Source organism: Amblyraja radiata, chromosome 38 (assembly GCF_010909765.2).
Source record: "Amblyraja radiata isolate CabotCenter1 chromosome 38, sAmbRad1.1.pri, whole genome shotgun sequence".
Taxonomy (NCBI): Eukaryota; Metazoa; Chordata; class Chondrichthyes; order Rajiformes; family Rajidae; genus Amblyraja; species Amblyraja radiata.
Genome location: NC_045993.1, coordinates 4,559,684 through 4,631,624, shown reverse-complemented (window position 1 = coordinate 4,631,624; position 71,941 = coordinate 4,559,684). Strand labels below are relative to the sequence as shown.

General features: G+C 47.6%; 2 protein-coding genes and 1 long non-coding RNA gene across 3 annotated transcripts in view; 2 read left to right on the top strand and 1 right to left on the bottom strand.

The window, feature by feature from the left end:
• The first annotated feature begins 15,696 nt into the window (after positions 1–15,696).
• LOC116967093 lies at positions 15,697–32,384 on the top strand. Its single transcript, XR_004410137.1, has 2 exons — positions 15,697–15,753; positions 32,129–32,384. It is a non-coding gene; the product is annotated as an uncharacterized LOC116967093 (long non-coding RNA).
• On the top strand, positions 19,324–32,384 carry LOC116967092 (peripheral myelin protein 22-like). Its single transcript, XM_033013566.1, has 5 exons — positions 19,324–19,482; positions 24,868–24,994; positions 27,124–27,220; positions 31,184–31,324; positions 31,458–32,384. Exons 2-5 carry the CDS (start codon positions 24,917–24,919, stop codon positions 31,613–31,615), a joined length of 474 nt encoding a protein of 157 aa, XP_032869457.1. The 5' UTR covers positions 19,324–19,482; positions 24,868–24,916; the 3' UTR covers positions 31,616–32,384.
• A 28,371-nt stretch (positions 32,385–60,755) lies between these two features.
• The window catches only part of grin2b (glutamate ionotropic receptor NMDA type subunit 2B), a 200,878-nt gene continuing 189,692 nt past the window's right edge, over positions 60,756–71,941 (bottom strand). Inside the window, exons 12-13 of the mRNA XM_033013248.1 lie at positions 67,140–67,378; positions 60,756–62,984 (exon numbers count right to left, since the gene is read on the bottom strand). Of these exons, the coding sequence (XP_032869139.1) occupies positions 61,224–62,984; positions 67,140–67,378 (2,000 nt within the window). The 3' untranslated portion in view covers positions 60,756–61,223. The remainder of the gene's footprint in view (positions 62,985–67,139; positions 67,379–71,941) is intronic.

The following is a 71,941-nucleotide window of genomic DNA, read 5'->3' as shown; positions in this document are numbered from 1 at the left end:
AGAACTATTAACAATGAACACACACCATAACTTAAGCATTTTGGTGTTTAAAAATCATCTATGTATCACTCTATGACTTATCATTGCACAATTATTGGGGGGGTTTTTGTGTACGTATGTGTGTGTGTACGTGTGTCTGTGTGTACGTGTGTGTGTGTGCGTGTGTGTGTGTGTATGTATGTGTGTATGTATGAGTGTACGTATGTGTGTATGTGTGTGTGTGTGTACGTATGTGTGTACGTGTGTATGTATGTGTGTACGTGTGTGTGTGTGTGTACTTATGTGTGTACGTGTGTATGTATGTGTGTACGTGTGTATGTGTGTGTCTGTGTGTGTGTGTGTACGTATGTGCAGGAGTAGGCCATTTGGCCCTTCGAACCAGCACCGCCATTCAATGTGATCATGGCTGATCATCCCCAATCAGTACCCCGTTCCTGCCTTCTCCGCATATCCCCTGACTCCGCTATCTTTAAGAGCCCTATCTAGCTCTTTCTTGAAAGCATCCGGAGAACCGGCCTCCACCGCCCTCTGAGGCAGAGAATTCCACAGACTCACCACTCTCTGTGAGAAAAAGTGTTTCCTCGTCTCCGTTCTAAATGGCTTACTCCTTATTCTTAAACTGTGACCCCTGGTTCTGGACTCCCCCAACATCGGGAACATGTTTCCTGCCTCTAGCGTGTCCAAACCCTTAATAATCTTATATGTTCACGAACAACGAGCCCCCTGTCCTTGTGCCCACACAATCTGACACACTGGGAACCACGGCACTGAGGACAACTGCAGATAGAAACATAGAAACATAGAAATTAGGTGCAGGAGTAGGCCATTCGGCCCTTCGAGCCTGCACCGCCATTCAATATGATCATAGCTGATCATCCAACTCAGTATCCCGTACCTGCCTTCTCTCCATACCCTCTGATCCCCCTAGCCACAAGGGCCACATCTAACTCCCTCTTAAATATAGCCAATGAACTGGCCTCGACTACCCTCTGTGGCAGAGAGTTCCAGAGATTCACCACTCTCTGTGTGAAAAAAGTTCTTCTCATCTCGGTTTTAAAGGATTTCCCCCTTATCCTTAAGCTGTGACCCCTTGTCCTGGACTTCCCCAACATCGGGAGCAATCTTCCTGCATCTAGCCTGTCCAACCCCTTAAGAATTTTGTAAGTTTCTATAAGATCCCCTCTCAATCTCCTAAATTCTAGAGAGTATAAACCAAGTCTATCCAGTCTTTCTTCATAAGACAGTCCTGACATCCTAGGAATCAGTCTGGTGAACCTTCTCTGCACTCCCTCTAGGGCAATAATGTCCTTCCTCAGATTTGGAGACCAAAACTGCACGCAATACTCCAGGTGTGGTCTCACCAAGACCCTGTACAACTGCAGTAGAACCTCCCTGCTCCTATACTCAAATCCTTTTGCTATGAAATGCTATGCTCAAATCCTATGCTAAGATGCTGGTTTAAACCGAAGATAGACACAAAATGGTGGAGTCACTCAGCGGGACAGGCAGCATCTCTGGAGTGAAGGAATGGGTGATGTTTCGGGTCGAGTCTGAAGAAGGGTCTCGACCTGAACCTTGTTTCTCACAGAGAGTGGTAAGTCTGTGGAATTCTCTGCCTCAGAGGGCGGTGGAGGCAGGTTCTCTGGATGCTTTCAAGAGAGAGCTAGATAGGGCTCTTAAAGATAGTGGAGTCAGGGGATATGGGGAGAAGGCAGGAACGGTGTACTGATTGGGGATGATCAGCCATGATCACATTGAATGGCGGTGCTGGCTCGAAGGGCCGAATGGCCTACTCCTGCACCTATTGTCTATTGTCTATTGTCTATTGTCTATTGTCTATTGACCTGAATCGTGTCTGCTTTGATCTGTCATTTTCACACCATACCCCTCCATATGTCTAGACTCCCTCTCCCCCGACTCTCAGTCTGAAGATGCTGCCTGAGTCCCGCTGAGTTACTCCAGCATTTTGGGTCCATCTTCTGTTAACATGCCTGGTTCATGCAACACTTAGTAATTAGGGTCAAGAGGCCAGCCATCGCTGCGTTGCATCACGACTAATCTTTCCCAGAAGTTGACGAGACAAGCGTTCCCAGAAAGGGAGTTCCCCACTGGTCTGCCCACGTATTCAGCAGAGGGTCATTCCCGATACAGAGAGCGGGCCCTCATCAGCAACGTTGAATTTTAGCATAAACAAATTTGCGTAAATTTGGCACACACTTCTGCCGGCTGTTTTTAAACTTCAGACTGAGAGTCGGGTATTCAATGGGGGAGAGAGGGCGTCTAGAGATACGGAGGGGTAAGGTGTGAAAACGGCAGATCAAAGCAGACACCGAATGCTGGAGTAACACAGCGGGTCAGGCTGCATCTCTGGAGAGAAGGAATGGGGTCGAGACCCTTCTTCAGACTCATCCCAATTTTGGTTACAGTTTACAGTTTTGGTCTCCTAATTTGAGGAAGGACATCCTTGTGATTGAGGCACTGCAGCGTAGGTTCACCAGATTGATCCCTGGGATGGCGGGACTGTCATATGAGGAAATATTGAAAAGACTAGGCTTGTATTCACTGGAGTTTAGAAGGATGAGGGGGGCATCTTATAGAAACATATAAAATTATAAAAGAACTGGACAAGCTAGATGCAGGAAAATTTTTCCCAATATTGGGCGAGTCCAGAACCAGGGGCCACAGTCTTAGAATCAAGGGGAGGTCATTGGGGATGATCAGCCATGATCACATTGAATGGCGGTGCTGGCTCCAAGGGCCGAATGGTCTACTCGTGCACCTGTTGTCTATTGTCCATTGTCTATTGAGAAGAATTCCTACCAACTGCACCTTCTCATCCCCAGATCAACAATTCACGTCCAGTTCTGGACCCTGTGATGCATAATGTTGAAAACACCACCACCTGCAGGTGACATTTGGAACTCCCTCTCGGTTGCATGGCACTGCTTGGTGGAGGGAGGGAAGGTGCTGTAAATAGTCCTGAGTGGCAGAATATTGGGAGAATGTAACATCCTCATCTCCTGCCTCAAGCCAAGTCAGCTTGAGTTTCCCGTCACCTGCACGAGTACAGTGAGATGCAGGTACAATGGAAACAGCATCGCACAGACCCATAGATTCAAACAGCACACTCAGCACAAATTATACATTGTACAGCCATCCACCGGGTGGCGCTGTCGGCAATGGCAGCCTCGCCAACAGTCTGTCCGTTTTTTTGTCGTTTTTTTGTTATTTTTAGTGTGTTTTAAAAGTTTGTGTTAATGTTCCTCTGGTTTGTTTTATGTGGAGGTCGGGGGAAATTTTTTCTCAATCTCTTACCTTGCCGGAGATGCGATTGTTTTCCGGATCGTATCTCCAGTCGCTCTGCGGCCTACCGTCGATGGAGCTGGCAACCTCGCTGGGGACTGACTTTGAGCCCCACCGCGTGGACCTGGATTTACCATCGGAGCTGATCCCTGGCCTGGGATCGACGCTCCATGTCGGGAAGCTCCAAACGACACAGAAGGTTCAACCAGCCCCTGAAGTAGTAATTTCGGTGAATAATCGGTGGGATGTTAGGCACAAATGCTGGAGTGACTCAACGGGACAGGCAACATCTGTGGAGAGAAGGATTGGGTGACGTTTCGGGTCGAGACCCTTCCTAAGACTGAAGGAATGGGCGACGTTTCGAGTTGAAGAAGGGTCTCTCCTGAGATCTGCCTGTCCCGCTGAGTTTGCCAGCATTTTGTGTCTCTCTTCGGTTTAAACCAGCATCTACAGTTCCTTCCGACACTAAGCTTGGGTCTCTTTGTAAACTGTAATGGTTGAACGAGGGTCTTTGGTCTGACTTTTGTTCTTTTGCACCATATTGGGTGTTCCATTTATTGAACTTTTTACGTGTTGCTGCAGTAAGAATTTTGCTGTTCCGTTTCAGTACATATGACAATAAAATGCTCTTGAATCTTGACTACCTTCACTGTGCTCACTATGGGAGGAAAGCTGAGCAACGTATGTTGTTAGGGATTACGTGCAAACTCTGCACAAACATCTATACACACACATAAGCTGTGTTGGCAGGAGAGAGAATCTCAACATTTTTTAAACATTAATAACTCTTTTATTTTTCATCGATGGGGAAAAATCCTCTTGTCCTGCGCAGCAGAGGGGGATTCTGAGTAAGATGGCCAAAAATCACAGCCGTAAGAGGCAGCGCTTTTCCTAAAATCAATATACAGGACAACAGGAAGTGGTCAAGATCAGACACAGTGGCACAAGCAGTAGAGTTCCTTTTCTCCAGAGATGCTGCCTGTCCCGCTGAGTTACTCCAGCTTTTTGTGTCTGTCTTCACTTTAAACCAGCATCTGCAGTTCCTCCCTACACATACCTCGGGACGATCAGCGTCGAGACAAATTGTTGAATGAATGTTGTACGTAAAAAACGCCAGATCAAAGCTCGCTGCCCAGTTCTTGTCTGCCGTTTTATTTTTCTCGTTTTGCCTGCACCATTTCAATTCCTTACAGTATCTCTCATCAACAGCCCAGCAAATTCCAGGAATCTTATCGTATAGGGGCGCTTTCGAAACATAATCTTCCACCTGGATCTGGCTGTGCTGGTCCAAAATGCTGAATGAAATCGGGTAATTCCACACGTACGTTGCCAAGATCTCTCTGGAATATCTGGAGAAAAGGAATGGGTGACGTTTCGGGTCGAAACCCTTCTTCAGACTGAGAGTCGGGGGGGGGGGGGGGAGAGAGGGAAATGGGAGGTGTGGAAAGGTACAGAACTAATCAGTGGGCTGACTGTGTGGAGTTTGCAAGTTCTTCCTGTGACAGCGTGGGTTTCCAGTTTCCATCCAGATTGGACATGATAGTGATATAGCATAGAACTGTTGTGAAAATGGGTGATCGATGAACAGCATGGACTCGGTGGGCTGAAGGGCCTGTTTCCATGCTGTATCTCTATCCTCTAAACCATTGTGGGCTCCACCTTTCCTTGGTCATCGATGCCACCACTGATTTGTTCATAAGTGATAGGAGCCGAATGAGGTCATTCGGCCCATCAAGTCTACTCCGCCATTTTAATCATGGCTGATCTATCTCTCCCTCTTCACCCCATTCTCCTGCCTTCTCCCCATAAACCTCTGACACCCATACTAATCAAGAATCTATCTATCTCTGCCTTAAAAATATCAGCTGACTTGGCCTCCACAGCCTTCCATGGCAAAGAATTCCACAGATTCACCACCCTATGACTGAAGAAATTCCTCCTCATCTCCTTCCTAAAGGAACGTCCTTTAATCCTGAGGCTAGGACCTCTTGTTTACGATCCTTTTTGTACTCTAGATTCCCTCTCACCTGTAAACACAGTATTCACAGATAATAACATCACCATCAGTCTGTTAATCAAACACCGTTCACTGTCACCGCTTCCACAGCCAACAATGGACCCTTGTGGGCTCCACCATTCCTCGGTCATTGGTGCCGGCTCTGATTTGTCCCGTACCTTTACATGCCCCCAGTTTCCCTCTCTCCGGGCTCTCGGTCTGAAGAAGGGCCTCGGCCCGAAATGGGAAACTAGAGGTAAGGAAAAGTTTCAGGACTGAGATGGCAAAGGAAAGGTGGAGCCCACAAGGGTCCATTGTTGGCTGTGGAAGAGGTGACATCGAAGGGATGCGAAGAGTGAAACTATCAGGACAGCGAGGAAGGGGGGTGAGAGGGACGGAGAGAGAGGGGATAGAAACATTGAAACATAGAAAATAGGTGCAGTAGTAGGCCATTCGGCCCTTCGAGCCTGCCATTCAATATGACCATGGCTGATCATCCAACTCAGTATGCTGTACCTGCCTTCTCTCCATACCCCCTGATCCCTTTAGCCACAAGGGCCACATCTAACTCCCTCTTAAATATAGGCAATGAACTGTGGCCTCAACTACCTTGTGTGGCAGAGAATTCCACAGATTCACCATTCTCTGTGTGAAAAATGTTTTTCTCATCTTGGTCCTAAAAGATTTCCCCCTTATCCTTAAACTGTGACCCCTTGTTCTGGACTTCCCCAACATCGGGAATAATCTTCCTGCATCTAGCCTGTCCAACCCCTTAAGAATGTTGTAAGGGATACAAGGGTCTGTTCAATCCCTCGCAGGTGAGCCTGTGTGTAAACTCAACCACAAGAGGCAGTGTCAACCCAGTCCTTCTCGCCAGAGATGCTGCCTGTCCCGCTGAGTTACTCCAGCTTTTTGTGTCTATCTTCGGTTTAAACCAGCATCTGCAGCTCCTTCCTGTGCAGAAGAGTTTTGTTTGTAATAGCTTTTTGTTCATGATTTCTCATGTACAGCACTTTGTGGCAACTGTAGTTGTTTAAAGTGCTTTATAAATAAAGTTATTATTATTATATTATTATAAGAGTGTGTGTTTGTTCTCGTCTCACGGGGCAGAGAAGGACCACTCCTGCAATTGGTGGGGGTCTTCGCTGTGGGCTGGAAACCCTAAAAGTTGGAAAACCAGCAATAGGATCCTATATAGCTATAGGATCTTTAGTATAGTATAGGATCTTTGGTTGCCAGCGAGGAGCAGAAACAAAGCAGAGGATGAAAACTCCCTAACAGGAACTTTGGATGGAAGCAGATGGAAACGGCTTTCGATTGAAATCGGACGTGTTCATTAGAATAAACATCGAATTACAATTCATTCCATTTCCCCTTCGGGACTTAAACAAACAGACTCGCTCCACCCACGGGGCAGTCTAAACAGAAGGCTTCCTGTTTTCCCCGCTCATTTCACGGCTTTCTACCTCTGCTCAATTGGCTGCAAATTAAAAAGGTTGTGGTGGTTTTATTTTTTGGAGAGAGCACTTTTTCTTGCGCTCAGAAAATATTTGACGTGCGACTGTCTCTACCAGCTGTGCCCACTGAGTCACCCAGAGCTTGGCCAGGATCAAAGATACGAGACTCCCGGTAGAGGAGCATCTTTGGCCAGGATGGCCACAGTCTTAGAATAAAGGGAGTGGGGGGTGGGAGGGGGGGAGGCCATTTAAGACTGAGGTGCGAAAAAACTTTTTCCACCCAGAGAATTGTGTATTTGTGGAATTCCCTGCCACAGAGGGCAGTGGAGGCCAAATCACTGGATGGGTTTTAGATAGAGCTCTTGGGGCTGGTGGAATCAAGGGATATGGGGAGAAGGCAGGCACTGGTTATTTAGAACGGAGACGAGGAAACACTTTTTCTCACAGAGAGTGGAGAGTCTGTGGAATTCTCTGCCTCAGAGGGCGGTGGAGGCAGGTTCTCTGGATGCTTTCTAGAGAGAGCTAGATAGGGCTCTTAAAAATAGCGGAGTCAGGGGATATGGGGAGAAGGTAGGAACGGGGTACTGATTGGGGATGATTAGCCATGATCACATTGAATGGTGGTGCTGGCTCGAAGGGCCGAATGGCCTACTCCTGCACCTATTATCTATTGTCTATGTTTCTATGTGGGTCTTCAATTGTGTTTTTCGAGGCGTATCTCCAAACACTAATGTAAAGGGAATCTAGTTGTGTGTAGGAAGGAACTCGGTTTACACCGAGGATAGACGCAACATGCTGGAGTAACTCAGCGGGACAGGCAGCAGCATTTGTGGAGAGAAGGAATGGGTCTTCTTCAGACTCAGTACTCCAGCAACTTGTGTCTATCTTCGGGAATCGTGAGTGGTTACATTTCCACACCCCTCCCCCAAAACCTGGCTAAGTGGGCCACTCAATCCCTGTGCAAGGGGGACGTGGGAGGGAGGGGGACGGGGGGGGGGGGGGGGGGGGGGAGAATGGTGTGGCTTCCTTGCTTTGCTTGGCCCGCGTTTGCTTCACGTACACAAGGGAAAAGGCAGGAAAGCCTTGCAGGAAATAGCCGGGCTCTGATGGCAATCTGTGTAACTGCGTGTGTGGTGGTCAGGGGACCACAGTGGAGCTGGTGCCCAGCCCCTCGCAGCGGGCAGTGCGACCCCCCTCTCCCAACAGGGCAGAACAAGAGACTTGGCTGTTCTCTAACGCCGGTTGCAAGTACAGGATGTCCTGAACGCTCACACCCTGCAGAGAACTAGCTGCCCGACGCTGGGAAACGAGGCAGCCGCCCCTATACACAGGAAGGTCTGCACGTCACAATAACTAACTCAACCAGCAGCATCACATCAGGCTGAAGAAGAGAGTGGACCTGAAACGTCGCCTGGCCTGCCCATTCCCTTCCCATGTGTTGCCTGATCCACTGAGTTCCTCCAGTACTTTGTGTTCAGGCCTGGTGGCATTGGACTGAGGCAACTCCCTAACCAGTCTGAAGAAGGGTCTTAACCCGATACATCACCCACTCCTTCTATCCAGAGATGATGCTGCCTGTCCCGCTGAGTTACTCCGGCATTTTGTGGCAATCTTCAATAGTTTAGATTAGTTTATATTAGTTTAGTTTAGATTAGTTTAGATTAGTTTAAATTAGTTTAGTTTAGAATAGTTTATATTAGTTTAGTTTAGTTTAGATTAGTTTATATTAGTTTAGAATTGTTTAGATTATTTTAGATTAATATAGTTTGTCGACATAAGTTCATAAGTGATAGGAGCAAAATTGGGCCATTCGGCCCATCAAGTCTACTCCGCCATTCAATTATGGCTGATCTATCTCTCCCTCCTAACCCCATTCTCCTGCCTTCTCCCCATAACCCCTGATACCCGAGGTACAGTGAACAGCTTTTGTTGCGTGCTAACCAGTCAGCGGAAAGACAATACATGATCACAATCGAGCCGTCCACTGTGTACAGATACATGATAAATGATAAGGGACAAAAGTTTAGGGGTAACATGAGGGGGAACTTCTTTACTCAGAGAGTGGTAGCTGTGTGGAATGAGCTTCAAGTGGAAGTGGTGGAGGCAGGTTCGTTTTATCATTTCAAAATAAATTGGATAGGTATATGGACGGGAAAGGAATGGAGGGTTATGTTCTGAGTGCAGGTAGATGGGACTAGGTGAGAGTAAGTGTTCGGCACGGACTAGAAGGGCCGAGGTGGCCTGTTTCCATGCTGTAATTGTTATATGGTTATAAATGGAATAACGTGAATGCCATTACAGCCAGCAATGATTTATTATTTATTCATTTATTATTGTCACATGTACTGAGGTACAGTGGAAAACGTCTGTTGCAAAGCTATCCAGTCAGTGATTACAATCAAGCCGTCCAGTGTTTAGTTTAGACATGCAGCACGGAAACAAGCCCTTCGGCCCATCAAGTCCACACCGCCCAGCGACCCTTGCACATGTTAACACTACCCTACACACACTAGGGATAATTTTACCTTTTTACCAAGCCAATTAACCTACAAACTTGTACGTCTTTGGAGTGCGGGAGGAAACGGAAGATCTCAGAGAAAACCCACGCAGGTCACGGGGAGAAGGTACAAACTCCGTACAGACAAAGACTTGCAGTCGGGATCGAATCCGGGTCTCTGGCGCTGTAAGGCAACAACTCTACCGCTCACCTCCGATAATAAACAGAAATTCAATAAAGAAGGCCTTGCGTTGTTAAACAGGATCAACCAGTAATGATCAGTAACTGGATGAAAGACACTCGGACACGACATCTCGCCTGTGCAAAAATAGGTAATGCCCAGTGTCCCACTTAGGAAACCTGAACGGAAACCTCTGGAGACTTTGCGCCCCACCCAAGGTTTCCCTGTGGTTCCCGGAGGTTGCAGGTGGTTGCCGGAGGTTGCAGGTAGTGGAAGCAGGTAGGGAGACTGACCAAAACCTCCGGGAACCGCATGGAAACCTTTGGTGGGGCGCAAAGTCTCCAGAGGTTTCCGTTCAAGTTTCCTAAGTGGGACAGGGGCATTACTTCAGCCCATTGAGCAACCTGCCGGAGGTGGTAGTCTTAAACCATCGCAACGTTTAAGAAACATTCAGACAGGTACATGGATTGGACGGGTTTGGAGGGATATGGACCAAACGCAGGCAGGTGGGACTTGTGTACCTGGGGCATGTTGGCTGGTGTGGGCAAGTAGGGCCGAAGGGCCTGTATCCAAGCTGTATCATTCTGACTCTATGGTTCTATGCTAATGCAACTGCAGCTGTTCCCCTGCAGAAGAATTCTCCCAATCATAATCCCTGGAAGCCACAGACTCTTCGAGTGCGGGTCATCAGAGGATGCGGAGAAACACCTCTGTCTCCATTTGGTCACAAAATGCTGGAGTAACTCAGCGGGGCAGGCAGCATCTCTGGAGAGAGGGGAATGGGTGACGTTTCAGGTCGAGACCCTTCTCCAGACTGATCATTTGGTCACCACTCAGCTTGCCTGTGAGTGTGGACACAATCTCTAAGCAAGTCCAGCTTACATCTTCTGAATCACTTATTTAAAAAAAAAAAAAAAAAAAAAAAAAATTAAATTCTGATAATTTTCTGTTTCACTTGCACTGGCTACGGGTGGTCTCAACGGCTTTGGAAAAAAAACACATCTATTCAGTCACTTGGCAACCTAATTGAAGTCATATGTCCTAATTGCAGGGGCTAGCTTTAAATACTTCCTTCAGCCACAGGTTAACTGTTTCCTCACTGCAACCCTCTACTCAAACTGTGGGAGAAAGAAACTGTGGTGGAATTCTAGGGTAGGGGAGGGTTAACATAGAAACATAGAAACTAGGTGCAGGAGTAGGCCATTCGGCCCTTCGAGCCTGCACCGCCATTCAATATTATCATGGCTGATCATCCAACTCAGTATCCTGTACCTGCCTTCTCTCCATACCCCCTGATCCCTTTAGCCACAAGGGCCACATCTAACTCCCTCTTAAATATAGCCAATGAACTGTGGCCTCAACTACCTTCTGTGGCAGAGAATTCCACAGATTCGCCACTTTCTGTGTGAATTTTTTTTCCTCATCTCGGTCCTAAAAGATTTCCCTCTTATCCTTAAACTGTGACCCCTTGTAACTGGACTTCCCCAACATCGGGAACAATCTTCCTGCATCTAGCCTGTCCAACCCCTTAAGAATTTTGTAAGTTTCTATAAGATCCCCCCTCAATCTTCTAAATTCTAGCAAGTACAAGCCGAGTCTATCCAGTCTTTCTTCATATGAAAGTCCTGACATCCCAGGAATCAGTCTGGTGAACCTTCTCTGTACTCCCTCTATGGCAAGAATGTCTTTCCTCAGATTAGGAGACCAAAACTGTACACAATACTCCAGGTGTGGTCTCACCAAGGTTGGGTTGGGTAGGGCCGACCAGCATCACCTGTACACTAGCACTATCCGACACACCAGGGACAATTTGCAATTGTCTCTGAAACCAATTAACCTGCAAACTTTGTACGTCTTTGGAGTGCGGGGGGGAAACCGGAGCACCCGGAGCAAACCCACGCGGTCAATGTGCCGCCATCTCTAAAATGTTAAACTTTAGACTTTAGAGACAGCGCAGAAACAGGCCCTTCAGCCCACTGAGTCGGTGCCGACCCAGTACACTACCACTATCCCACACACACTCTGGACAATTTCTGATTTTACCGAAGCCAATAAACCTGCAAATATGTACGTCATTTGGAGTGTGGGAGGAAACCGGAGCAACCGTAAAAATAATAATAATAATAATAATGGATGGGATTTATATAGCGCCTTTCTAATACTCAAGGCGCTTTACATCGCATTATTCATTCACTCCTCAGTCACACTCGGTGGTGGTAAGCTACTTCTGTAGCCACAGCTGCCCTGGGGCAGACTGACGGAAGCGTGGCTGCCAATCTGCGCCTACGGCCCCTCCGACCACCACCAATCACTCACACACATTCACACACATTCACACACAGGCAAAGGTGGGTGAAGTGTCTTGCCCAAGGACACAACGACAGTATGCACTCCAAGCGGGATTCGAACCGGCTACCTTCCGGTTGCCAGCCGAACACTTAGCCCATTGTGCCATCTGTCGTCCCACAAATAGACAATAGACAATAGACAATAGACAATAGACAATAGACAATAGGTGCAGGAGTAGGCCATACGGCCCTTCGAGCCAGCACCGCCATTCAATATGATCATGGCTGATCATCCCCAATCAGTACCCCGTTCCTGCCTTCTCCCCATATCCCCTGACTCTGCTATCTTTAAGACCCCTATCTAGCTCTCTCTTGAAAGCATCCAGAGAACCGGCCTCCACCGCCCTCTGAGGCAGAGAATTCCACAGACTCACCACTCTCTGTGAGAAAAAGTGTTTCCTCATCTCCGTTCTAAATGGCTTACTCCTTATTCTTAAACTGTGTGTGGCCCCTGGTTCTGGACTCCCCCCATCATCGGGAACAAAAGCCCACACAGGTCACGGGGAGAACGTACAAACTCCGTACAGACAGCACACGTGCCTTTGCACGCTTTATAAGCATGCACGCTTTTTCTTTCAACTTTGCTACAAGTTTTAACTTGTTTAGTTTAGAGATACAGCGCGGAAACAGGCCCTTCGGCCCACCGAGTCCGCACCGACCTGCGATCCCCGCACACTAACACTATCCTGTACACCAGGGACAAATTACAATTTACAGAAGCCATTTAACCTACAAACCCTTTGGAATGTGGGAGGAAACCGGATCACCCGGAGAAAACCCATACGGTCACAGGCAGAACATACAAACTCCGTACAGACACCCTTCGACCCAAAACGTCACCCGTTCCTTCTCTCCAGAGATGCCATGCCGCCTGTCCCGCTGAGTTACTCCAGCATTTTGTGTCCTTCTTCGGTTTAAACCAGCATCTGCAGTTCCCTCCTACACATTGCGTCTGCAACTTGCTCAGTTGATTGTGATTTCTGCTCTTCTCTCCAGATAGTGATTTTCCCCGAGTTCCTCCATCCCATCCAATTCCCTCAACAGGAAATAGCAGCAGCTCTGACCATTATTTTTCCATCCACCCTGATGACAGGCGTGGTGCCAAACGGCTGGAGTTGTACTCTTGTTGGAAAAAAATAAAGATGGAATAAATTGACTAAGTACTGGTCACTTGGTTCAGATTTCAGAGATACAGTGCAGAGGCACCCCCTTCACCCCACCGAGTCCGTGCCGACCAGCGATCCCCCCTTACACTAGCACTATCCTACACACACAAGGGACAAGGGACTGTGGAATTCATTGCCACAGACGGCTGTGGAGGCCAAGTCAATGGATATTTTTACGTCAGCGATAGATAGGGGGGCTCTTAAAAATAGCGGAGTCAGGGGATATGGGGAGAAGGCAGGAACGGGGTACTGATTGGGATGATCAGCCTTGATCACATTGAATGGCGGTGCTGGCTCGAAGGGCCAAATGGCCTACTCCTGCACCTATTGTCTAATGTCTAATAAACTCTTGGTCAGTACGGGGTGTCAGGGGTTATGGGGAGGAGGCTGGAGAATGGGGTTAGGAGGGAGAGATAGGTCAGCCATGTTTGAATGGCAGAGTAGACTTGATGGGCCGAATGGCCTAATTCTGCTCTTATCACAATTTTACCGAAGCCAAATAACCTACAAACCTCTAGTTTAATTTTGCTACTGGCCAAATTATTGACACAACGTAAAACATAAGAAATAGAAGCAACAATAGCCAATAGACAATAGGTGCAGGAGTAGGCCATTCGGCCCTTCGAGCCAGCACCGCCATTCAATGCGATCATGGCTGATCATCCTCAATCAGTACCCCGTTCCTGCCTTCTCCCCATATCCCCTGACTCCGCTATTTTTAAGAGCCCTATCTAGCTCTCTCTTTAAAGAATCCACAGAACCTGCCTCCACCGCCCTCTGAGGTTGAGAATTCCACAGACTCACCACTCTCTGTGAGAAAAAGTGTTTCCTCATCTCCGTTCTAAATGGCTTAGTCCTTATTCTTAAACTGTGAGTGTGGCCCCTGATTCTGGAACTCAGACCCAGCGTCTTATCTGACATTTACGTAGATAATGGATGATCTTTTACATCAGAGACACATTCTTGCCCCTCAAGTTACCCCTCAGGTTCCTATTAAATCTTAACCCCCTCACCTTAAACCTATGTCCTCTGGTTCTCGATTCCCCTACTCTGGGCAAGAGACTCTGTGCGTCTACCAGACCTATTTTTCTCATGATTTTGTACACCTCTATAAAGAGCACCCCTCATCCTCCTGCGCTCCAAGAAATAGAGTCCCAGACTGCTCAACCTCTCCCCGTAGCTCAGACCCTCGAGTCCTGGCAGCATCCTCGTAAATCATCTCCACTCCCTCTCCAGCTTGACGACATCTTTCCTATGACATGGTGCCCAGAACTGAACACAGTACTCTAAATGCGGCCTCACCAAGATAGTCCCGAGGAGATATACAAGAATGTTGCCAGAACAGGAAGATTTTCACTAAGGGAAGGAGATTGAATAGGTTTAGATTGGGATTGTGAGGGGGGAGGGGTGGGGGGGAGGGGGAGAACAAAGGAGCACCCGGCGTGACGGGGGGGGGACCTACGAGAACAAAGGGGGATCACAAATGGAACGTGTTAAAAATGATTTGGGTAAAATGGAATACTTTGACGCCCTTTATGTGGTAACACTTTGCATACCTTGAAAAACAAAGAATTTCACTATGACTTGTTACATGTGACATTAAAGTATCATTCATTCATTCATTCATCCATTCATTCATTCATTCATTCATTCATTCATTTATTCATTTATTCATTCATTCATTCATTCGTTCGTTCATTCATTCATTCGTTCATTCATTCGTTCGTTCGTTTGTTCGTTCATTCGTTCATTCGTTCATTCATTCATTCATTCATTCATTCATTCATTCATTTATTCATTCATTCATTCATTCATCCATTCATTCATTCATTCATTCATTCATTCATTCATTCATTCATTCATTCATTCATTCATTCATTCATTCGATTGTGTAACTGTGAAGTGTCCCCTGCTATGTTTTGGTCTTATTTGTAAATGTAACTTTCCCTTATATTTTTACCTGATTGCAGGTGGTAAAGGAACGACAGATTATGCATCCGCACACTTGCAGAGTGCCGCCGTGGGAAGAGAGGGAATAAATGTTGATCAAAGACTTGGTCTTCCGCAGAGGCTGACATCTTCAGTCTCTGACTAAACACCCTGCTACACACTCGAACATGCCTGTTTATCAGAGCAGGAGTATTCAATTCAATTCAATATTTATTCCATGTCATTTGAACCTCAGTGAAGCTCAAACGAAACTCCGTTTCTACAGCCACACAAACAAGACAATTCCTACAAGACATCCAAACAATCCAATTCACACAAACATCCATCACAGTGAATCTCCTCCTCACTGTGATGGAAGGCAAAGTCTTTTCTCTCCCATGCACCATTTTTCTCCCGATGTTGAAGCCCCAGAGTAAAGGCGCCAACTGCGAACTGTCCCCCTTATCAACAAGGAAACAGAATTAAGTTCAACCAGTTCAGTGTCGTAATCTCGTTCTGGCATTTTTCAAAAGAAAGCACAAGAATATAAACCGGCAATTATTGCCCATCATAGCTATAAAATAATAGAGTGATACAGCATAGAAACAGGCCCTTTGGCCCAACTTGCCCATGCAGACCAAACTGGCCCATCTACACGAGTCCCATCTGCCTAGGGGCAATTTTACAGTTTTACCAAGCCGGTTAACCGACCAACATGCACGCCTTTGGAATGTGGGAGGAAACCGGAGCACCCGGAGAAAACCCACGCGGGTCACGGGGAGAACGTACAAACTCCGTACAGCCAGCGCCTGTAGTCGGGATCGATCCGGGGACTCCGGCGCCGTGAGGCAGCAACTCTACCGCTGCGCCACCGTTGTGGGGGAGAGAAAGCTGGAAAAATTCCAGTATAATTATGAAACATTTAGTTCATAAAACCAATGCTGATTCCGCCTCATCCTATTATTAATCTCTGAGTGTACCACTACCACTTCCTTAAAAATAGATTCAGTGTTTTTCTATTACTGATGTCACCCTCACCGATTTAAGGTTCCTCATTTTCTCTCCCGCTCCTCTCTTACGCAGCAAAGACAGGTCCTGACACTCTTCTGCAGTTGTATAGGGCTCTGGTGAGACCACATCTGGAGTATTGTGTACAGTTTTGGTCTCCTAATTTGAGGAAGGACATCCTTGTGATTGAGGCAGTGCAGCGTAGGTTCACGAGATTGATCCCTGGGATGGCGGGACTGTCATATGAGGAAATATTGAAAAGACTAGGCTTGTATTCACTGGAGTTTAGAAGGATGAGGGGTGATCTTATAGAAACATATAAAATTATAAAAGGACTGGACAAGCTAGATGCAGGAAAAATTTTCCCAATGTTGGGCGAGTCCAGAACCAGGGGCCACAGTCTTAGAATAAAGGGGAGGTCATTTAAGACTGAGGTGAGAAAAAACTTTTTCACCCAGAGAGTTTTGAATTTATGGATTTCCCTGCCACAGAGGGCAGTGGAGGCCAAGTCACTGGATGGATTTAAGAGAGAGTTAGATAGAGCTCTAGGGGCTAGTGGAGTCAAGGGATATGGGGAGAAGGCAGGCACGGGTTATTGATAGGGGACGATCAGCCATGATCACAATGAATGGCGGTGCTGGCTCGAAGGGCCGAATGGCCTCCTCCTGCACCTATTTTCTATGTTTACAGTGGCACAGCAGGTAGAGTTGCTGCCTCACAGCGCCAGAGACCAGGGTTCGATCCTGTGCACGGGTGCTGTCTGTACGGAGTTTGTACGTTCTCCCCGTGACCTGCAAGGGTTTCCTCCGGCTGCTCCAGTTTCCTCCTGCACTTCCCAAAGACCTGCGGGCTTGTAGGTTGTAGGGAGGGGACTGCAGATGCTGGTTTAAGCCGAGGATAGACACAAAAAGCTGGAGTAATTCATCGGGACAGGCAGCGTCTCTGGAGAGAAGGAATGGGCGACGTTTCGGGTCGAGACCCGTCTTCAGACCTGAAACATCGACCCATTCCTTCTCTCCAGAGATGCTGCCTGTCCCGCTGAGTTACTCCAGCTCTTGGTGCCTATCTTTGGGTTTGTAGGTTAATTGGCCGATTGCCCGATTTGTCCCCAGTGTGTAGGAGAGTGCCAGACAATAGACAATAGGTGCAGGAGTAGGCCATTTGGCCCTTCGAGCCAGCACTGCAGCCAGTGCTAGTGTACGAGGTGATCGCTGGTCGGCGCGGCCATTAATTGACCCCCTTGTGGTGTAGAGAGTGGATGCCAGAGAGGAATAACAAGTGAGAACGGGTGAATGATGGTCGGTGTGGACACGTTGGGTCTGTTTCCACCATATCTGAGGAAGGATGTGCTGGCTCTGGAGAGGGCACAGAGGAGATTTACAAGAATGATCCCAGGAACCAAAGATGAGTGTTTGTCGGCCCTGGGCTGGAGTTCAGAAGAATGTGGGGGGGGGGCCTCATTGAAACATACAGAATAATGAACGGCTTGCATAGAGTGGATGTGGAGAGGATGTTTCCACTTGTGGGAGAGTCTAGGACTAGAGGTCATAGTCTCAGAATTAAAGGACGTTCTTTTAGGAAGGAGATGAGGAGGAATTTCTAGTCAGTGGGTGGTGAATCTGTGGAATTATTTGCCACAGAAGGCTGTGGAGGCCAAGTCAGTGAATGTTTTTAAGTCAGAGATAGATAGATTCTTGATTAGTACGGGTGTCAGAGGTTGTGGGGAGAAGGCAGGAGAATGGGGGTGGGAGGGAGAGATAGATCAGCCATGATTGAATGGCAGAGTAGACTTGAATGGGCCGAATGGCCTAATTCTACTCTTATTCCTTATGACCTTGTGTATGTTTAGATCAAGTCAAAACCACTGAGCTTATCGCGAGTGAGACTGAATGTTTACTTTGGTTTATAGATACACCATGGAAACAGGCCATTCGGCCCATCGAGTCCATGCCGACCAGTCTAGTTCTATGTTATCCCACTTTCTCACCCACACTCTACACACTTGGGACACCTTTATGAATATACGGACACTGGGAATGTATTGAGAATTTGTGCACAGTCATTTTTGTGCACATTTTTAAATTTTGAATAAAGTTCATTTTTGAAGTTAATAGAAGTTGAAGTTAAAAATAAAAGGCTCCTTGGAAAATGTTCACTTCCAATAATTAGGTCGTAGGTGATAGGAGCAGAATTGGGCCATTCGGCCCATCACGTCTACCGCACCATTCAATCATGGCTGATCTATCTCTCCCTCCTAACCCCATTCTCCTGCCTTCTCCTCTGACACCCGTACTAATCAAGAATCTATCTCTCACCCTTAAGAACATCCACTGACTTGGCCTCCACAGCCTTCTGTGGCAAAGAATTCCACAGATTCACCACCCTCTGACTAAAGAAATTCCTCCTCATAGAAACATAGAAAATAGGTGCAGGAGTAGGCCATTCGGCCCTTCGAGCCTGCACCGCCATTCGATATGATCGTGGCTGATCACCCAACTCAGTATCCTGTACCTGCCTTCTCTCCATACCCCCTGATCCCTTTAGCCACAAGGGCCACATCTAACTCCCTCTTAAATATAGCCAATGAACTGGCCTCAACTACCTTCTGTGGCAGAGAATTCCACAGATTCACCACTCTCTGTGTGAAAAATGATTTTCTCATCTCGGTCCTAAAAGACTTCCCTCTTATCCTTAAACTGTGACCCCTAGTTCTGGACTTCCCCAACATCGGGAATAATCTTCCTGCATCTAGCCTGTCCAACCCCTTAAGAATTTTGTAAGTTTCTATAAGATCCCCTCTCAATCTTCTGAATTCTAGCGAGTACAAGCCGAGTCTATCCAGTCTTTCTTCATATGAAAGTCCTGTCATCGCAGGAATCAGTCTGGTGAACCTTCTCTGTACTCCCTCTATGGCAAGAATGTCATCTCCTTCCTGAATGAACGTCCTTTAATCCTGAGGCTGTGACCTCTAGTCCTGGACTCTCCCACCAGTGGAAACATCCTCTCCACATCCACTATCCAAGCCTTAAGTGCAGACAAAAAAAAAGTTTTCCAGGAATAAAAATAAGTTGGAGGTAGACAAAAATGCTGGAGAAACTCAGCGGGTTCAGCAGCGTCTAGGGAGCGAAGGAAATAGGCGACGTTTCGGGCCGAAACCCTTCATTCACATACAAGGAATTTGCCTTGGTGCTCCGCCCACAAGTAACAACATGACATACAGCGACAGTTACGAGTGACTCAGAAAACTCTAAACATTAATAATAATAAAACTTGAATGATAAAACACCATTGATCAAGGATGTGAACCAACAAAATACCAGATCAAAAACCGGTCACTTTGTGCTTCAAAAGCCAGAGTATAAGAGATTAAACGCGACACGAGAAGTCAATATAACGGGAGAAAATTCAAGGGAGTCCCTTTAAGGGAGGAGAGGAGAGACTGGTTGAGGGAGAGAGAGCGAGGAGGCGCTTTGAATCGGAAAGGATTGACTCGGGTAAACTAGGAGGGCGTTGGCTGCAGAGACCAAGCAGTGATCATCACGTCTTGTTCTCCACTAACTCTATCCACAGCAGTACTAGTTTTGTCAGGGATCTCAGGTAAGCCCTCTGATATCTGACCCCTTTACACCCCCTCTCACCTCCACCCCCCTTTTCCCGCAAGAAAACATTCCTTTGGGCGAAAAGAAAACTTTAAAACAAACGTTTTCCTTTGCTTTTGGGAAGCGCCAGTTGTTTGCGCGCCTTGTGCTGGTTTAATTTTCGGGCAATTCTCCTCTGCTACAAGCCGGGGCAGGAGATGACACCCCCTTAACCCCGGGACGAAGTGGGAGAGAATGATCTTTTCAATGGAAGAAAGTGACATGCAGCTGTAAACTGTGAGCGACCTATATCTGCACTAAAGCGTTGGAGTTTTAAGTTGCAAACGGCCCCCAACTTCACGTATATAAAGGACTTGGGGGTCTAATGTTTAACGGCGCCTCTTGTCCGATTGGAGAAAACATAATTTTCTATCTTAATGGGAATTGCAGGGGTGAGATGTGTATGTTTACGACGGGTTAAGGGAAAGAGTTCTTTATTTCCAGAGTGGTTTTGTAAACCCCCCCCCCCCCCCCGCGGTTAGGGATGAACGCGGGGGATCGCGACTTTAACACAGATGTTTTGAATCAGTTATGTTTTGTTTTTTTAAGAGTCCCTTTAGCGCTCGCTGCGGCAGGAATCTCTCTCTCTGTGTGTGTGAGAGAGAGGGGAGAGAGGGTGTGAGAGAGAGAGGGGGAGAGAGGGTGTGTGAGAGAGGGTGTGTGAGTGTGTGTGAGAGAGAGAGTGAGTGTGTGTGAGAGTGAGTGTGTGTGAGAGTGAGTGAATGTGTGAGAGTGAGTGTGTGTGAGAGTGAGTGTGTGTGAGTGTGCGTGAGAGAGTGAGTGTGTGTGAGAGTGAGTGAATGTGTGAGAGAGTGAGTGTGTGTGAGAGAGAGTGTGTGAGAGAGAGTGTGTGAGTGAGAGTGTGTGTGTGTGTGAGTGTGTGAGTGTATATGAGTGTGTGTGTGTGAGAGTGTGTGTGTGTGTGAGAGTGTGTGAGTGAGTGTGTGTGAGAGAGTGTGAGAGTGTGTGAGAGAGTGTGTGTGTGAGAGTGTGTGAGAGAGTGTGAGTGTGTGTGAGAGTGTGTGAGAGAGTGTGTGAGAGTGTGTGAGAGAGTGTGTGTGTGAGAGTGTGTGAGAGAGTGTGAGTGTGTGTGAGAGTGTGTGAGAGAGTGTGTGTGAGAGTGTGTGTGTGTGTGAGAGAGTGTGTGTGAGAGTGTGTGTGTGTGTGAGAGAGTGTGTGTGTGTGAGTGTGTGTGAGAGAGTGTGAGTGTGTGTGAGAGAGTGTGAGTGTGTGTGTGTGAGAGTGTGTGAGTGTGGGTGTGTGTGAGAGAGAGAGAGAGTGTGGGTGTGTGTGAGAGAGAGAGAGTGTGGGTGTGTGTGAGAGAGAGAGTGTGGGTGTGTGTGAGAGAGAGAGTGTGGGTGTGTGTGAGAGAGAGAGAGAGTGTGGGTGTGTGTGAGAGAGCGCGCGCGTGTGGGTGTGTGTGCGAGAGAGCGAGTGTTGGGTGTGTGTGCGAGAGCGCGAGGTGTGGGTGTGTGTGCGCGCGAGCGAGTGTGGGTGTGTGTGTGAGAGCGCGCTGGGTGTGTGTGTGCGCGCGCGTGTGGGTGTGTGTGAGCGAGAGAGTGTTGTGTGTGCGCCGCGCGTCGCGTGTGGTGTGTGTAGCTCCGCCGCACGTGTGGGTGTGTGGCGCGCGCGCGAGCGTGTGGGTGTGTGTTCCGCGCGTGTGGTGGGTTGCTAGACGCGCGTGTGGGTCTTTTGCTCGCGATGCGCCGTGGGGGTGTGTGCGCGCGCGCGCGCGTGTGGTGTGTGTGCGCGCGCGAGAGAGTGTGGGTGTGTGTGAGAGAGAGAGAGAGTGTGGGTGTGTGTGTGAGAGAGAGAGAGTGTGGGTGTGTGTGAGAGAGAGAGAGAGTGTGGGTGTGTGTGAGAGAGAGAGAGAGTGTGGGTGTGTGTGAGAGAGAGAGAGTGTGGGTGTGTGTGAGAGAGAGAGTGTGGGTGTGTGTGAGAGAGAGTGTGGGTGTGTGTGAGAGAGAGTGTGGGTGTGTGTGAGAGAGAGAGGGGAGGGGTGAGTAGTAACTGGAGAGAGAATGCCGTTTCACATTCCACGCTTCCTCTGTGTGTTTCCCGTCACATGTGTATGAATGTAGCGCGTTTGTCCCGCTGCCTGGCATTCCTTGCACGTTGCCCGTCATTTTGCACTACTATTGTTTGTTTTTATGCGTGTGTAAACCAGCATCCGCAGTTCCTTCCAATATACTTACACATTGGAAGAAGCTGCAGATGCTGGTTTGCTCCGAAGCTAGACACACGTTCCTTCTCTCCATAGATGCTGCCTGACCCGCTAAGTGATATGGGGAGTAGGCAGGAACGGGGTACTGATTGGGGATGATCAGCCACGATCACATTGAATGGCGGTGCTGGCTCGAAGCCTCTTCCTACAATAGGTGCAGGAGTAGGCCATTCGGCCCTTCGAGCCAGCACTGCCGTTCAATGTGATCATGGCTGATCATCCCCAATCAGTACCCCGTTCCTGCCTTCTCCCCATATCCCCTGACTCCGCTATTTTTAAGAGCCCTATCTAGCTCTCTCTTGGAAGCATCCAGAGAACCTGCCTCCACCGCCCTCTGAGGCAGAGAATTCCACAGACTCGCCACTCTCTGTGAGAAAAAGTGTTTCCTGGATTAAGATTCGAGCCAGCACCGCACATTAAATGGTTGTACTGGCTCGAAGGGCCGAATGGCCTCTTCCTGCACCTATTTTCCCCTATGTTTTCTGTGTTTCTAACTAAACATTGTTGGTGGAGCTGGCATTGAGGGTTGTATGTTGTATGATGTTTTAATCCAGTGGTTGTCTTTATCTGAGCCAGGAATGTGTCTACCCCAGCACTGTGTTACAGCGAGGTCCGATGGACATGATAGAAGGGGCTGGGTGAGATTGGCCCGGCGTGACTGTGTGTGTGTGTGTGTGTTTGTGCGTGCAGGCTAATGTGCCTGTTAACTAACGGGCAGCTGCACGACAGAGGCCGGGAGTTCATGTTACAGCAGGTGGAGATGGGGGAGGGAGGGAGTCTCGGAGCAGACTGCAACCCTCCGACCTTTAGTCCCAGTTAGCTGACCTCGCCTCCCCCATGGGACATGCCCCCCCCCCCCCCCCCCCCCCGTCCCGATACACAACAGACTGCACGTTTGTCTATCCGACTTGAATCCAGCTGTGGACACGAGATACTGCAGTTGTTGGATTGCCAAAAAAAGTACACAGAAAACGCCTGAGGTTTCAAGTTTGGACCCTTCTTCGGACTCGAGTGTAGACAATAGACAATAGGTGCAGGAGTAGGCCATTCGGCCCTTCGAGCCAGCACCGCCATTCAATGTGATCATGGCTGATCATCCCCAATCAGTACCCCGTTCCTCCCTTCGAGTAGGCCATTCGGCCCTGCCATGTGATCATGGCTGATCATCCCCAGTGTACAACCCAAAATATTGGGATGGGGAGATTGCAACCTTCACGTGGTCCGCCCTGTTTCGATGAACGCAATCAACCTGGCGGGCACAATCAAATAAGATCAAATAGAACAAGTTGTCCCACAACTTTAGGCTGTGCACACGCCACAGGCAAGAAGAAGAAATTCCTCGTATGTTGCAAAACATACTGGGCGAATAAAGTGTGATTCTGAGTTTTTAAGAAGGAACTGCAGATGCTGGAAAATCGAAGGTACACAAAAATGCTGGAGGAACTCAGCAGCTGCACCCGCTGAGTTTCTCCAGCATTTTTGTGTAAGTATGATTCTGATTCTGAAGAAGTACCCAAAACATCACCTTTAGTTTAGAGATACAGCGGGGAAACAGGCCCTTCAGCCCATCGAGTCTGCACCGACCAGCGATCCCCGCACACTAACACTATCTACACGCACAAGGGACAAGGGACCTACACGTCTTGTGGAGTGTGGGGAGGAAACTGAAGATCTCTGGGGGGGGAAAAAAACCCAACGCAGGTCACTGGGAGAACGTACAAACTCCGTACAGACAGCACTCAGAGTCAGGATCGAACCTGGGACCCGGGGCTCTGGTGCTGTTAAGGCAGCAACACTGCCGCTGATTGTGCTTCCTCTGTGCGACCTGCCCCGTCCCGTCCCGTCCCACACAGGACTGCAAGTTCCCGTCTCTGTCTGAAACCCAGCTGTGTGGACATGAGGAACTGCAGATGCTGGATTACAACAAAAAAAGACACAGAGTGACATTTGAAAAGTGGCCTGATGTCACCTATTCCTTTTCCCCCAGAGATGCTGCCTTAACCTGCTGGGTTACTCCAACACTTTGCGTCCTACTTCAGTATAAACCAGCATCCGCAGTTGGGCAAGGCCAGCAGCATAATCAAGGACCAGTCGCACCCCGGCCACTCCACCTTCTCCCCTCTCCCATCGGGCAAAAGGTACAGAAGTGTGAAAACGCTCACCTCCAGATTCAGGGACAGTTTCCTCCCAGCTGTTATCAGGCAACTGAACCATCCTACCACAACCAGAGAGCAGTCCTGAACTACTAGCTACCTCAGACTATCCTTGATTGGACTTTGCTGGCTTTACCTTGCACTCTCCTAATTTGAGGAAGGACATCCTTGTGCTTGAGGCAGTGCAGCGTAGGTTCACGAGATTGATCCCTGGGATGGCGGGACTGTCACATGAGGAAAAATGGAAAAGACTAGGCTTGTATTCGCTGGAGTTTAGAAGGATGAGGGGGAATCTTATAGAAACATATAATATTATAAAAGGACTGGACAAGCTAGATGCAGGAAAAATGTTCCCATTGTTGGGCGAGTCCAGAACCAGGGGCCACAGTCTTAGAATAAAGGGGAGGCCATTTAAGACTGAGGTGAGAAAAAACTTTTTCACCCAGAGAGTTGTGAATTTGTGGAATTCCCTGCCACAGAGGGCAGTGGAGGCCATGGGGAGAAGGCAGGCACGGGTTATTGATTGGGGACGATCAGCCATGATCGCAATGAATGGTGGTGCTGAATGGCCTCCTCCTGCACCTATTTTCTATGTTTCTAAGTTTACCTTGTATCTGCCGTTCCTTCCTACACAATATAAATCGGAGATTGGTCTGAAGAAGGGTCTCGACTGTAAACGTCCTAATTCCTTCGCTCCGTAGATGCTGCATCACCCGCTGAGTTTCTCCAGCATTTTTTGTCTACCTTCGATTTTTCCAGCATCTGCAGTTCTTTCTAAAGGGCCTGTCCCACTTAGGCAACTTTTTAGGCGACTCTGTACTCTCCACAGGTATTTGACAGTCGCTGGCAGTCCACTGAAAAATCGCCTGTGGGACAAGCCCTTTATATATATATATAAATCGGATGCTGTTTTTATGTTATTCCAGATTTGCATGAAGTGTCTTAACTATTTTTCTATTCTCTGCAGGATTACTTTTTGCGTAGAAATTGCCCACGGACAACTCGGTGGATGCAACATGCTGCTGTTACTGCTTGCCATCTTCCTCCTGCACCTTAGCACAATCATCTTCCTCATTATATCCACGGCTAACAGTGTAAGTGTGGAGCTCTTGGATTCCCTCGCTCCCGGTAGAATCGGACACAGATGAAGTGAAGAGCTAGGGAGAAGTCATCTCCCATCCCCCAGTTTAAAAGCTTTGGTAATTGTCACATGTGCAGTGAAAAGCTGGGTTTTCTCCGGGTGCTCCAGACTCTTCTCACGCTCCAAAGACGTGCAGGCTTGTTGGTTGATTGGCTTCTGTAGGAAGCCTCGGGTGTGTGTAGGATGTTTAGTTTATTGCCACGTGTACCGAGGTACAGTGAAAAGCTTTCGTTCAAGTCGAGTCACATTTATTTATTTAGCACATTTAAAAAACAACTCTCGTTGGCCAAAGTGTTTTACATTTACAGAAAGACAATAAATTGAATTGAATTGAATTGAATTTGTTATAAGAATAGTATAAACAAACAAACTACATACATATATACATATAGCCCTTGCTCAGTGGACGTCAGGAAAGGCTTGGGAGTATAGATATGTTTTTAGTCTTGACTTAAAGGAGTCGATGGAGAGGGCAGTTCTGATGGGAAGAGGGATGATGCTGTTCCACAGTCTAGGAGCTGCAACCGCAAAGGCTCGGTCGATCGCCCCTGAGCTTATGCCTAGACCGCGGGATATTCAGCAGCCCCAAGTCGGCCGATCTGAGGGACCTGGAGGTGGAGTGGTGGGTGAGAAGACTTTTGATGTAGGAGGGGGCAAGCCCATTGAGGGCTTTGTAGACATTGAGGAGGGGTCTTGAAATGTATACGGAACTGCACATTGGGTACAAAGACAATACTTGATGACAATCTAGCCACCCACGGTGTACAGTTACACGGGGTAAAGGGAATAACGTGAATCATAGTTAGCACAAGGTAAAGTCTAATGAAATATAGTCCGAGGGTCTCCAGTGAGGTATATAGTAACCCAGGACTGCCCCCGAGGTACAGTGAAAAGCTTTTGTTGCGTGCTAACCAGTCAGCAGAAAGACAATACATGATTACCATCGAGACATTTACAGTGTATAGATACATGATGAGGGAATAACGTTTAGTGCAAGGTCAAGCCAGCAAAGTCCGATCAAGGATAGTCCAAGGGTCACCAATGAGGTAGATAGTAGTTCAGGACCACTCTGGTTGTGGTAGGATGATTCAGTTGCCTGATAACAGCTGGGAAGAAACTGTCCCTGAATCTGGAGGTGTGCGTTCGTTTTCACACTTCTGTACCTCTTGCCCGATGGGAGAGGGGAGAAGAGGGAGTGGATGGGGAGCGACTGGTCCTTGATGATGCTGCTGGCCTTGCCGAGGCAGCGTGAGGTGTAGATGGAGTCGATGGAAGGGAGGTTGGTTTGTGCGATGGTCTGGGCTGCGTCCACAATTCGCTGCAGAAAGATTAAGACTGAGTGGGCACTGCTCTCTGAAACATAGAAACATAGACAATAGGTGCAGGAGGAGGCTATTCGGCCCTTCGAGCCAGCACCGCCATTCATTGTGATCATGGCTGATCGTCCCCTATCAATAACCCGTGCCTGCCTTCTCCCCATATCCCTTGACTCCACTAGCCCCTAGAGCTCTATCTAACTCGCTCTTAAATCCATCCAGTGACTTGGCCTCCACTGCCCTCTGTGGCAGGGAATTCCACAAATTCACAACTCTCTGGGTGAAAAAGTTTTTTCTCACCTCAGTCTTAAATGACCTCCCCTTTATTCTAAGACTGTGTGGCCCCTGGTTCTGGACTCGCCCAACATTGGGAACATTTGTCCTGCATCTAGCTTGTCCAGTCCTTTTATAATTTTATATGTTTCTATCAGATATCCCCTCATCCTTCTAAACTCCAGTGAATACAAGCCTAGTCTTTTCAATCTTTCCTCATATGACAGTCCCGCCATCCCAGGGATCAATCTCTTGAACCTCCGCTGCACTGCCTCAATCACAAGGATGTCCTTCCTCAAATTAGGAGACCAAAACTGTACACAATACTCTAGATGTGGTCTCACCAGAGCCCTATACAACTGCAGAAGAACCTCTTTACTCCTATACTGAAATCCTCTTGTTATGATCCTCTGGTTGTGGTAGGGTGATTTTCACCCTGTATGTTATGTTGACTATTCTCACCCTGTATGCTGTCTGTTTGTTCTGCCGACAGGCTTGGTGGAGCACAGCCGACTACAGCATGGACATTTGGAAGCAGTGTTTCCATGGGAACGGCACCTGTGTCACTGTAGTCGATAAAGATTTGGATGGTACGTACCATCACACACTACCACTGCCTAGCTTTTTGATTTACATTCGGGTCGTCTCCTGCTCTCGGGACAGGTTTGAGTTTAGAGATTCAGCATGGAAACAGGCCCTTCTGCTGACAATCCATCACTGGTACATTAGCTCCATGCTATCCCAGTTTCGGATTGTACGCACTAGACCCGATTTGCAGAAGCCAATTAACCTACAAACCTGCACGTCTTTGGAATGCGGGCTGCGGTAGAGTTGCTGCCTCACAGCGCCAGAGTCCCGTGTTCGACCCTGACTGCGGGCGCTGCCTGTACGGAGTTTATAGGCTCTACCCGTGACCTGCGTGGGTTTTCTCCGGTTTCCTCCCACATTCCAAACACTTGCAGGTTTGAAGGTTAATTGGCTTCTGTAAATTGTCCCTAGTGTGTAGGATAGACTTGGTGGGCCGAAGGGCCTGTTTCCGCGCTGTTTCTTTAAACTAATCGTTCAAACCGGAGCACCTGGAGAAAACCCACGTGGTTGCAGGGAGAACGTACAAACCCAGTATGGACGGCACCCGTAGTCGGGATCGAACCCGGGTCCCTGCGACTCTAAGGCAGCAACCCCATTACTGCGCAACCCTGCCGCCCTTAGATACAACTGTGTTGTATTGAAATGCCCGAGCATTCATTAGTATTTGGTTTAAAGATATAGCATGGAAACAGGCCTTTCAGCCCATCGAGTCCACGCTGACCATCAATCAATCGATCACCCGTTCTGTGTTTAAGAAGGAACTGCAGATGCTGGAAATTCGAAGGTACACAAAAAAGCCGGAGAAACTCCCAGCGGGTGCAGCAGCATCTATGGAGCGAAGGAAATAGGCAACGTTTCGGGCCGAAACCCTTCTGGAAATAGGCAACGTTTCGGGCCGAAACCCTTCTGGAAATAGGCAACGTTTCGGGCTGAAACCCGGAAGGGTTTCGGCCCGAAACGTTGCCTATTTCCTTCGCTCCATAGATGCTGCTGCACCCGCTGAGTTCCTCCAGCTTTTTTGTCTACCCACACTAGTTCTGTGTTATCCCACTTTTGCGTCTCCACTCCCTACACACTAGGGGCAGCCTACAGAGGGCAGATTAATCTGCAAACCCGCACGCCTTTGAGATGTGGAGGGAAACCGGAGCACCCGGAGGAAACCCACCTGGTCACGGGGAGAACGTGCAAACTCCACACAGTGTATTCGCATTTTTCCCGTGCTAAATCAAGCGCTGCCTATCAAGCTTGTACTCACTCTTATTTACAGCTCGCTGTCTTTGTTCATCTTTCCTTCCCTTGCGCTTAAATCAGTCCACATCACCCTTTTCCAGCTGGGATTGTTTTTGTGTACATGCGTGTGTGTCTGTCTGTCTGTGTCTGTATCTGTGTTCATATCTGTGTGTGTCTGTCTGTCTGTGTGTCTATGTGTGTCTGTATCTGTGTTCATATCTGTGTGTGTCTGTGTCTGGCTGTGTGTCTCTATCTGTCTGTGTGTCTATCTGTCTGTGTGTCTATCTGTGTGTTCGCGTGTGTGTGTCAGTGTATGCGTGTGTGTGTCTGTATCTATGTGTACGCGCGTGTCTGCCTGTGTGCGTGTCTGCGTGTGCATGTGTGTGCGTATCTGCCTGTGTGTCTGCGTGTTGTGTCTGCATGCGTGTGTGTGTGTATCTGCGTGTGCATGCATGTGTGTCTGCCTGTGTGTGCATGTGTGTGTGCGTATCTGCCTGTGTGTCTGCGTGTTGTGTCTGCATGCGTGTGTGTGTGTATCTGCGTGTGCATGAATGTGTGCGTGTCTGCGTGTGCATGTGTGTGTGTGTGTTTGCCTGTGTGTGCATGTGTGTGTGTGTGTATCTGCGTGTGTGTGCATGTGTGTTTGTGTCTGCGTGCGCATGTGTGTGCGTATCTGCCTGTGTGTGTGCATGTGTGTGCATGTGTGTTTGTGTCTGCGTGTGCATGTGTGTGTGTATCTGTGTGTGTGTGTGTGTGTATCTCTAGACGTGACCTGGACATATGGTCTTTTTCAAGCTGACTCACTGGCACCACCTGCTGGTGAAACCAGGCATCCAGTCCCCATCCTCCACTTGGCTGGGGCTGGGATCTCTAGAATGACATGCGTTAGTGGCCACAGGCTAAACTAAACACAACAAGAAGCTGTTGCCTTGTCTCTGCACACTAGCTTGTTCTGGGATTTGCAGGAATAACACTTTACACACTTCCCAGCTAGATGGTAGCCACTCCTGTGTCTGGCCCTCATGACATCTGCAGTTCCTTCCTACCTCATTACATTTAGTTTAGAGATGCAATGTGGAAACTGGCCCTTCGGCCCATCATGTCTGTGCCGACCATCGGTCACCCGTACACTGGTTCTATGTTATCCCAGTTTCGTATCCCACACTCTAGGGGCGATTTACAGAAGCTGATTAACTAACAAACCTGTACGTCTTTGGAAAGTGGGAGGAAACCGGAGCACCCGGAGAAAACCCACACAGGTCACGGGGACCTGCAAGAATGTCCTTCCTCAAATTAGGAGACCAAAATTGCACACACTACTCCAGGTGCGGTCTCACCAGGGCCCTGTACAACTGCAGTAGGACCTCCTTGCTCCTAAACTCAAATCCTCTCGCAATGAAGGCCAACATGCCGTTAGCTTTCTTCGTTGCCTGCTGCACCTGCATGCTTACTTTCAGTCACTGATGTACAAGGACACCCAGGTCTCTGTTGAACCTCCCCTTCTCTTAATCTGACACCATTCAGATAATAATCTGCCTTCCTGTTCTTGCCACCAAAGTGGATAACCTCACATTTATCCACAATGTACTGCATCTGCCATGCATCTGCCCGCTCACTGAACCTATCCAAGTCATCCTGCAGCCTCATCGCAGCTCACATTGTCACCCAGCTTTGTGTCATCCACAAATTTGGAGATGTCACATTTTAATCCCTCGCCTAAATTGTTGTAAATATATATTGACCGATCTTGTCAACGCTTTCCAAATGCGCTGCTATAACATCTTTAACAATCGACGACCGATATAAGGATAACTGGTCTATAATTCCCCGTTTTCTCTCTCCCTCCTTTCTTAAAAAGTGGGCTTACATTGGCTACCCTCCAGTCCACAGGAACTGATCCAGAGTCGAGAGACAATAGGTGCAGGAGTAGGCCATTCGGCCCTTCGAGCCAGCACCGCCATTCACTGTGATCATGGCTGATCATCCCCAATCAGTACCCCGTTCCTGCCTTCTCCCCATATCCCCTGACTCCGCTATCTTTAAGTCTGAGAGAACATTGGAAAATGATCACCAATGCATCCCCGATTTCTAGGGCCACCTCCTTGAGTACTCTGGGATGCAGACCATCAGGCCCTGGGGATTGATCTGCCTTCAGTCCCAACAGTTTACCTAACACCATTTCCTGACTAATGTGGATTCCCTTCAGTTCCTCCCTCCCACTGGATCCTCGGTCCCCTAGTATTTCTGGGAGATTACATAGAAACATAGATGCAGGAGGAGGCCATTCGGCCCTTCGAGCCAGCACCGCCATTCAATGTGATCATGGCAGATCATCCCCAATCAATACCCCGTGCCTGCCTTCTCCCCATATCCTTTGACTCCACTAGCCCCTAGAGCTCTATCTAACTCTCTCTTAAATCCATCCAGTGACTTGGCCTCCACTGCCCTCTGTGGCAGGGAATTCCACAAATTCACAACTCTCTGGGTGAAAAAGTTTGTTCTCTCGCTTGCGGAGAATGGTGTATATTACTCCGCTGGTGAGGGCCAATCTCACGAGGGGATTGTTTGTGTCTTCCTCAGTGAAGACAGAACCAAAGTACTCGTTTAACTGTTCTGCCATTTCTTTGTTTCCCATTATAAATCCACCTGTCTCTGACTGTAAGGGACCTACATTCGTCGACATGAGGCTCTCTGGGCTGCTGAGGTTTACCACTGATTGTGTGTTGCATTTGCAGACTGCCTGCAGGCTGTGCAAGCGAGCATGGTCCTCGCTGTCATCTTCAGCTGTTGTGGCTTCTTCGTCTTCATCTGCCAGCTCTTCACCCTGAAGATAGGCAACCGCTTCATCTTCACGGGGGTCTTCCAGCTCCTCTCCTGTAAGTCCATGGATGTCTTCTTCCGAGTCTGTGGGTGGCGACCGCGGGCCAGCGCGGGCTGACGGGGCCGATCTCCGCGCCTTGCGTCCAAAGCCTCGCGGGGTAATTAATGATGCCTGTGTCTTTCTTGCAGGTCTGTGTGTGGTGATCGCAGCTGTCATCTACACTATTTACTTCCACACCAAAGACCAGGATGGGGGGTACGGGTCCTCCTACATTCTGGGATGGCTGTGTTTCCCCTTGACCCTCATCAGCGGGGTGATATACACCATTCTCCGCAAGCGAGACTAAACCTGAGAGCGAGAGAGATCGAGAGAGAGACCACTGCGAGGGGGCTCAGCTGGGCCCTGAGGACGGTTCTTGGAACCCAAAAACGTTAAAAATATTTTGAGCAATTTTTGGATTTCCATTTTGGAAAAAGAGGATGGTATTTTTTTAAATTCCTTCTTTGTTAGTTTTGTTTAGTTTAGTTTGGAGATGCAGCGCGGAAACAAGGCCCTTCGGCCCACCCAGTCCGTGCCGACCCGCGATCCACACACACACACACACACACACACACACACACACACACACACACACACACACACACACACACACACACACACACACACACACACACACACACACGGACCATTTACAATTATACCCAAGCCAACTAGCCGACAAACCTTTGGAGTGTGTGGGAGGAAGCCAGAGCACTCGGAGAAAACCCACGCAGGTCACGGGGAGAATGTACAGACAGTGCCCCTAGTCAGGATCGAACCTGGGTCTCTGGCGCTGTGAGGCAGCAACTCTACCATCAAGCCACACCATCTATGTCCTTTTCCCTCCCCTTGCCCATCCCCAGCGCACAAAAAGACATGGATTGGAAACGTTTAGAGGGATATGGGCCAAATGGGGCTTAATCTGGCTCCATGAATCCAGATACCTTTTAGATAATAATTAATAATAATGAATACATTTATTGGCCATGTATTCACATACAAGGAATTTGCCTTGGTGCTCCACCCGCAAGGTTCTCAAGCTATCTCCTGATTTATCGATTATCCCTTTCCCACCAGAAGAAAAATCACATAAGATCTCTCTCCGGCCAATTGCAATTAAAATCCTCCCAGTTTAGAGTTGAATTTTGGAGTTTAAATCAATTTGGAGAAGGTGCAGCCTTCCTACAGACCTGGCCAATGGGTTGGAAGGAAGTCATCCTCAATGATAGGAGGTCTTCTTATCATCATCCTCCTGTGGTCTTGTACCCAACTCGAATTCGAGACAATTTATATTTTAAACTGGCTACAAAGTCCATCTCCATCCTCAAGTCGGGGGTCTTGGGGTCTAAGGGATGGGTGTGGAGAGCGAGGGAAAGGTCAGATATGCCTCAGAGGAAAGACCACCATCTGCAAAGTGTATGCACTCCACTCAAGAGAGATCCAATGGTTTTGACTTGAACACACTCCAGTCAGAAGGAAAGCTGCGCAGACCCAAAGGACTTGCCCACCATCCAATGTCTGATGTTTTTCCCTTTGTATCTCCTATGTGCTTGGACTAGGTTTATCCCCGGTGCCTAGTTTTATCATTTACCCTTGCACTCCTTGCCTTTTGCCCTAGAGGCGTACACACGGTCACCTCTACAATGAGTCGGTAGGCAAGTCTACCCATTTTGCTGAAGGCAGACACAAAATGGTGCGGGGTAACTCGCATGGGGGAGAGGCAACATCTCTGGAGAAAAGGAATGGGTGGCGTTTCGGATCGAGACCCTTCTTCAGGGGAGATGGACTCTCACTCTCCTTGTCGCCTGACTCTCAGTCTGAAGGAGGGTCTCGACCCAAAACGTCACCTAGTCCCTTTCTCCAGACATGCTGCCTGACCCGCCGAGTTACTTTAGCTTTCTGCGTCTGCCTTTGGTGTAAGCCAGCGTCTGCAGTTCCTTCGTACCCATCTTGCCGTCTGCTCATGGAGAATGGCGGGGCTGGTGTGAAAACTGTTCTTCACTCTCTTCCCTGAGAAGATCTAAACAACCATGATCTTAGTCCTTGGGAGAGCAAGCTTGCAGCCTCTTCATTCATTGTGAAATGTAGTTACATCGTGCTTCAACCAGATTCTTTGAATAGGAATGATGCCCTAATTGCAGATACCTTGTGATATCAAGCTATCTATCGATTATCCCATTTTTCCACCAGAAGGAAAATCACGTAAGATCCAGTATTTTTTTTAAATCTCTCTCAGGCAATTGTAATTAAAAATCTCTTAGTTTATAGTTTAATTTTTAAAAGTTAAAATAATGTATTTTTCACCTGGCCTCTCCTGGACCAACAAGGGCTGATGCCTCTCCCACCATCATGTCTTGTAGATGTTGTTTCATCCTGATGTATTCCTCAGTAAACTCTGGTTAGCTCTTGATTCATCTTCTGACTTTCTCTCCCACGTGCACGCATGTACACACGTACACACACCATGTACACACATGTGCACGCATGTACACACATACACACAGGCACACGCAAGCGCACACACAGGCACACACCTGTACACATGTGTACACACATGTACACACACATGTACACACACATGCACACACACAGGTACACACAGGTACACGCACGTGCACACACGCGCGCATACACACAGGCACACACCCGTACATGCACACACACATGCACACACACATGCACACACAGGTACACACAAGCACATGCCCGTGCACACACGTGCACACACATGCACGCACACATGCATACACATACAGGTACACACACGCACATGCCCGTGCACACACATACACGCACACACACACAAATCAGTGTTCAGGGTAGTTTTCTAATGATTAGCTCTATTCGATGTACACCTGTGGGAGAGGGGTGACCATTTTGACTTTTTATTGTATTACTGTTGCTGTATAAACTATTTTGGAAATAACAATATACTGATTTCCTAATTGGTGCTTTATCAATTGCCCGTGCAATGGTTGCCCAGTTCTCACTGTATTGCGAATGACACTAACTACACACCACGCTGACTTGGAAGGCTATGACTTGGAGTTGGACGTCACCATGAATGGCCTGATGCACAGATGGAAGACTATCTGGATGTGCAGAGGATGTTCCCAGTAGTGGGAGTGCTTTGTTTGGAAATACAGCATGGAAACAGGCCCTTCGGCCCACCGGGTCCGTGCCGGCCAGCGATCGCCCGTACACTAGTTCTATCCTACGCTCTAGGGACAATTTTTTCAGAAGCCAATTAACCTATAAACCTGCACGTCTTTGGGATGTGGGAGGAAACAGGAGAAAACACACGCAGTCACTGGAAGTATGTACAAATTCTAGGCAACCGTAGTCAGGATCAAACCTGGGTCTCTGGCGCTGTGAGGCAGCAGCAACTCTACCGCTGCGCCACCCTGCCGCTCGGAAGAGTCTAGGACCAGAGGGCACAGCCTCAGAATAAGTGGATGTACCTGTAGAATGGAGATAAGGAGGAACTTCTTTAGCCAGAGGGTGGTGAATCTATGGAATTCATTGCCACAGACGGCGGTGGAGGCCAAGTCATTGGGTATTTTTAAAGCGGAGAATGATAGGTTTTTGATTAGTAAGGGAGTTACATAGAAACATAGAAAATAGGTGCAGGAGTAGAGGCCATTCGGCCCTTCGAGCCTGCACCACCATTCAATATGATCATGACTGATCATCCAACTCAGTATCCCATCCCTGCCTTCTCTCCATACCCCCTGATCCCTTTCGCCACAAGGGCCACATCTAACTCCCTCTTAAATATAGCCAATGAACTGTGGCCTCAACTACCTTCTGTGGCAGAGAATTCCACAGATTCACCACTCTCTCTGTAAAAAATGATTTTCTCATCTCGGTCCTAAAAGATTTCCCTCTTATCCTTAAGCTGTGTGACCCCTTGTTCTGGACTTCCCCAACATCGGGAACAATCTTCCTGCATCTAGCCTGTCCAACCCCTTAAGAATTTTGTAAGTTACGCAACAAAAGCTTTAGTTAAGTTTATTGTCACATGTTCCGCTGAGTTGCTCCAGCTTTTTTTGGTCTATCTTCGGTTTAAAACAGCATCTGCAGTTCCTTCCTACACAATATAACATGTAGTTTCAGTAGGAGCTCTTCCTCGAACTCACCACCTTCCTCTGGTGGCTTCGAACGTCACTGCAAAAGGCACCTTTGATTTTAACCAGCATCTGCAGTTCTTTCTTATACTTGTTTTCATTAAAGGTTCTGCGTGTTAAAATTATGTAAAAGTATTGGCACCTCAGTGAATGCAAATTACTTTCGAATCTCACATCGAACTGACTTGGAAATGCATCACTGTATTTTCACCATTGAAGGAAGGAATATATTGAAAGCTAAAGGATGGGGAGGGCACAGAGAAATGCCCAGAGTGGCATTTGAACATAAATTTAAAATCATTAAGGCAAATTTACATTCTTAGACTGGCACAGGGGCACAGCTGGTAGAGCTGCTGCCTCACAGCGCCAAAAAACTGACGTCAGGTGCTGTCTGTGTGGAGTTTGCATGTTCTCAACTGCCTCATCATCCCCCTTTTGTTCATCATTCTTTAGACTTTAGAGATACAGCACAGAAAGAGGCCCTTCGGCCCATCGAGTCCGTGCCGACTAGCGACCCCCCCCCCCCCCCCCCCCCCTTAGACTAGCCCTATCCTACACACACACACACACGAGGGATAATTTTCATTCTTCATCGAAGCCAATTAACCTGCAAACCTGAGGTACACAAAAATGCTGGAGAAACTCAACGGGTGCAGCAGCATCTATGGAGCGAAGGAAATAGACTTTCGTTTCGGGCCAAAACATTGCCTATTTCCTTCGCTCCATAGATGCTGCTGCACCCGCTGAGTTTCTCCAGCATTTTTGTGTACCTTCGATTTTCCAGCATCTGCAGTTCCTTCTTAAACTGTTCTTTTTAACACAACCTGCAAACCTGCACGTCTTTGGAGTGTGGGATGAAACCGGAGCACCCGGAGAAAACCCACGCAGGTCAAACATGCAAACTCCGTACAGACAGCACCCGTAGTCGGGATCGAACCCTGGTCTCTGGCGCTGTGAGGCAGCAACTCTATCGCTGGGCCACCGTGAGTGTCGACCATAGATTTATTTGTGAGCTTCCACATCAGTGTCTGGTTTGAGAATCGATGATACACCAGCAAGCCATCAGAGTCATAGAGTGATACAGCGTGGAAACAGGCCCTTCGGCCCAACTTGCCCACACCGGCCAACATGCCCCAGCTACGCTGGTCCCACCTGCCCGCGTTTGGTCCAGATCCCTCCAAACCTGTCCTATCCATGTGCTTGTCTAACCGTTTCTTAAAGCGTTGGGATAGTCCCAGCCAAGTGTTGCGGAAACCTCTGCAGAATACCTCAGTGGAGACAGCTGCTGGTGAAGCATGGCACCCACAAACAGCTGGCAATTATTCATTGTCAGGTAACTGGTTAAGCATGAACCGTATCACAATGCAGCCTTCAGCATCTGCCACAGGTATCTCCAACTGTAAGAAATTAATTTCCATTAACCACCAGCGGTAGATTTTAATTAGATTTGTCAAGGTAGTGTGCGGTCATAATGAATGCTGTGTCTCATTATATTAAGCTGAGGCCTAAATAGAAATCTTTGTGCACTATTTATATATATATATATAGATAGATGGATGGATGGATGGATGGATGGATGGATGGATGGATGGATGGATGGATGGATGGATGGATGGATGGATGGATGGACGGACGGACGGACGGACGGACGGACGGACGGACGGACGGACGGACGGACGGACGGACGGACGGACGGATACACGGATACACACACACACAGATCTATACCTTGTCTGAAGACGGGTCTCAACTCTTTTTTTCTCACAGAGAGTGGTGAGTCTGTGGAATTCTCTGCCTCAGAGGGCGGTGGAGGCAGGTTCTCTGGATGCTTTCAAGAGAGAGCTAGATAGGGCTCTTAAAAATAGCAGAGTCAGGGGATATGGGGAGAAGGCAGGAACGGGGTACTGATTGGGGATGATCAGCCATGATCACATTGAATGGCGGTGCTGGCTCGAAGGGCTGAATGGCCTACTCCTGCACCTATTGTCTATTGACTCGAAACAACCTCCATTCCTTCTCTCCAGAGATGCTGCCTGTCCCGCTGAGTTGCTCCAGCTTTTTGTGCCTTCGATTTAAACCAGCTTCTGCAGTTCTTTCCTGAACTAAACCAAAAATGCTTCTCCATTCAGGGCTGCAGTGTGTTCTTCAATGTGTGTTCCACATTGCTCCACTGGCACTTGATGAGATGAGGAATGTCAGCCTTTATTTCTCCATTCCCAGCCTTGGGCAACTCGCGCTGTAACCAGGGTCTTGTCTTCACATTGACGTCCAGTTTTGTGTCAACAGACCATCAAGCATGGATTTAAAAAAAAAAAAAATCATTCTCTCCGTGAACTGAATCTGCCTTCGGGAAACATGGATCAATTGGACACTGATATCTCCCGGGCAACATACTTTGAATAAGTGGACCTCAGTCACAAGTGCTATTTTCTGCTCTCCAGTCTGCCTGGTTTGTATTTTGCATGGATTTGCCTCGAGTGAGGAACCAAGCCTTGTCTCGGGGAATTAGTAGTTGTGGCTCAGGTGGCCAGGAAACACATTTGAAAGCTCCTCTTGTCCTTGGCGACTTTGAAGGTCTCACCTTGTCTTCAAAACTGCTGTTGGCTGTATCGGGATGACAGTGCACTGCTGATGGCTCAATTCTTCTTCTTTCATGTGGCATGCACAGCCTTAAGTTGTTGGACAACTTGTGCTATTTGATCTTCCGTTTGTGCACATCGAGTTGATTGCATTAGTCGAAACAGGGCGGACCACGTGAAGGTTGCAATCTTCCCACCCCACGGCTCGATTGTAATACATGTACAGGAAGGAACTGCAGATGCAGGTTTACACCGAAGATGGACACAAAGTGTTGGAGCAGCTCAACGGGTAAGGCAGCATCTCTGGAGAAAAAGGATGGGTGACATTTCAGGTCGGAAGCCTTCCTGAGACCTTAATTCATGCATATTGATTTCTCTCACTTCAGGTAGCCCCGGCATTGCCTCTCTCTCTATCCCTTCCCCACCCAAGTCACACTAGCTAGAAAGTAGAACCGGCCCCAATGTCCATGCCGTACATGATGCCAAATTAAACATAGAAACATAGACAATAGGTGCAGGAGTAGGCCATTCGGCCCTTTGAGCCAGCACCGCCATTCAATATGACCATGGCTGATCATCCAACTCAGTATCCTGTACCTGCCTTCTCTCCATACCCCCTAATCCCTTTAGCCACAAGGGCCACATCTAACTCCCTCTTAAATATAGCCAACGAACTGGCCTCAACTACCTTCTGTGGCAGAGAATTCCAGAGATTCACCACTCTCTGTGTGTGAAAAAAAATGTTTTCCTCATCTCGGTGCTAAAAGATTTCCTCCTTATCCTTAAACTGTGACCCCTTGTTCTGGACTTCCCCAACATCGGGAACAATCTTCCTGCATTTAGCCTGTCCAACCACTTAAGAATTTTGTAAGTTTCTATAAGATCCCCCCCTCAATCTTCTAAATTCTAGCGAGTACAAGCCGATTCTATCCAGTCTTTCTTCATATGAAAGTCCTGACATCCCAGGAATCAGTCTGGTGAACCTTCTCTGTACTCCCTCTATGGCAAGAATGTCTTTCCTCAGATTAGGAGACCAAAACTGTACGCAATACTCCAGGTGTGGTCTCACCAAGACCCTGTACAACTGCAGTAGAACCTCCCTGCTCTTATACTCAAATCCTTTTGCTATGAAACTATAATCTCCTCTGCCTACATGTGATCCATATCCCACTATTCCCTGCATTTCATGTGCCTATCCAATAGTCTCGATCATATCTGCCTCCACCGGCATCCCAGGCAACATGTTCCAATCACCCAACACTCTCTGTATGTGAAAAAATAACTTATGTGCTCCAGTCTTTGACATTTCCATCCTGGTGTAAGGGTACTCTATCATAAGCCTTTCATAATTCTTCTATTCTTCTATCGGGTCTCCCCTTCGACATCCGATGCTCCAGAGAAAATAATCAGTTTGTCCAATCTCCCCTTATAGCTGAAGAGACAAGGAACTTGTAAATCTGAAATAAAAAATGTTTTTCTCAGTAGGGCAGGCTGCACCTGTGGAAAACGAAACAGGGTTTCCCTTTGAAGTCAGTGATGAGTCACACTGTGACTTTCCAGCAATTTGGGTTTTAACTCCATCCCGGGTAGTTAGTTTTTTTTATGTCATAGAATTTAATTAATTAACTGTAATTTTAAGTAATATCTTGATTCTCTGGTTTCTGGTCCTAGTGATTCAACCACATTAAGAACAGCTGTGATTTCACTGAATCTTAAACATGGGGAAAGATTTCCCTTTACATTGAGTTTCATCCTAAGAGATTCACTCATGTGCCTATTAAATTTAACACGGTTTCTTAAACACTGTTGTAGGATCGTACCAGAGATGGAGGCTTTTGCAGAGTGGCACGGTGGCACAGAGGGAGAGTTGCCGCCTCTCAGCGCCAGAGACCCGGGTTCAATCCTGACTACGGATGCTGTCTGTACGGAGTTTGCACGTTCTCCCTGTGACCGTGTGGGTTTTCTCCGGGTGCTCTGGTTTCCACCCACACTTCTGAGACGTACAGGTTTGTAGGTTAATTGGCTTCGGTGAAAATTGTAAGCTGTCCCTAGTGTGTGTGTGTGGGATAGTGCTAGTGTATCGCTGGTCGGCACGGACTCGGTGGGCCGAAGGGCCTGTTTCCACACAGTATCTCTGAAGTCTACAGTCTAAAGATTAAATCTGGACCACACAGGGCTGAACTGTCACTGTAGTGACTCAAGGGCGGGCAGAGGTTCAAAATTGATTAAGGCGTGGGTTGAGGAGAACAGGGAAAGTTGATCAACTTTTGTACCATTTTTCCACATTGGATGGGGGAAGGATTATTCTGAATCAGGAAGTCATGTTGCAGTTTTATAACATTTTAGTTAAAGGCCGCACTTGAAGTGTTGTGTGTTCTCATCACCCCATTACAGGAAGGAGTTGAATGCTTTGGAGAGGGTAAATGTGAGGTTCTCCATTTTGGTGGCAAAAACAGGAAAGCAGACTATTATCTAAATGGTGGCCGACTAGGAAAAGGGGAGATGCAGCGAGACCTGGGTGTCATGGTACACCAGTCATTGAAAGTGGGCATGCAGGTGCAGCAGGCAGTGAAGAAAGCGAATGGTATGTTAGCTTTCATAGCAAAAGGATTTGAGTATAGGAGCAGGGAGGTTCTACTGCAGTTGTACAGGGTCTTGGTGAGACCACACCTGGAGTATTGTGTACAGTTTTGGTCTCCAAATCTGAGGAAGGACATTATTGCCATAGAGGGAGTGCAGAGAAGGTTCACCAGACTGATTCCTGGGATGTCAGGACTGTCTTATGAAGAAAGACTGGATAGACTTGGTTTATACTCTCTAGAATTTAGGAGATTGAGAGGGGATCTGATAGAAACTTACAAAATTCTTAAGGGGTTGGACAGGCTAGATGCAGGAAGATTGCTCCCGATGTTGGGGAAGTCCAGGACAAGGGGTCACAGCTTAAGGATAAGGGGGAAATCCTTTGGAACCGAGATGAGAAGAACTTTTTTCACACAGAGAGTGGTGAATCTCTGGAACTCCCTGCCACAGAGGGTAGTCGAGGCCAGTTCATTGGCTATATTTAAGAGGGAGTTAGATGTGGCCCTTGTGGCTAAGGGGATCAGAGGGTATGGAGAGAAGGCAGGTACGGGATACTGAGTTGGATGATTAGCCATGATCATATTGAATGGCGGTGCAGGCTCGAAGGGCCGAATGGCCTACTCCTGCACCTAATTTCTATGTTTCTATGTATGTTTCTATGTATAGAAGAGTGCGGCCTTTATTAGAAGGTTTTAGGTAGCTATAAGGAGAGAAAACAGTGTGGTGGATTAACTCAGAGGGTCAGGCAGCGTCTCAGGGCAACATGGACAGGTGACATTTTGCGTCAGGAGTCTTCTTCAGTCTGTGGAAGGATCCCGACCCAAAACGTCGCCTATGCATGTTGTCCTGAGATGCTGCCTGACCCGCTGAGTTACTCTAGCACTCTGTGTCTTATTTTGCAAAACAGCATCTGCAGTTCCTTGTTTCAACAGCTATAAGGGGAGATTGGACAAACTGATTATTTTCTCTGAAGCATCGGATGTCGAAGGGGATAGAAGAATAAAAAAATATGAAAGGCTTAAGATAGATTACCCTTGCACCAGGATGGAAATGTCAAAGACTGGAGCACGTATGTGAAAGTGGGAATGTTTAGAACAGATGTGCAGGGGAAGTTATTCTTTACATACAGAGAGTGTTGGGTGTTTGGAATATGTTGCCTGGGATGACATAGAAACATAGAAAATAGGTGCAGGAGTAGGCCATTCGGCCCTTCGAGCCTGCACCGCCATTCAATATGATCATGGCTGATCATCCAACTCAGTATCCCATCCCTGCCTTCTCTCCATACCCCCTGATCCCTTTAGCCACAAGGGCCACATCTAACTCCCTCTAAAATATAGTCAATGAACTGGCCTCAACTACCTTCTGTGGCAGAGAATTCCACAGATTCACCACTCTCTGTGTAAAAAATGATTTTCTCATCTCGGTCCTAAAAGACTTCCCCCTTATCCTTAAACTGTGACCCCTTGTTCTGGACTTCTCCAACATCGGGAACAATCTTCCTGCATCTAGCCTGTCCAACCCCTTAAGAATTTTGTAAGTTTCTATAAGATCCCCCCTCAATCTTCTAAATTCTAGCGAGTATAAGCCGAGTCTATCCAGTCTTTCTTCATATGAAAGTCCTGCCATCCCAGGAATCAGTCTGGTGAACCTGCTCTGTACTCCCTCGTTAGCAAGAATGTCTTTCCTCAGATTAGGAGACCAAAACTGTACGCAATACTCCAGGTGTGGTCTCACCAAGGCCCTGTACAACTGCAGCAGAACCTCTCATCTCCGATACTGAAAACTTATACTCAATGACGGTGGAGGCAGATACGATAGTGGTATTTAAGAGAAATTTGGATAGGCACATGAAATGCAGGGAATAGTGGGAAAGGGATCACATGTCGGCAGAGGAGATTAGTTTAATTTGGCAGCATGTTCGGCACGGATATTGTGGCCTGTTCTACGTTCTAATCGAGGGGTGGGGAACCTTTTCATGTTGGAATGCCGCAGTAAGTTAGCTGTAATCTAATAAGGCCGCATCCAAGAAACTTCAATTAGATATACTTCAAAGTGTACTTTATTTTGTTAAAATAGCCCTCATGACTTACTAATGTTTTAATTGTGGCCATCACAGTCTGGGGAGGATTATTTTGTTGAATCTTCTTTTACGCTTTGGTATTTTAAATATGTTCATTTTAAGATTAAAATAAAAATAATGAAAGACAAACAAAAACATATTAATAAAAATAAAAGGATCTGTCCTACAAAATTTGGATTCATTCAAAAGGCCGCAATTAATGGCCTAGAAGGCTGCATGCGGCCTAAAGGCCTCAGGTTCCCCACCCCTGTTCTAATCCATCCAATGTTATCTTGGATGGATGAGTTTGGATGACAGACTCTTAGAAGGATGTTTAGATGAGGGGGGGGGGGGGGACATAGAAACATAGAAAATAGGTGCAGGAGTATGCCGTTTGGCCCTTCGAGCCAGCACCGCCATTCAATATGATCATGGCTGATCAACCAAAATCAGTACCCCGTTCCTGCTTTCTCCCCTTATCCCTTGATTGGGACCTCCATTGAAACTTACCGAATAGTGAAAGGCCTGGATGTGGAGAGGATGTTTCCACTAGTGGGAGAGTTCGGGACCAGAGGTCACAGCCTCAGAATAAAAGGATGTTCCTTCAGGAAGGAGATGAGGAGATATTTATTTTGTCAGATGTTGGTGAATCTGTGGAATTCTTTGCCTTAGACAGAGGCCAAGTCAGTGGATATTTTTAAGACAGAGATAGATAGATTCTTGATTAGTACGGGTGTCAGGGGTTATGGGGAGAAGGCAGGAGAATGGGGTTAGGAGAGAGAGATAGATCAGCCATGATTGAATGGCGGAGTAGACTTGATGGGCTGAATGCCCGAATTCTGCTCCTATCAATAGACAATAGACAATAGGTGCAGGAGTAGGCGATTTGGCCCTTCGAGCCAGCACCACCATTCAATGTGATCATGGCTGATCATCCCCAATCAGTACCCCGTTCCTGCCTTCTCCCCAAATCCCCTGACTCCGCTATTTTTAAGAGCCCTATCCAGCTCTCTCTTGAAAGCATCCAGAGAACCTGCCTGAGGCAGAGAATTCCACAGACTCACCACTCTCTGTGAGAAAAAGTGTTTCCTCATCTCCGTTCTAAATGGCTTTACTCCTTATTCTTAAACTGTGTGTGTGGCCCCCTGGTTCTGGGCTCCCCCAACATCGGGAACACGTTTCCTGCCTCTAGCGTGTGGAAGCCCTTAACAATGTTTCAATGAGATGCCCTCTCATCCTTCTAAACTCCTTCGTGTACAAGCCCAGCCGCTCCATTCTCTCAGCATATGACAGTCCCTATCACTTATGACTCAAAGCCAAAGAAAGACATGCCAGCATTTTGAAGTGTTGTAGACTTTATTTTTTGAATATAAAGTGACAAGAAATGATTTCCAATAGAAAAAAGAATCTTTCTTTATGTACAGATTTTTACATAGCAATGTCCTGTGTATTTTTTTTTTAAAACATCCGCACCATAGTTATATACAGAGGAAGGAACATATCGTGGAAAAAAACATCCGACAATTTGTCTCTCGCTTCCCAATCTTTGTGATTTTTTAGCCGGGGGGGCGGTGGGGGGTGGGGGGTGGGGGGCGGGGGGGGGTGGGGGGAGGTTTACATTTCCTCCCAAGTTCACCTTCTCCAAATAAAGTGGCAAAGATGGAACATTTGAGTTTCGGGAGAGCTGAGCAGATGGGTGGGGGAAGGAAGCCAAGCAGAAGGTTCCTCCACGGCTGCTCTGAACAGGCCATGTGGTGGAGCATCCCAGCCTCACCTACCTTGGGCGGCCAGAGGTTTGAACGTACATCTGATATAAACACAAGGGACATTCTCAAAGCAATCGCAGCCCATTAAAATGCCATCCTCTTCCCAGTCTCCAAAACTCCCCTTCTCTGTCCCCCTTCTCCCAACTAGACCACGTTTAGTGTGTCTTCTCTCCATATTCATTCCATGGAGGAGATAATTAGATATTGGTGACGAAAACTCATTAATCTATTTAGTCAAAAGTGCTAATCTCTTTTAAATTAACAGGAATCTCCACAGTAAAGTGATAATGGGGATAGCCATATGAGGTCACCTATTTTCCGACCGTCTTTGGTTGGGATTGGGTGGTCAGCATCAGGAATGGTCCCCTCAAAGTGCTTTCTGCTCGCCCCTTGCCCAGCGTACGGATGGCTGGTGGAGTGCCGGGGGTAACACGGGCTTGTGTAACACACACACACACACACACACACACACACACACACACACTCCCGGTCCGTTTGCCTATTTAAAACAATAGGGGGTTCAATGTGGCATGCGGAACGTGGCTCCCGGCCTCAAAGCCCCTCGAACTCCCAGGCTGGGCCGCCCGCTTCACGTCCCGCTCATTGGCGAGGGGTTCCCTTCCCACTCGGGAAGAATAAGGGGGTCAAATTTAGCGTTGGCTTCAGCGGCAGTACCCCACTTACTCCCACTGGATTTCAAAATGGTGGCCAGAGCCTGGCCAAAATGGCCACAGACGACCGACCAACCAGTTACAATCACTATCTTGACCAGTGGTGGGGTGTCAATGACCCTCAGGGTTATTTTAACCAGTAAACCCAAGAGATTGGATAGTGTTATCTCTTGTACTCTTTGTCCAGAAGAACTCGTGACTTAACGCTTGTGTCACTATGAAGAATTGAGGCCTGAGGTACTTAAGCCTCAATGCATTTGACATTGCATGGTACAGCACTTTAACAGTTCTTAACTTCTTCTTACGGGACAAGGAGTATTTGTGAACACGCGAGGCTGTATTCAATTGGGGGGTTAGTGCGGAAATGAGAGACAGAAAAACAAAGACGATACACCGGCATTTTCAATAACTTAATTTGCTTTTTTCTATCGTTTGTTCGGTTGGGGTAGTGTGTTACTGTTCTTTTCGCGACGGAATCAAAGGAAAGCTTTCTCCAAGTCCCGAAACCTTTTTTTTTCGGCGTTAAAAAAAAAAAAAAAAATCACCAGAAAAACCGCAAATAAAGGGCCATCACAAACTCTGCGAAGGAAAGCCATTTCTGAAATGATCGCATGTAACACACGCAGCAGAGTTCATCTCAGTACCTGATTTAAAACCTTAACGGCTGTGGGAGGGCTGGATTATTCCGCAAACCTGGTCCAAGTTCCACACAATCTTTGATAGTTCCATCCTCCCCCCTCCCCCCCCCCCCCCCCCCCTCCCCTCCGGTCAATCAGTAAATTGGAGCTGTAATTTAAAACAAATTCCCAGCTATTTAAATTCCTGATATATGTATATATACAAGCTACAAAGTAAACACTGTACTACAAAGCTACCTAACACTGATATCGATACCCTCATGAACTATATATTTCCTTGTTTAAAAAGTTTGAAAACCTAATAAAACGTATCTTTCTTGAACTAAAATGGCTTTGGGCTCCATTTTCAAAATGCTGCTATGGTTTTGCCTGGTTGGCTGTTTTTTTGTTATTGTTTTTAAGCTCTCTGCCTTGTGCTATTTGTTTAGAGCAATGTGGTGTGGCGTTAGAGAGGGAGAGAGCAGACACACACACATGTACACACGTACGTACATACGTACATCCGCACACACACACATGCACACACACATGCACACACGCACGTACATACGTACATCCGCACACACACACATGCACACACACACGTACATACGTACATCCGCACACACACACATGCACGCACGTACACACACACATGCACGCACGTACACACACATGCGCACACACACACACACACACACACACACACACATACACGCACGTACACACACACATGCACGCACGTAAACACACACATGCACGCACGTACACGCACGCACGCACATACACACACACGCACACACACGCACACACACACACACACACACACACAGAACAGTTGGTAAAAGTCAATCCTACCACAGGCAGGAAGAAATAACACAAACCCTCTGTCAAACCCTCAACAGAAACATGTTGCCAGTTCTCAGTACGAGACAATTAGCTGAGTAGGAAATGGAGTCAGGGGCAAGGTATATCTCCATTTTCTCTTATTCCTCTGCTACACTGCTTTGGTAGTTTAGGGTGTTTTTTCTCGTTCTTCTCTACTATCCTTTCACTTTTTCCTTTCTTCTTTTCTTGCTTTCCCTTTCTTTTCCTTTAAAAAAAAAAAAGAAATTAAAAAAAAAGAAAAAAGAAAAAAGGAAATGGAGTCAGGGCACTTGGGGGAAGACGTGAAATGAATGCCCTTTAAACATTACAAATTACAATTGAATCTCCCATGCTTTGATCTGCCGGGTCTTGTGAGAGAAACTGGTCGAGGGAAGTCCCCTTTGATGGTGTCAACCTGTTGACTTCTATAATCTGATCTCCTGTGGAATTCATTGCCACAGAAGGCTGTGGAGGACTCGACAATGGGTATTTCTAATCCATTGGAGAAAGATAGATTCTTGATTAGTACGGGTGCCAGGAGAATGGGGTTGAGAGGGAAGGGTAGATGAGCCATGGTTGAAGGCCAGAGTAGACTTGATGGGCCGAATGGCCTCATTCAGCTCCTACAACATGAACTTATAAGGAATGTGGATCAATGGAGGGAATCAAACTACCTGGTCAACAGACTGACTGACCAAGAGGGAATTAATCTTTCAAAATAAAATACAATACATTTCAGAGCTCAAACTTCACATGCACAAGGCAATGGAGGAACATTGAACAATCTGGCCCATTGTGCCTTGGTTGCATGGGGCAGGCGATGAGCATTAAGGCCTGGTCTCCAGTAAGTACTGTCCTGTCTGCCCTCTCGAGTCCCATTCAATCTACTCATTTAGTTATGGCCAGGTTAACGGCAAACCATACCACAAGAAAATGGATAATTACAGGGTGGCTCAGCGGTAGAGTTGCTGCCTCACAGCTCCAGGGACCCGGGATCGAACCCGACTACGGGTGCTGTCTGTGTGGAGTTTGTACGCTCTCCCCGTGACCTGCGTGGGTTTTCTCCAGGATCTCCGCTTTCCTCCCACACCCCAAAGACGTGCAGGTTCATAGGTCTAATTGGCTTGGGATAATTGTAAATTGCCCCTAGTGTGCGTGGGATAGTGCGAAAGAGCGGGGATCGCTGGTCGGCGCGGACTCGGTGGGCCGAAGGGCCTGTATTCCGCGCTGTATGTCTAAACTAAACTAAATTAAATTAAACTAAGCTACTGGCAAGCTCGGAATCAGAAATCTAGGCCCCTCATAGCTGTCTGTGTGGAGTTTGTATGTTCTCCCCGTGACTAAGACAATGTGTATATATATTCCAAGGGGGTAGACAAAAATGCTGGAGAAACTCAGCAGGTGTAGCAGCATCTATGGAGCGAAGGAAATAGGCAACGTTTCGGGCCGAAACCCTTCTTCAGACATATTCCAAGAGGTGTTTACAAGCGTGAAACATTTACAATTGAGGCACATGTAGATATGTATATGCATTTGTGGACATGTACACCCATACAGATGCACACATATACACGGGTTGGTACTCATCAGTAACACGTTCATTCACCCATACCTCATTCATATATACAAACACACACTATACCTTCAAAGACACAGGGTTATTACATAGAGGTGAGCCTGGGCTCCACAGGAAACACAGCTGAGTAAGAGAAGACACGGTTGCTGGGGTTCACTGGGTGAACGAGCGACTAGAATACGAATAAGCAAAAGGAGGAGGGAGGGAGGGAGAGGGAAGGATGAGATGGAGAGGGGGAGGCGGGGGATAGGGCGAGGGGGAGGGGAGAGAGGTGAGAGAGAGAGGGAGGGGGAGGAGCGGAAGGATAGCTGGAGAGGGGGAGAGGGAGAGAGAGAGGTGGAGAGGGGGGTGGGAGAGATGAGGGGATAGAGGGGGAGAGAGGGAGAGGAGAGGGAGAGGGACGGGATGAGAGATGGAGGGGAAGAGAGGGAGAGGGGAGGAGAGAGGGAGAGAGAGAGAGAGATGCAACATGGCTTGCTGCAGTGGAGTGAATGAGGGAGGATTGTGGAATGGAAAGGGATGCTGCCACAAATTGCTCAAAGGCTGGAGAGAGCGCACCCTGTTGGTCCTGTAGAAATTGTTTACATTACATAGTGCAGGAGTTGCATCATCAGAACACAAGGTTCACTCTCATAGTCAGAGGTCGCGGCCACCAGTGACCCTAACAGACACAGAGGCGCCAATCAACGCAGGAGGGCTAGAAGACCCTGGGAGGTCCAATAATGGGGCGGGACCTGCAGTCGTCTTGTTGGGGAAGAAGCCAGCACGGTATTAAAAGACCTAAAGAAGTCAATCCTTTAAAATGGGAACCACTGTCCAGATTGAACGGACCCTGTCCAAGGTCCTGAAATTGATGCTTCTGTACTTTGGGGGTGCCCGCAAAGCTAAGCTGATCGCCTTCCTTCTGCCTGCTTGCACACGTCGCCAGTGAGGCCCACCAAATAAAGTGCATGATTGTTCAGTACAACTTATGATCTATTGACAGTATCAGAATTTTGCAACCTCTGGACAAAATACAATCTGGGCCAAACACTGACTGGAGCCAGCAGGCAAGAATGAAGCATGTTGTGGGCATTGGCCCCTGCAGAATGAGAATTCGCAATTGTCTCTTCTGTTAAAGGTTCTCACGAGCGTTAGGACTCGGAGATTTGCAGATCATTTGCAGATCTTAACGGTTGGAAATGTTTCCCTGTTTTTTTAGGTGAGGAGTACGTTTTTCTCCTTCAAGGACATCTAGCCGCTTACTGCACCTCATATGCCCATCGTTAGCCCATTCCAGTCCCTCTCGGGCTCCGAGCCCGACAACATTCTTAGTCGGCCGGCTGAGTTTCGACCCCTTCTTATGCACAATCACTTTTCAGGCAATAATACGGACACCTCAGCTGCCATATTGAAATGCACAGATGGACACGGCACAGCACAAGAGCATTCACAATATAGTGACCAAACACTATTAAAACACACTTAGAATGAGGCTACTCATGGATTATCAAGAACGATTTCTTTTAAAAGGAACCATGCATTTCAAAATGAGAAATCAAGTGATCGGTAAAGGCAATAATGGAAGCCAATCACTGCACGATCCAATATGGCAGATCATCGGAGTCCCTTCAGTCCACTACGACATTCTTAAGTGTCTTCAGCCAACCTTTTTTTCACTTAAAAAATCACACAATATACATTATTCAATTTCAAGTAAAATTTTACAAATGTATTCCAGTGGCCCAGGCAACCGAAACCTGCCTCTCGGACATTTGTATCGAAATCTCACATATACTTGGAAAGTTAACGACCATTGAGTGTGAGAGCGAGAGTGATAGAGAGAGAGAGAGAGAGAGAGTGAGAGAGAAAGAGAGAGAGAGAGACCCTTACTCATTGTTCAAAAAGTGCAAACAAATCGTAACACAACTTTTAAAGAATTTTTTTTGAGTACACCCCATATTGTGTTATTAAAAGTCTTATTTCTAAATGTAATAATTTACAAAAAGAGCAAAAATCGAGAAAGAAAACTATTGATGAAGTGGTTGTTGTTAAGGCTCTCACCACAGATCCTATGTACATAATATGATAGCTAGAATATCATTTCTGGCATTGTGCTACACCTGCAGTTATTGGCATTAAACAGATAACTGCTGGCCAGTTAAACTTCCAAGTTTGTCAACTTTCTGCCAGTCCGCAAAGTGGCCACATCTACGTCATGTAGACTTCACATGTATGCTCAATAGCGCCTCCTCATGGGCAACAGAGGGCAGGGCAAATAAAAAGTGGTCTCTTGCCAGCAATGCCCATATCCAGAGAATTATTTAAAAAAAAAATTAAAGTACACCATGTTTGGAAAAACATGCCTCCCGAGGAACGGCATCTCCACCAGATGAGACTATCTGAACTTGGAGGAAGTTGTGTAGTGGATTCCAACTCGTCAGTATTTACTCAGAGTTGGCTCGTTACTTGATATTAAGTACTGTAATTAGCCCGTGAGTGTAACTGCGTGCCGTACTAGCCGATCTATAACTTTGATTTTCTTTGCTCACGTTACAATTGTTCCTCCCAGGCCAAGTCACTTCAGCGCCGGGCCACACTGCCAGATGGAGAAGAAGACTAAAACACCAACGCCCCTCAAATCAGACACCACCCCTAGCTCAGGAATATATTGCCATTGCTTCATCTTTGCCAAGAGGCTTTGTGAAATCCCCACGTTACACCAATGTATGGCTACCATGACACAAGGACATTGTTGTCCTTTTAAGAAATCCAGTTACAAGCTTTGGAGGATAGCCAGGGAATGGCCCATAATTGTAACCCACATGTCCCTTGAACAGGTTTTTTAAAAAGTGCCCTCCAAATTCTGGGGGAATATACGCCAACTTTCACTTTAGGCTTCTTTGTGTATCTCGTAACATCGACTAATCCTTATTCACACAGTTACACGCGCACACACACACACACACACACTTACATACAGTGTACATGCATGCAAAAGAACCCTCCATGTAGGTATATTCCATGTAATGGGAGATGTATATTAGTTTGAGGTCTATAACTTAGACAAGTGTCCTCTTACTCATTAAAACGGGGTCAATTCTTATGCTTGGACAGCACTCCTAAATCTGTTGTTACACAACGACACGCTGAATCCAGTATGCTTCCCATTGAACGCAACATTCATAACTTTCTTTATCTTGTGAATTTGATATAACTTGGCCTGTTTTGGCTTGAAATGGTTAAGTGAATATTATTATGGATGGTCGGGGTGCGGTGAGAATGTTTAGAAAATACTAACGCAATGGTCGGCACAGTGGCATGGCAGTGGAATTGCTGCCTCACCGCGCCAGAGACCCGGGTTCGATTCTGACTGCGGAGTTTGTGCTGTGACTATATGGGTTTTCTCCGGGTGCGCTGGTTTTCTCTCACTCCACAGAGACGTGCAGGTTTGTAGCTTAATTGGCTTCAGTACAACTGTCCCTCCCCAGTGTGTGTAGGACAGAACTAGTGCATGGGTTAACGTTTTGATCGGCCTGGTCTCGGTGGATCATAGGGTCTATGTCCACGCTGCATCTCTAAATCTAAACCTCAGTTATTTATGAAGTTATATCTGTTCATTTGTCAAACAAAAGTACAGCAGGCCAACACTAATCAAGGGCGAGATTCCCTAAACATAAGCACAACAGAAGATAGACACAAAATGCTGGAGTAACTCAGCAGGTCAGGCAGCATCTCTGGATAAAAAGAATCGGAACAATTCTTTCAAGGGTTCCGATCCGAAACTTAATCTATTCCTTTTCTCCATGGACGCTGCCCGACCCGCTGAGTTACCCTAGCATTGTGTACCTATCTTCGGTACCAACCAACAACTGCAGTTCCTTCCTAACCATTTAACAGCGTTGACTTCAGTAGATGCACTATGCTTGTTCTCTGTGAGGTTAAGCAGAAACATTCCTATTCTAGAGACAGAAAGCAGGCAGACACTAGGGGAGAATAGACAGAAATGCTGGAGAAACTCAGCGGGTGAGGCAGCATCTATGGAGCGAAGGAAATAGGCAACATTTCGGGCTGAAAACCTTCTACGGAAACTCCTCCTCCCTCCAAAGACCGTTTAACAACCTCCTCTCTGACTGACCCCCCTCTGTGATTCCCCCTTCCCTCCAACAAAACCAGCACTTTTGTCTACATTTGATTTTCCAGCATCTGCAGTTCCTTCTTAGACACTAGGGGAGGGTAGGTGTATTTCTGTATGGGTGCATTAAATACCGTCAATGTTTTTTCTCACAGTATCTCCATTGAAATTCCATTGAACAAATAATAGGTGGTGGTGGTGGTGGTGGTGGGAGGGGAGGTGTTTGTAGAAGCTACCTAAAATTGGAGAATTCAATATTCAATGTTTGGTGACGTCCTACCATTTCGCCAGATCCAAATACTCTGGTCTAAACTACAAGGGGCAATTTCTAAAACAGATGTAACAAAACTATATATATTCATTGGTGTAGAGTGATTATTGAGTTTAAGACAATATATCTCCACATGACTTAAGGGCCTGTCCCACTTTCAAGACCTAATTCACGACCTCTGCCCTTGACTCATACTCGCAGCATAGAAACATAGAAACATAGAAAATAGGTGCAGGAGTAGGCCATTCGGCCCTTCATGCCTGCACCGCCATTCAATGTGATCATGGCTGATCATCCAACTCAGTATCCCATCCCTGCCTTCTCTCCATACCCCCTGATCCATTTAGCCACAAGGGCCACATCTAACTCCCTCTTAAATATAGCCAATGAACTGTGGCCTCAACTACCTTCTGTGGCAGAGAATTCCACAGATTCACCACTCTCTGTGTGAAAAGTGTTTTTCTCATCTCGGTCCTAAAAGACTTCCCCCTTATCCTTAAACTGTGTGACCCCTTGTTCTGGACTTCCCCAACATCGGGAACAATCTTCCTGCATCTAGCCTGTCCAACCACATAAGAATTTTGTAAGTTTCTATAAGATCCCCCCTCAATCTTCTAAATTCTAGCGAGTACTGGTCATCACATGGTTGTCATGGTCATCACAAGGTCGTAGGTAGGTCGTAGCAGGCCGTGATGCTAGTCGTAGGTACTCGTGGCATCAAGTGGGTCGGGGCATATTTTCTAGCCTGATGAAAAATGTCCACGAGTAAAAAAGGTCTTGAATTAGGTCGTGAAAGTGGGACGGGCCCTTAAGTTACACCTAAGTATCTGCCAAATAGTTTTAATGGTAGATAAATTTAAAGTTTCTCTAACCGAAATCCCACTTGAATTGAACAAGAAACTAAAAATGATAAAACATATGGCAACACTGATCAGCTTTTTCACTGTGCAAAGACAGTAACCTTGCACCCCCTCGATCAAATGTACATTTAAGGCCATGTCTTTAAGGCAGGGTTTTACACACTTCATGTCAGTAAAATCTTTCCTCTGGCTCCCAGCCAGTGAAAACGCACACCTCCAGATTCAGAGACAGTTTCTTCCCAGCTGTTATCAGGCAACTGAACCATCCTACCACAACCAGAGAGCAGTTGAGAATTGAACCAGCAGAGACCTGCCTCATCGGGGGACCCTCGGATTATCTTTGATCTGTCTTTACCTTGCACTAGGGGTGGGAGATTGCAACCTTCACGTGGTCCACCCTGTTTTGACGAATGCAATCAACCCAGCGTGCACAGTCAAGTAAGATCAAATAGAACAAGTTGTCCTACAACTTTACGCTGTGCACGCCATACGCAAGAAGAAGAAGACCTTGCACTGAATGCTATACCCTTATTATGTAGCTGTGCACTGTGAACGGCTCGATTGTAATCATGTATTGTCTTTCCACTGTCTGGCTAGCAGGCAACACATGCTTTTCACTGCACACGTGACAATAAACTAAAACTGAAACTGAGAATGACAAACCATCAGTAAGTATGTGAGCCAGCCCCTTTTTTCCTTAACTTCCCTTATGCCACATTACTATCTGCCAATTCAGGGAAAGAATGGCAAGATAAATAAGACAATGGGCGGTGTAAGATGGCAGGCAGAAGTACTTAGTTGAACAAGTTAGGTCTTTATTCTTTGGAGCGCAGAAGGTTAAGGGGGGACTTGATAGAGGTCATTACAATTATGAGAGGGATAGACAGAGTTGACGTGGATAAGCTTTTTCCCATTGAGAGTAGGGAAGATTCAAACAAGAGGACATGATTTGAGAATTAAGGGACAGAAGTTTAGGGGTAACATGAGGGGGAACTTCTTTACTCAGAGAGTGGTAGCTGTGTGGAATGAGCTTCCAGTGGAAGTGATGGAGGCAGGTTCGATTTTACCATTTAAAAATAAATTGGATAGGTATATGGACGGGAAAGGAATGGAGGGTTATGGTCTGAGTGCAGGTAGATGGGACTAGGTGAGAATAAGTGTTCGGCATGGACTAGAAGGGCCGAGATGGCCTGTTTCCGTGCTGTAATTGTTATATGGTTATATGGATATATAATTCAACAGCAACTTTAACCTCCACTGCTAGAAGTTGATTTATTCCAATAGTTCTTCTTGGGATGTGTATACAAGAATCGATTTATTACCCATTCTCTAGATGTGCTTTTCCTACACATGGCATGCTTTCCTTCGGAAGGAAGGAAAAATCAATGCCTTGTGTGGGACTGGAGCTGCCTTGAGCTCTAGAGCTAACTACGAGTGGCGGCACGGTGACACAGTGGCAGACCTGCAGCCTCACAACGCCAGAGACCCGGGTTCGATCCTGACCATGGGTGCTGTCTGTACGGAGTTTGGACATTCTCCCCTCCGTGGGTTTTCTCCGGGATCTCCAGTTTCCTCCCAAACTCCAAAGACGTACAGGTTTGTAGGTTAATTGGCTTCGGTAAAATTGAATGAATAAATTTATGATTTTTTAAAATTAAATTGTCTCTAGTGTGTGTAGGATAGTGTAATGCCCCTGTCCCACTTAGGAAACCTGAATGGAAACCTCTGGAGACTTTGCGCCCCACCCAAGGTTTCCTTGTGGTTCCCGGAGGTTGCAGGTGGTTGCCGGAGGTTGCAGGTAGTGGAAGCAGGTAGGGAGACTGACAAAAACCTCCGGGAACCGCAAGGAAACCTTGGGTGGGGCGCAAAGTCTCCAGAGGTTTCCGTTCAGGTTTCCTAAGTAGGACAGGGGCATTAGTGTGTGGGGGTCGCTGGTCGGCACGGAGTCGGTGGGCTGAAGGACCCGTTTCTGCACTATATCTCTAAACTAAACTGAGTGACAATCTTCCTTCCATGAGGAACACTAATGAACCAGTGGTCCTGTTTGGCAGATTCAGCACTTTAACAGCCTATTTCACAGCATGTTATGGCAACCTATCAACTTACAACCATTACAATGCTGCTCTCACTCCTTAATCATGATTCAACCATATTCCTGACCCGAGTTTAATCTAGCTTAGTTTAGAGAAACAGCGCGAAAACAGGACCTTCGGCCCATCGATTCTGCACAGACCAGCGATCCCCACATACTAATACTGCCCTACACACATTAGCAACAATTTACACTTACACCAAGCCAATTAACCTACACACCTGCACGCCTTTGGAGTGTGGGAGGAAACCGAAGATCTTGGAGAAAACCCACACACTCAGGCAGGGGGAGTACGTACCAACTCCATACAGCCTGTCCCGCTGAGTTACTCCAGCTTTTTGTGTCTATCTTCGGTTTAAACCGGCATCTGCAGTTCCTTCCTACACAAAGTGAATAGACTCAACTTACTGGGTACTTTGTACAAAGGTTTTAGTGGTTAAACTCAAACCTTTCCAAACAGATTTGACGCACTGGCCAACCCGAGGAGCAACTTCAGCAACAGACTGGTTCCACCAAGATGCAGCACAGAACGCCACAGATACCACTCCTCCCCCTTCTGTCGTGGGGTAAACTGAGACTGACTCCCCCCCTTCCCCCCCTTCTCCAATCTTTGCACATCCCCAATCCTTTCCACTGGTCACTTTAATTTCATGTTTCATGTATTTTGTGTTTCTATGACTGTTGGGAGATCAATTTCCCTCCTGGGATAAATACATTTCCATCGTATTGTATCGTAAAACAAAGTGCTTCACTCCGTGGTACAGGGAGATTCTCTGATCACTGACAACATTGCAGATGCTTAAGAGAGTGGAGAGTCAACCTGGTGAATTCACAGGGATATGTCTCTCAAAACAAGGATGCTTTTAATAAAAATGATGACACTACTGGATCCTGAGGAGACTGAAGAAGGTCCATCTGTCTCCTCAGACCCTGGTGAACTTCTACCGCTGCACCATCGAGAGCATCCTTACCAACTGCATCACAGTATGGTATGGCAACTGCTCTGTCTCCGACCGGAAGGCATTGCAGAGGGTGGTGAAAATTGCCCAACGCATCACCGGTTCCTCGCTCCCCTCCATTGAGTCTGTCCAAAACAAGCGTTGTCTGCGGAGGGCGCTCAGCATCGCCAAGGACTGCTCTCACCCCAACCATGGACTGTTTACCCTCCTACCATCCGGGAGGCGCTATAGGTCTTTCCGTTGCCGAACCAGCAGGTCCAGGAACAGCTTCTTCCCGGCGGCTGTCACTCTACTCAACAACGTACCTCGGTGACTGCCAATCACCCCCCCACCCCTCGGACACTTATTATCACTTATTATTATTTATTCAAATCATTTGCTATGTCGCTCTTCCAGGGAGATGCTAAATGCATTTTGTTGTCTCTGTACTGTACACTGACAATGACAATTAAAATTGAATCTGAATCTGAATCTGAACTAGTTGAGATATTAATTACGGACCCATCTGAAAAAAATGTGCGTCTGCTACTTTGAAAGCATCGGATATTTTAAAATAATTGTTCTCATTAGAGAAATATTACAGGCATAGTAATATGCCAGCTATTAATATTACCCATTAAATTTGATTTTTTTTTACATGAAAATTTACAGTTCTTCTTTGAACAAACTTCCTTCCTAGGGGGGTTCTTTCCACTTTCATGTTCCAATTCTTCCAAAGAGTACACCGTTCTCATTTTGCCGTGCTCTTCGAAAATGAAAATAGCCTTAAACATCTACAGGTCAAAGTAAAAGTCAAATCTATGCCAAAGATGTATTTATTTTTCTCCACCCACATCTAAGTTTGTTCAACACAAGTATATCCTTTCAACAGAAAAGAAACTATCATGAATTTTTCTCCGCTTTTTCCAGAATCTTTTCCATACCAAAATACTTCAAAATCACAAAAAAATCACATAAGCATGAACACCCCATTTAAAAACTCCAAAGAAACAGTCAAATACACTCTTCCCCGAATATTGGACAGCGATCTGCGCGCATTCATACTATGTACAACTTGAAAACCTTTGACGAAATCTCACCAAATGCATGCAAATGAACGGCGTGCTTGAATCTGCGGCTGCCCAGAATTGAAAGTTACTTGTCTATTTCAATGTGATGATGGGGGCAACCAAGCTTGCAAAGAATGACTGGGAACTTTGGCAAGATCGAGCAGAGGAAGGAATCAGTTCATCCATAACGTCCGTGAAGGAAAATTGCACAAGCATCCCTATATCACGAGGCATTTCTGGACTCTGTGTCCACAAGGGTTTTCTCCGGGTGCTCTGGTTTCCTCCCACACTCCAAAGACATACAGGGTTCATAGCTTAATTGGCTTCTGTAAATGATAAATTGTCCCTACTGTGGTGCTAGTGTACAGGAGGATCGCGACTCGGTGGGCTGAAGGGCTGTTTCCTTGCTAAATCTCTAAACTAAACTGTGTACTCTTTTCAGAATCTACAGGCTACTAAGAATTCACAGTTGGCTGGCATTAAATCTCCCTGTTGCTTCCTATACCGAACACCTTCACTCAGTCTCCTTTCAATGATGTACTTTCAAGAGAGAGTTGGAGTTAGATTTAGCTCTTAGGGCTAAAGGAATCAAGGGGTATGGGGGAAAATGTTCCCGATGTTGGGGGAGTCCAGAACCAGGGGCCACGCACAGTTTAAGAATAAGGAGTAAAGCCATTTAGAACGGAGACAAGAAAACACTTTTTCTCACAGAGAGTGGTGAGTCTGTGGAATTCTCTGCCTCAGAGGGCGGTGGAGGCAGGTTCTCTGGATGCTTTCAAGAGAGAGCTAGATAGGGCTCTTAAAAATAGCAGAGTCAGGGATATGGGGAGAAGGCGTTTTGGAACGGGGTACTGATTGGGGATTATCAGACATTGAATGGCGGTGCTGGCTCGAAGGGCCAAATGGCCTACTCCTGCTCCTATTGTCTATTGTCTATTAAAAAGCAGGAACGGTGTACTGATTTTAGATGATCAGCCGTGATCATATTGAATGGCGATGCTGGCTACTCCTGCACCTATTTTCCTGTTTCTATGTCCTCAGTGATGCCTCGTGGCCTTTCTAAAAAGAACAGCAAACTGTTCTAACCAAAGCTAACCCAAAGATAACTAATAATACTATAATAATATTATAAGCCAATAATACTGCAGCAATCAAAGTATCCACATTATCAACATCACAGCATTCAAACCAATGTAGACTTTTGCTTTATACATACTCCTTCCCTGGTTTATTCAGTCTAATGCTCATCCAAAAGTCACAGTAAGTAAATGTCCATAATTACTGGGCTTTCACAGACAATCCCCGATATACCTCCTGGTTTATGGCAGAGCCATGCACCACCTAATCCCACTGTAAAATAGACTTGGTGTGTGCAATGTTACTTTGGCACTTTGATTGGGTTCTGGTTTCTATAAGAGAGGGGGGGGGGGGAAGAGAGAGAGAAGGGTCTTACCCAATGCAAATAACTGAGAAAGATGCCCACCACAAGGATTATTTAACCTGCGTCCTGCAATGTGCAAACGCTTGTAAGGTTTTAAAGTTGTGGAGTCAGAATTAAAGGACGTTCTTTTAAGAAGATGAGGAGATATTTATGGGGAGAAGGCAGGAGAGTTAGGTGGGTGAGATAGATCAGCCATGATTGAATGGCAGAGTAGACTTGATGGGCCGAATGGCCTAATTCTGCTCCTAGAACCTATGAACTGTTGGATGTTCACGAATACTAATCCTTACCAGAAGGACTAAGAGGCCCCCATTGAACTTGTACCCCCCAGACCCAGAGGACCTAAGATGTTAGCCGCAGGCCAACTAAGTCAAAGTTCATCCCCGTTGCTAGAATTTGTTCAATGCCCTTTAATTTGTACAGTAGACTCAGGCATGTCCTATGGTTGGCAGTAACACAACACTCTCTAACCAAGACGACATCCATCAGCTGATGGCGACTGACTCTTACACAGTTTGGCTTTTGGCTCGATGCTCTATTGCAGGTGAGGTGGATATTTAAAACGATGGGCAATTGGGGGGGGGGGGGGGGGGGGTCAGCCATGAGGGAGAGGGGAGAACAAAGGGGGGGGGGGGGACTTGGCACGAGGGCGGAGGGCGGAAGGGAGAGGGGGGAATTTGTAATATTGTAAGCGCCCTTTATGGGCGACTATTTGCATACCCGAAGCAAAGAATTCCACCGTAACTTGACAATAAACATTCAATTCAATTCAATTCAAGGTAATTTCTCCCTCTACGTTACTGAGCTTTGCTGCAGCCACGCGCTGCTAGTTCCTGATCAGAAATACTGGACTTTAGTGCAATATCACGTGTCGTTCATTCCAATGAAATCCCTTATCTTGAGGCATTGAAGCGGTGAAATGATCTTCTAGACTCGTGGAATGGAAAGCAGCTGCTTTCATGCTGACCGTTAGATAGCGGGCAGTGCTCCTTCACAGAAAGACCAGCAAAATACTAAGCAAGTTAGTTATGAAGTTAGTTGTGTGTAATTTGATGAGAATTATTTCACTGGCTGATAATCGTGTCACTTGCCACAGTGTTTTCCCCGGTACGGCCAGAAAGGACTGTACCTGGGGGTAATCCCTATCCCTAGGTCCAATTACGACTGAAATCATAACCAAATCTTGTAGCACAAGCATCTGCGGGTAATAGTCGCCCAGCTTGGGCACCCCACTTCATACGTCTGCTGGGACTTCAAAAGTTGCTGAAAAAACTTAAATCTCACCACCACTGTGATGTCAATGATTATCACCGAGTTTCAACAATGTCACGGCACGCTGTCATTATGGAGCCATGCACACGTGTGCATGAATGCACGCACGCACGCACACGCACGCATACATACAAATATATACACACGCATTCATGCAGTGAGTGAACGTGTGTGGATGCACACACACACACACATGTGTAAATGGTCATGGTGTGTGTATATATGCACGCGCACACACACACATGTAAATGGTCATGGTGTGTGTATATATGCATACACACACAGATATGCACACACACACACACATGTGTAAATGGTCATGGTGTGTGTATATATGCACGCGCACACACACGCATGTAAATGGTCATGGTGTGTGTATATATGCATACACACACAGATATGCACACACACACACACACATGTGTAAATGGTCATGGTGTGTGTATATATGCATACACACACAGATGTACACGCACGCACACCCACACACCCACACACACATGCATGAATGCAAACATTTGGCACACCCACCCACATCCACACACGCACACACCGACGTTCTGAGATCATATCGCTGCAACCCATCTCCACGCCTGCAATAAAGTCTGCAGCTGAGGGTCATCGAGGGCCCTGTCCGGCATTCAGATCAAGGCCAGGCAGGGTCTTCAAGTGGCAAGTGGGTTAAAACAGGTTTTAAACTGTACAGTACTGGCACTGATATGCATATGTACTCTATTAATAATCGTCATCCCTACACAAAGATGCATCACCCGATGTAACGATACAATTGACATGCATTTAGAATTTTTGCCATATTGTATTGGACCAGACTTAATGTTCATCGTGGATTCCAATTCACTGCCATAATGACGCTGCGGATAAAACAAAAAACAAAGACCGTTGATGCTCTGGATGAAGATCAAAAACCTAAACAGTAGAAAAGGACAGCTGATCTGGATCTCCAGCGCGTGGACGAGAGAGGGGAAGAGGTCCCGAGCAGCTCCCGGGCCCCTCAGACGTCCGACTCGATGCTGGAGAGCTTCTCGTACACGTGTCCGTTGCTGGAGCCGTTGAAGGCCCTGGCAGTCTTGTTGTTGGCCATGCACACGTTGGCGGCTTGGCTGCCCAGGCACATGTCCTTGGCGAACCTGGTGCCCAGCACGGCCGATGCCGAGGAGGGGGCCCGTCCCATGGGGGGCGCCGGGTGCTTGAAGTGGGACTTGGTGCCGTGCAGCAGGCACTGGTCGTCTCCGAAGGTGGGGATGAAGGGGTTCTGGGTGACCCGGTCGGGGTAGAGGGACTTGCTGAGCGGGTAGCGGCTCAGGCTGCGGTGCTCGGGGACGGGGGCCTTGCCGCTGAAGGGGGGCTCCGGGGGCGGAGGGTCGAACATGTGGGCGTAGGGGCTGCCCTCGGGGAAGCGGTCCTTCTCCTTGAGGCTGACGCTACGGGGCGCCATGGCCACACTCTCCTCTTTCTGCAGATCCACGAAGGTGTCGTAGGAGTGCTGGCGCCTCAGCTTGTTCCGCCCCCGGCGCGCCAGCTTCGCCGAGTCTCCGGGGCTCTGGTACTTGTGCGAGCCCGGCCCCGACGACAGCTCGGCCTCCTGGAGCGAGTTGTCCTCGCTGATGTCGTACAGCGTGGCTGCCTTCTTGCAGGCCTCGCACCAGTGGCAAGCCCCCCTGGCAGCCCCCTGCCCGCTGTAGTTGTGCAGCTTGGCCGGGCAGTTGCGGCAGTAGGCTTCAGCCTGTTGCCCGGCCCAGTCCGACTTGTCCCACAGGCCGCCCTGGGGCTGCCCAGAGTCAGGGCCGAACTCGGCCAAGTGGAGGTGGTGGGGCCTGGCCAAGCGCGACACCTCGAACTTGCCGTATTCGTCTTCCGGCCCCATCCCCCCGCCGCCGTGCCCCTGGTACAGCTCGGTCAGGTCCACGTGCTGCCAGCGGGCCTGGCCATCCTTGGCGCAGCGGAACTGGTCGTGGTACAGGTCGCGCAGCTTGTCCTTGTTGAAGAAGCGGCCCTTGCGGTCTGTCGTGTGGGCGCGTCGCCGGTACGCCAGCTCGATCTCGTCGAACTCCTTGCGGGACTTGGCCGAGGCCGGCCGCTTCTTCAGGCTGTCCTTGTACTGCTTGCGGCGCTTGGTGTTGCCGATGTTGCCGTAGGTGACCGTGTGGGTGGAGATGTCCGACACGTCGGAGCGGATCATGTCGTCGTGGGCGTAGCGGTCGTTCTTGAACGGGTACTGGTGGTTGTCGTAGCTGTCGCTCAGGTGGCCCTGGGAGTGTTTCAGGGGCAAGCCGATCTCAAAGGGCTTCCGCGGCAGGGCCCGGCCTTGCGTGCCAAACATGGCGTTGTCGCAGTCGTAGGGGATGTCCAAGGAGCTGGTGCTGGCGATACTGTGCGGCCGGTGGTGGTGGTAGTGGTCCTGGTAGATGCTGTTGGTGTCCTTGGCGTGGATGTTACCGAACGTCCTCTCCACCTCGCTGATGTAGTCACTGAACAGGTTGTCGTCCGGCTGGTAGGACTTGCAGTCCGAGTGGGCAAAGCTCCTCCGGTGCTCGGACACGTCGAAGACCGACGGGTCGTGCCCGATGAAGTCCAGCGCGCTCTGCGGCGAGCCGAAGTGCGTGCCGTTCACCCCAGTCAGGTTGGCCATGCTCTTGGCTGTCCTCAGCAGACGCATGATGTTGGAATGCGTGTCGTTCACTGTGGCCGTCGGCGAGTCCATGCACGACTGCTTATCCTCGATGGGAACGCCGTGGATGCAGCTGTATATACCCTGCAAGAGTGCAACAAGACAAGGCAAGGTCAGGACCTTCAATGAAGTCCATCCGAATTGTTGTTATAGACTCATAGAATGATACAGTGTGGAAACAGGTCCTTCAGCCCAACTTGCCCACACCCGCCAACATGTCCCAGCTACACTTGTGCCACCTGCCCGCGTTTGGTCCATATCCCTCCAAACCTGTCCTACCCATGCAGTCTGAAGAAGGGGTTTGACCCGAAATGTTGCCTATTTCCTTCGCTCCATAGATGCTGCCTCACCCGCTGAGTTTCTCCAGCATTTTTGTCTACCATGCACCTGTCTAACTGTCTCTTAAATGTTGGGATAGTCCCAGCCTCAACTACCTCCTGTGGCAGCTCGTTCCATACACCCGCCACCCTTTTGTGTGAAAAAGCTACCCCTCAGATTCCTAATAAAATATTTTCCACTTCACCTTAAACCAATGTCGTCTGGTCCCAGTGGTATGAATACTGATTTCTCTCACTTCAGGTAGCCCCGGCATTCCCTCTCTCTCTATCCCTCCCCCACCCAGGTTGCACCAGCTTCTCGTTTTCACCCAACAAACAGCTAACAATGGCCTGTTTCCTTTATGATCGTAACTTTTTTGTATATGTTTCATTCATTGTTCTTTATCTCTCCACATCACTGACTATATCTCTCGTTACCCTTATCCCTAACCAGTCTGAAGAAGGGTCTCGACCCAAAACGTCACCCATTCCTTCTCTCCAGAGATGCTGCCTGCCCCGCTGAGTTACTCCAGTTTTTTTGTGTCCATCTTCGGTTTAAACCAGCATCTGCAGTTCCTCCTTACATTCTGAATACCAGCTCGTGGCCATCCCAGTTCCCTGTGGCTTATCGGGACCCGTTTGTGTGTTCAAATCCCCCCCCATCGTTAGCCTGGGGTCTATAATTTTGGGCAAGGAAGGCAGAGCAGACAAGGAGGCAATTTTAAGGCAGAGAGAGAGATAGATTCTTGGTGTTCAAGAAGGAACTGCAGATGTGTGCCTGAGATAGATTCTTGATTAGTGCGGGTGTCAGGGGTTTTGGGGAGAAGGCAGGAGAATGGGGTTGAGAGGGAGAGATAGATCAGCCGTGATTGAATGGTGGAGTAGACTTGACGTTTAATTCTGATCCTATCACTTATGAACTGATGAACAACAAACCAAGCATTGCCTACAGTTTGAAAATTACAAAAAAGAAAATTGGAAATCTGAATCGAAAAACAGACAATGGTGGAAGCTCTCAACAGGTTTTGCACAACAGCGTCTGTGGAATCATGGTGTACGGGCTGCAGCTGGACATCACAGCTAAGGCCCAGCCATCTCTGGGTCTCCGCATAGAAGCCTCAAGACAAAACTCCAAAGGTCCATCTGCTGGAGCAGCAGAGTGACAATGACAGAATCTCCAGTCTGTGGAGTCCAAGCTGAAAGCTGCCAATGAATGGCACGGTGGGTAGGGCTGAAGATGTCCTGGTTGGGTTGCTCCTGGGCCTGGCCAAGCTGGCCATCCACGGGTCAAGGCGCCAGGCGGTGGAGGGCTCTACCCGAGCCGGCTGCCTACCCCTTTTCCGGGGATACGTCCGTGCCCGGGTGCGGATAGAAAGGGAATACGCCCTGTCTACGGGCACCCTGAGGGAGTTCCGGGACCGCTGGGCACCGAGGGGGGTTGAATGTATCCTGGACAAGGATTGCGATATAGTTGTTTAGCAGCTGCTTAGCATATTTGTTCGTCTTGTATTATGGTGGTGTTTTGTTTTATTGTATTGTAAATACTATTTTAATATTTGAATAAATATTTTTGATTAAAAAAAAATAAAAAAATTAAAATGAAACTAGAGTTGGTGTTTCATCGCACTAGGGTCCCAGGTACAATCCTGACTACAGGTGCTGTCTGTACGGAGTTTGTACATTCTCCCCGTGACCTCTTATGTTTTCTCCGGGTGCCCCTGGTTTCCTCCCACACTCCAAAGATGTGCAGGCTTGTAGGTTTCGGTAGAAATTGTAAATTGTCCCTAGTGTGTAGGATAGTAGAAACATAGAAACATAGTAAATAGGTGCAGGAGTAGGCCAAGTGAATGGCCTCCTCCTGCACCTAATTTCTTTGTTTCTATGTTTCTATGTTTCGCAGCAAGTCTACCTCTGCGACAGCACATGCTGCCCAGGTGATTTTGCCCAGTGGGATATGGATTATGTGCAGGTAGAGGAGATTAGTTTTTGGCACCAGGTTCGGCACGGATACTGTGGGCCGAAGGGCCTGCTACTGCCCCGGGCTCTAAATAGTGGCTGCATCGATTGTCTCAAATTGTGACCAAATGATTAAATCCCTCACCACCAGAGGGAGCTATCTTCAACTATTTCCCCTCACGACTGGCTGAAATTCTGAACTCCAAATTAATGTATAAACTCCCTACTACCTCCACAACGACTTCCTTGAAGTGAGATGCAGGACAATAAGAATTGATTCATAAGTTCATGTGATAGGAAAGAATTAGGCCATTCGGCCCATCAAGTCTACTCTGCCATTCAATTATGGCTGATCTATCTCTCCCTCCTAACCCCATTAGAAACATAGAAACATAGACAATAGGTGCAGGAGTAGGCCATTCGGCCCTTCGAGCCTGCACCGCCATTCAATATGATCATGGCTGATCATCCAACTCAGTATCCCATCCCTGCCTTCTCTCCATACCCCCTGATCCCTTTAGCCACAAGGGCCACATCTAACTCCCTCTTAAATATAGCCAATGAACTGTGGCCTCAACTACCTTCTGTGGCAGAGAATTCCACAGATTCACCAATCTCTGTGTAAAAAATGTTTTTCTCATCTCGGTCCTAAAAGATTTCCCCCTTATCCTTAAACTGTGACCCCTTGTTCTGGACTTCCCCAACATCGGGAACAATCTCCCTGCATCTAGCCTGTCCAACCGCTTAAGAATTTTGTACGTTTCTATAAGATCCCCCCTCAATCTTCTAAATTCTAGCGCGTACAAGCCTAATTCTCCTGCCTTCTCCCCATAACCCCTGACACCCGTACTAATCAAGAATCTATCTCTCTCTCCCCTGCCTTTAACATATCCATTGACTTGGCCTCCACAGCCATCTATGGCAATGAATTCCACAGATTCACCACCTTCTGACTAAAGAAATTCCTCATCATCTCATTCCTAAAGGAACGTCCTTTAATTCTGAGGCTGTGACCTCTGGTCCTAGACTCTCCCACTGGGAGATTCTCAGTTATCTATCTTCTCGTTGGATCTGCGGCCAAGGGCAGTCCCATTAATGGGGATAAATTATCCAATTTTGGCCCAACAGTCTGTGAAGACCAATCCATTCAGACACCGTTGTATGGGTTTGAACGCCAATGGTTTGAATCATTGGGACCTGCACTCTCCCTGTGTGACGTTCATTACTCAGCAGCACTTCCAGTTATGGGAAGAGCTTCCTAAAGAAGGCAGCTAATAATGTTTAAGAAACATTTAGACAGGTACATGGATAGGACAGGTTTAGATGGATATGGGCCAAGCGCAGGCTAGTGGGACTGGTATAGATGGGACATGTTGGTCGGGGTAGGCAAGTTGGGCCTAAGGGCCTGCTTCCACAACTCTATGTTTCTAATGTCATCAAACACCATGATGGTGCAACTGGTAGAGTTGCTGCCTCACAGCGCCAGAGACCCGGGTTCGATCCTGACCTTGGGTGCGGTCTGTGCGGAGTTTGCCTGTTCTCCTCCAACATCCCAAAGACGTGCGGGTTTGGAGGTTAATTGGCTTCTGACAAATTATCCGGAGTGTGTAGGGAGAGGATGAAGAGGAAGAAAGGAAGAGGAGGAGCCCGAGGGCTGAGGGAGAGCTGGGAAGGGGATGAGACAGCAAGGGCTACCGGAAATTGGAGAATTCAATGTTTATGCCGCTAGGGTGCAGACTGCCCAAGCGGAATATGAGGTGCTGCTCCTCCAATTTCCGGTGGTGCTCACTCTGGCCATGGAGGAGGCCCAGGACAGAAAGGTTGGATTCGGAATGGGAGGGGGAGTTGAAGTGCTGAGCCACAGGGAGATCAGGTTGGTTAATCCATGCTGTATCTTGAAAGGTAACTGAGCTCATGACCGTCCAGTACCACGCTGTGCCTGCAGAGGGGCGAGGTGTGTGCTTACCCTGCTGACTGAGAACAGGAAGCCAGGTTTGCCGGTGCAGACGCCCATGAAGCAGTGCCTCAGCTGCCAGAAGAAGAGGTGCTCGCAGATGAAGGTGAGGAGGCTGAGGGTCATTGCAGCGCCCAGCATGTAGAAGACGCCCGCCATGTTGTCCACGTCCAGCTGGCTGCTCATCACCTCGTTCTTCTCGTTGTGGCAGATGCCAGTCAGCCACATGGCCTCCAGTTCCTCCATGTCCCCTGCAAAATAAAACAGCCAGTCAGAGACACGGGTTCGATCCCGACTACGGGAGCTTGTCTGTACGGAGTTTGTACCTTCTCCCCGTGACCTGCGTGGGTTTTGTCCGCGATCTTCCGTATCCTCCCACACTCCAAAGACACGCAGGTTTTTTGCATTCAGCAAAACTCTCCACCTGGGCATTTATATTAGAAGCTCCGAATGTAAGTGTGATGGTGTAACTGCACCCTGGCGCAAGAGACAGGGGTGGGGTCCCAGTGTACAACTGTAGTCCCAGTGGTGCATCTGTGGTCCCAGTGATGTATCTGATGCTGGCAGGGTGCCAGTGAGACAGCTGTGATCCCTGTGGTACAACTGTCGTCACAGTGGCGTTGGGTGCCAGTGATCCCAGAGGCATATGGTGCCAGTGGTACAGTTGTAGTTCCAGTTGTGTGGGGTGCCAGTGATACAGCTGTGGTTCCAGTGGAGTGGGGTGCCAGTGATACAGCTGTGGCTCCAGTGGAGTGGGGTGCCAGTGATACAGCTGTGATTCCAGTGGAGTGGGGTGCCAGTGATACAGCTGTGGTTCCCAGTGGAGTGGGGTACCAGTGATACAGCTGTGGTTCCCAGTGGCAGGGTGCCAGTGGTACAGCTGTGGTTCCAGTGGAGTGGGGTGCCAGTGATACAGCTGTGGTTCCCAGTGGCAGGGTGCCAGTGGTACAGCTGTGGTTCCCAGTGGCAGGGTGCCAGTGATACAGCTGTGGTTCCAGTGGAGTGGGGTGCCAGTGATACAGCTGTGGTTCCAGTGGAGTGGGGTGCCAGTGATATAGCTGTGGTTCCCAGTGGCAGGGTGCCAGTGATACAGCTGTGGTTCCAGTGGAGTGGGGTGCCAGTGATATAGCTGTGGTTCCAGTGGCAGGGTGCCAGTGATACAGCTGTGGTTCCCAGTGGCAGGGTGCCAGTGGTACAGCTGTGGTTCCAGTGGAGTGGGGATGCCAGTGGCACAGCTGTGGTTCCAGTGGAGTGGGGTGCCAGTGATACAGCTGTGTGGTGTGTCTACTCGATTCTCATTCTGCAGGTTCTACTATTTTGCCTTCCCATTCACTGTACTATTCAACACTGTGTGTCGCGATCAACATAGAATGCGTAACGAACAGGCAGCTTTGGATCGAGGGCTGACATACAGCTTTGGATCGAGGGCTGACATACAGTACATCTTGCAAACAATTCATTCCGTGCCCTTGAACTTCACTTTGTCAAGAACTTCCACAGTCTTGATCTTCATCAGCAAAAACACAGGAGTCTGATGATATGTTAATAACTCCCCTAAGACAGCAGAGAGAGGAACACTGTGTGAATGAAAATTAATTACACTCTGTCATCAGCAGCCTATTTAGTTTGCTCCTGTGGGTACATGGCAGTATGCATTCACAGCCATGTGTAGCCATTTGTCTCAGTATGTAGAACTACATCCACATTGCTGCTTTAGTTCACCAGCTTTGAACGTAAATTGAGACCTTAAAACCCTCTGGATTCTGTAAGAACCTGTTTAACACGCGTTTAAAATAGGCAGAGTATAATGGGCAAGTGGGATTAGTATCAGTGGGCACAGTGTCGCAGCGGTAGAGTTGCTGCCTTACGGCGCCAGGGACCCGGGTTCGATCCTGACTACGGGTGCTGTCTGTATGGGATTTGCACCTTCTCCCCGTGACCATGTGGGTTTTCTCCGGGTGCTCCGGTTTCCCCCCCACACTCCAAAGACGTACAGGTTTGTAGGTTAATTGGCTTTGGTAAAATTGCAAATTGTCCCCAGCGTGTAGCGTTTTGGTTGCGAGTCCAGTTGCCGGAAAGACTACACTTGTTTACAATCAAGCCGTCCACAGGACACAGGATACTGGAGAGAAGGGATAATGTTTAGAGCGAGATGAAGACCAGTAAATAAAGTCCGATCATTTTACCAGCGTTCTGCCGAATGTCGGCAATTAGCATTCACACTTCACACTTCAACATCCAACACTAAAATGTCTCTGATAGACACAAAAAGCTGGAGTCGAGAGTCTGTCCCACTTGGGTGTCTTTTGCGTGTCACGCAGATGGCGTGCGAAGATTTTGTACATCCCAAAATCCTGGGGCGCCGCGCGTGACTGCCTACGTCAGCACGCACCATGCTCGCGTAATGCGCACCATGCTCGCGTCACGTGCGCGTCACGACAAGCGAGTCGTGCGTCATGGTTAGCAGGGCTAACCATGTTTCCATTAGTATCCCAACCCGAAATGTCGCCTGCCCATGTTCTCCAGAGATGCTCGAGGAGACTCTGCAGTGGAGCAGACAAAATGTGTAGGAAGAACTGCAGATAGACACAAAGAGCTGGAGTACCTCACCAGGTTGGGTTAAACTCAGTCTGAAGAAGGGTTTCGGCACGAAACGTTGCCTATTTCCTTCGCTCCATAGATGCTGCTACACCCGCTGAGTTTCTCCAGCACTTTTGTCTACCTTCGGAGTTTGTACCTTCTCCCCGTGACCTGCGTGGGTTTTTTTCTCCAGGATTTCCGATTTCCTCCCACACTCCAAAGACGTGTAGTTTTTGTAGGCTGATTGGCGTGGTATATATGTAAATTGCCCCTAGTGTATGTGGGATAATGTTAGTGTGCGGGGATCGCTGGGCGGCGCGGAGTCGGTGGGCCAAATGGGCCAGTTTTCCCTCTGTGTCTCTGGCCTAACACACAGAGGAACTGTCTGTGTTTTGTAAGTAGGATCAATCCCAAAACTCACCAACTGCACATGACCCTGTATTACACTGCACCAATCTTGCCCAAACTCCCAACAGGTTCCCAATTGCCCACAACAATAATACAACCTCAATGATCTAATTATACTTTAATGTCACCTGTACGTTCGATTTTCCAGCATCTGCAGTTCCTTCTTAAACACAATGGTTTAAACCAGCATCTGCAGTTCCTTCCGACAAGAAACTGCAGATGCTGGTTTATGCCAGAGAGAGACACAAAATGACTGAGTAACTCAGTGGGGCAGGCAGCATCTCTGGAGAAAACAAACTGGTGACGTCTCGGGTGGGAACCCTTCTTCAGACTGGAAGCAGAGGGGGACACTGCCTGACATGCCGAATTACTCCAGCACTTTGTGACTTGTTTTTAACCCTGATTGTTATTGTTTGGATGTGAACTGGGACCGAGGAAACCATGCATGCAGACCCAAGCCATATTTAAATATCAAATCGTTAACCACAAAAAAGGCTAATTTTACCATCCATTTGGGCTGATGTCACATGGTTAATTAAAATGGAGTTTCTTCCCCAAGAACACTAGGTAATTATGGTGAGGAGCAGACCCAAGGGGCAGAAGGGATGGATCTGTGCCTATGAGAAACCATTTGTTCCACTTTCATTTCAGCAGTTCCTCATTCACCCACCATTTCATCCATTTTTTAATTAAATGAAACTCTTCCAGTGATCCTTCCGGGAGTCTGGATTTCTTAACTCGTTAAGGCCATCTTAATAGCAGAACAAAAATTAATTCTAATTGGTTTGAATACGTGCCTTTCTTTCAATGGAAAGCAGTGAATGATGAAGTAAGGAGCCATTCGGCCCATCTTGGCTTTGTAAGCCCATTGGGAGAACTTTCCAATTCATCCTGCACATAACTCTCTCCCTTTGCTATTGAAATGTCGTACAGTTTTCACTCTTTTAATTAAGGTCATAGAGGAATATGAGCAGAATTAGGTCATTCGGCCCATCATGTTTACTCCGCCATTCAATCATGGCTGATCTATCTCTCCCTCCTAACCCCATTCTCCTGCCTTCTCCCCATAACGCCTGACATCCGTTCTAATCGAGAATCTATCTATCTCTGCCTTCAAAATATCCATTGATGGCCTCTGTGGCAATGAATTCCACAGATTCACCACCCTCTGACTAAAGAAATTCCTTATCATCTCCTTTCTAAAGGTACACCCTTTTATTCTAAGACTATAACCTCTAGTCCTAGACTCTCCCACTAGTGGAAACATCCTCTCCACATACACTCCATATCCATGCCTTTCACTATTAGAAACATAGAAACATTGAAAATAGGTGCAGGGGTAGGCCATTCGGCCCTTCGAGACAGCACCGCCATTCAATATGATCATGGCCGATCATCCAAAATCAGTAGCCCGTTCCTGCTTTCTCCCCATATCCCTTGATTCCGTTAGCCCTAAGAGCTATATCTAAAGGGCCTGTCCCACTGTACGAGGTAATTCAAGAGTTCTCCCGAGTTCTCTCCTGATTCGAGCTCGTGTAATGTAAGTAGCGGGTATGTAGCGGCTCGTACCAGTAAAAAGTAATCATTTTTTTCATCACGAGTATTTTTTTACTTGTGGACATTTTTCACAGTGTTGAAAAAACATCACGAGTTTACTGGATTTCCCGAGTACCTACCGTTACTCGTACGAGCCGCCACGTGACATCCACGAGCTCCTACGTACCCGCTACGTACATTACACGAGCTCGAATCAGGGGAGAACTATTGAATTTCCTCGTACAGTGGGACAAGCCCTTAACTTTCTCTAGAAAACTATTCGGTAAGAT

What these genes read in the sequence shown, in the direction of transcription:
- LOC116967092 (XM_033013566.1), top strand. Translation starts at nt 24,917, where the DNA reads ATGCTGCTGTTACTGCTTGCCATCTTCCTCCTGCACCTTAGCACAATC. An exon ending in AGTCGATAAAGATTTGGATG is followed by an intron (nt 27,221 to 31,183) that starts GTACGTACCATC and finishes TTGCATTTGCAG; the next exon opens with ACTGCCTGCAGGCTGTGCAA. An exon ending in GGTCTTCCAGCTCCTCTCCT is followed by an intron (nt 31,325 to 31,457) that starts GTAAGTCCATGG and finishes TCTTTCTTGCAG; the next exon opens with GTCTGTGTGTGGTGATCGCA.